General features: G+C 38.7%; 3 non-coding genes across 3 annotated transcripts; 1 reads left to right on the top strand and 2 right to left on the bottom strand.

Moving 5' to 3' along the window:
- Nucleotides 1-49,602: 49,602 nt before the first annotated feature.
- LOC130952437 (small nucleolar RNA R71) lies at nt 49,603-49,710 on the top strand. The gene has a single exon (XR_009074618.1). It is a non-coding gene; the product is annotated as a small nucleolar RNA R71 (small nucleolar RNA).
- Nucleotides 49,711-56,558: 6,848 nt separating this feature from the next.
- Nucleotides 56,559-56,662, bottom strand: LOC130952496 (small nucleolar RNA R71). Its single transcript, XR_009074676.1, has one exon. It is a non-coding gene; the product is annotated as a small nucleolar RNA R71 (small nucleolar RNA).
- Nucleotides 56,663-64,469: 7,807 nt separating this feature from the next.
- On the bottom strand, nt 64,470-64,573 carry LOC130952495 (small nucleolar RNA R71). The gene has a single exon (XR_009074675.1). It is a non-coding gene; the product is annotated as a small nucleolar RNA R71 (small nucleolar RNA).
- Nucleotides 64,574-72,089: the final 7,516 nt, after the last annotated feature.

The raw sequence follows: 72,089 nt of genomic DNA, 5'->3' as shown, positions 1-72,089 counted from the left end.
TTTTTCAGCCTCTGAATCAAATTTTTGCTCAGGTCCCTCAATTTCAGCCAGAAAATACCTAAAATCATAGAAAAATACACAAACTCATAGTAAAGTCCAGAAATGTGATTTTTGCATAAAAACTAATAATTATATACTAAAAACTAACTAAATCATACTAAAAACTACCTAAAATCAATAACAAAAAGCGTATAAATTATCCGCTCATCAATGATGAGTGTGGCAGAAATCATTGAACTCAATAGCTTTCTCAAGACTAATAACTATGAAAGCAACAGCCTGCAAAATAAATATATACAAATACTAATATATCAAAATAAACTAGATAGAGATGCATTGATGATGGGAAATTCAAACAACAAACTTCAAATTAAATAAGGGAGAAACCAGAATCAGTATCTGTGTTTACCTGGCAGCTAAGATCTCTGAGTCCTAATATACGATCATCATTAGTGACAACAACTTGAATTCTCTTCTCTGGCTAGTTTTTTAGTTCTTCGAGGATCTGGCCTCTATAGAGTCTCAAACACTTAGTATCTCTTCTTATCCTTATTTCTTTCTTTTTTTTTCATCTCAAAGGCTAAATGATGAAAATAGAATAATAAATAAAAATAAAAAAGCATACTTCACTTTTAATCTAAGGTATAGACCCTACAGTCAACGAAAAATGCTTCCATATTTATGGTAGGCTTTTCCAACAGTTGGAGTGTAAACAACAGGAAGCAGTTCCTCCATGTTATCAATCAAAAGCTTATAAAACAACTGGTGCACGGAATTTAACTTAGCACAACTGAACCAGCAAGTGCACTGGGTCGTCCAAGTAATACCTGAGGTGAGTCAGGGTCGATCCCTAAGGATTGTCGGCTTGGATCAAACAGTGGTTATCTTGTAAATCTTAGTCAGGCGGATAGAAAAGTTGTTTAGTTGTTTAAGGGCATAAAAGTAAAATAAAATAAAAATAACGTTACTCAGTGGTTGTGAATTCAACGATAAGAAGATGGTTAGGGCTCCAGAGATGCTTTATTCTTCTGGATCAATCTTTTCTTGTTGTCTACTCCAACCATGAATGATTTCTTCTATAGTAGGCTGTATGTGATCAATGCTGATTGAGAGGCCGCCAATCTTCCTCTAGGCTAAACACCAGGTTTAGTGCATATCCAGTCTAAATGAGGGTGAAGCTCATGCAGTTCATCCCCTCGGTGATCCTACTCAAAATGCCACAGACAAGGTCGAATCTTCCAAATTAGAGAATGATGCGTCTTGATTCTAGCCTTTACCACAAAGCCCCTAATCTCCCCATACCTCGGCTAAACTGATGTCTCGAGAAGTCCCCAATGAAGTCATGGATTAGCCGTCAAAGAGATGCATAATCAAACTAGTGGTTCATTGATATCCGATAAAAAATGCTCGCTGAACCCATGTAGAATAGAGATAACTTTTGACGGTTCAACTCATTCATAAGGTTGAAGAATGAAGATACATCTTATGAGATGATCAAACACGAATTGAAATAGAACAGTAGTACTTTTATTAATCCATAAAACTCAGCACAGCTCCTAACCTTAACCTAGGAGGTTTAGTGGCTCATACTATACATAGAACAATGTAAAAGCCTGTAAATTGGTGGAAGAAGATCCTAAACAAGGGTATCTTTTGCTATATATACTAACCTAATGACTAAAGATTACAGAAATATGATAAACTAGTCTATTAGTGCAAAAATCCACTTCTGAGGCCCACTTGGTGAGTGTTTAGGTTGAGCAAAAGAGAAACCACGTGCTAGAACTCCCTAGGGGCGTTGAACGCTGGCTAGGGCCCCCTATTTGGGCGTTGGACGCTGGTCACCTCCTTGTGGGAATTGGACACAGAAATTGGGTTTGTGGCTGGCGTTGAACACCAGTTTTGGGCCTTCAATTTTGAAGTAAAGTATGGACTATTATATATTTCTGGAAAACCTTAGATGTTAGCTTTCCATAGTCATTGAGAGCGTGCCATTTAGACTTGTGTAGTTCCAGAAAAGCTCCTTTAAGTGCACAGAGGTCAGATCTTGATAGCATCTGTAGTGCTTTCTCTGCCCTTGAATCAGACTTTTGCTCCAGCTCCTCAATTTCAGCCAGAAAATACCTAAAATTGCATAAAAACACACAAACTCAAAGTAGAATCTAAAAATACAAATTTTGTACTAAAACCTATGAAAACTTGATAAAAATTAAATAAAACATCACAAAAACTAAATGAAAATGATGTCAAAAAGCTTATAAAATATTCGCTCATCACAACACCAAACTTAAACTGTTGCTTGTCCCGAAGCAGCCAAAAACAAAATAGGATAAAAATAAGAGTAAGATACAATAAATCTCAGAGTCTTCAATGAAGTTCATTTTCAATTAGGTGAGCGGGAATAAGTAGCTTTTTGCTTCTGAATAGTTTTGGCATCTCACTATCCATTGAAGCTCAGAAGTGTGGGCATCTTTAGGAACTTAGAGTCCAGATGATATTATTGACTCTCCTAGTTTAGTTCTTTTTTATTCTTGAACACAACTTTTAGAGTCTTGGCCATGGCCTTAAGTACTTTGTTTTTCAGTATTACCACTGGATACATAAATGCCACAGACACTTATCTGGGTGAACCCTTTTCGGGTTGTGATTTAGCTTTGCTAGAGGTGTCCAGAGTTCTTAAGTACACTCTTTTTGCTTTGGATCATGACTTTAACTGCTCAATTTCAAGCTTTTTCACTTGACACCTTCACACCACAAGCATATAATTAGGGACACTGTTCCTTTGGAGTGCTTAGGCCAAGATTTTGTTTCTTTTAGGCCCTCCTAACCATTACTGCTCAAAGCCTTGGATCCTTTTACCCTTGCCTTTTGGTTTAAAGAGTTATTGGCTTTTTGTTCTTGTCTTTTGGTTTAAAGAGCTTATTGGCTTTTTCTGCAATTTATTTTTTTGCATAAATATTTTTTTCTTTTATTGCTTTTTGCTGCTTTTTCTTGCTTCAGGAATCAATTTCTTTTGATTTTTCAGATTACGAATAATACTTTCCTTTTTATCATTCTTTCAAGAGCCAACATTCTTAATTCCAATTTCAAATATGCACTGAGCAATGCCACCACATCAAGATAATTGGACTATTCTCAAGATAAAACTCAAGAATTCATGCATCTCTAATTCTTCTAAAAAAATCACTATTTTATTCAAGTTTGATGATGATAAGAGGAATATTTTATAACTAATTGACGGGAATAAAAACGAAATTATGATTAATGCTTATGCTACTCTTTAAATTAAAAGATAGAAAAATAAAATAGAAACTTAAACACTACTAGTGATCATGTAAACCTAAATATGAGAAACAGAAATTAGAATAACAGAAATAGGGGAGGTGGAACTCAACCACCTTAATCATGGAGCCGCTGGGCCCTTCAGAGGAGAGTTTCTGGCACTTCAATGCTTCTAATTCCCGCCTCTACTTCTCTTGATCCTTGACCAGTTTGCAAATCATGCTAGTCTAATCTTTCTGCTCCTCTCTTAGTTGATCCAAGGTGGTTTGCAGTTGAATCACAGATGCTTTCCAACTGAGTCCAATATTCAATTAGAGGGATCTCTTGTGGAGGCTCAGATGCCTTCCTTTTGGGATGATCCTCTGGTACCCTGGCACTTTCCATCACCTGTTTGGTGATTAGGCTTTCCACTGGGATAAATGTATCTATGTGAATTAGGACTTTAGCCTCTTGACATAGGCGAAAGATAAGGTTTGGATAGGCTATCTTGGCTTGAGTGGACATCCTGTTTGCAAACTTGTACATCTCATAGGGAATTATTTGGTGAACTTCTACCTCATTTCTCATAATGATGTAGTGAATCATCACAACTCTTGCTACAGTAACTTCAGAGTGGTTACTAGTGGGAAGTATAGAACGCCCAATAAAGTCTAGCCATCCTCTAGAAATTGGCTTAAGGTCCATTCTTTTCAGCTAGTTTGGCTTGCCTTTAGCATCCTCAATCCATTGAGTTCCAGGTAGACATATGTCTTCTAGGAGCTGATATAGTTTTGGATTGGCTATCACCCTTCTATTGAAGGATTCAGGGTCATCCCTTTGTAGGGGTAATTTAAAGATCTCTCTTACCCTGTCAAGATGAAAATAGATGATCTTCCCTTTGACCATAGTGCGAAAAGTATGGAATGCTTGTCCATCTTTTTTTTGCTTATCTGTTATTGAAAGAACTGAAGATTGATGGTTTAGAGGTTATAGTAAACTCTCGTTGTAAGTATAGTTACTAAACCAAGCAATCAACCTTTCTCACAAACGTTTTGGTTGTCACAAGTAACAAACCCCTAAATAAATTGATAACCGAAGTATTCAAACCTCGGGTCGTCTTCTCAAGGAATTGCAGGGAGGTATGTTCTTATTATTGGTTATGAGTTTTATAAATTGGGGGTTTTGGAATTTGGGTAATGGGCACAGATATAAAGGAAAATAAATTAATAATTATAAAATCTCTTAGCAAGGTATGATAAATTGGAAGTCCTATCCCAGCTATCCTTATCAATTGTGATGAGAATTGAATTTTTCTCCCACTATGTTAACCTCTAACTATGAAGGTAAGTTAAGTGGATGAATTAATTCGAATCCTCAAATTCCAGTCTTTCCTTGGGAAAAGTTAGAATTATTGGATCTCGAATTAATCCTTGAAGAATTCTAATTTTCAGTCAACACCTCGAGTTTGATAACGCAAGCGTCACTAATTATTTAACCCAAGCCAAAAGGGAAAATTCTAAATTAAATTAAAAGCATTCATGTAAATAAAGTAATCATAAGTGTGACATATATCAAATTACGTCTAAACATAAATTCAAGTCATAACATGGAAAGGTTCATAAGCCAATTGGGCAACATAATTCAAATACAAATAAAAGTATTAGAGTAAATAAAAGTAGAAAATAAATATTGAAGGAACATAGAACCTGGAATGAAGATGAATTAAACTAAACTAATAGAAATCCTAAAATCCTAAATCCTAAGAGAGAGGAGAGAACCTCTCTCTCTAGAACCAACATCTAAATCCTAAGAATTGTGGATTATGAGAGCCTAATTCTGAATGGATGCATTCTCCCACTTTATAACCTCTAATCTGTGTTCTCCGGGCCAAAACTGGGTCAGAAACAGCCCAGAAGTCGCTGATTGTGCAATCTGATTCGTACAGGTCACGGCAAAGTGACGCGGAGGCGTCGTCCACGCGTCCGCGCGGATTGAAGTTCGCAGATGCGACGCGTCCGCGTGGAGCGCGAGTTCGCGTCGCCTATCTGTACGGCCACTATGACAAATTATATATCAAAATCAAAGCCCCGGACGTTAGCTTTCCAACGCAAGTGGCACCGCATCATTTAGACCTATTTGGCTCAGGTTATGATCGTTTTAGTGCGAGAGGGTCAGGCTGACAGCATTGTAGTTCCTTCAACTTCTTGTATTCCTTCCACTTTTGCATGCTTCCATTCCATCCTCTAAGCCATTCCTGCCCTGTAATTCCTGAAATCACTTAACACACATATCAAGGCATCTAATGGTAATAAGAGAGGATTAAATAAAAGGAAATAAAAGCCAAAGAAGCATGTTTTCAATCATAGCACAAAATCGGGATGGAGAATGTAAAACCATGCAAATCATATGAATAAGTGGGCAAAGGCTTGATAAAAATCACTCAATTGAGCACAAGATAAACCATAAAATAGTGGTTTATCAACCTCCCCACACTTAAACATTAGCATGTCCTCATGCTAAGCTCAAGAGAAGCTATAAAAAAGTGAAGAGGAATGATAGAGACTATGCAATGCAACCTCTCTATGTGAATGCAACTACATGCAAAATGTTTCTACTTACTTGGTTAAAAGTAAATAAGTTCTCCAAGACAAACATGAATCAAATTCCACTAATTCAAATTACACAATAAAAGACAAGTAAACTTGTAAGAAGATAGCTCATGAAAGCAGGGAACATAGAATCAAGCATTGAACCCTCACTGGTAGTGTATATCACTCTAATCTCTCAAGTGTCTAGGGTCAATCACTCTACTCTTCCCTAGTCATGCTTTCTAAACTTTGTTTTTCATCTAACCAATCAACAAATATTTAATGTATACATACAAACATCATGAGGTCTTTTCAGGGTTGTAATGGGGTTGAGGTAAATGTAAGGATGTACATATAAGGCTAAGTGAGCTAACAGAGTGAATCCTTGATTAGTCTAAGTTCTCACCTAACATATACATACTTTTGTAATTTTCTAAAATTTAAAATTCTTTACCTAACTATCCAAATTTTTCCCACTTTTGTATTACATGCTCATGTATCAAACTTATTTTTGAATTTTGTCCCATGTGCATTGCTTTATTTTGCATTTGGGAAATTCTTTTGTATCCCCTTTATTTAAATACTGATTTTTTTATAAGCACATGGTAATTTAATTACATTGATTTCACATGAGCACGCTTCCCAAAAATTTTTTATTTTGAAATATCTTTATTCTTTTCAACTTTCTACCTTGTTTCTATCATCCATGTTCCCATAAAGTTTTCCCACACTTAAACAATTACACAATTTCTATCTTAAGCTAACCAAGGATTCAACTTGGAATTTTTTTTATTTTGTTTTTCTGCTTAAGGCTAGTAATGTGGTTATAGAACAAGATGGGATTAAAAAGCTCAAGATGGCTGACAAGGGTGACATAAAAGGGTAGGCTTTATTTGGGATAAGTGAGTTAATAATCAAATATGGCCTCAATCATATGCAAGCATGTAAATATACTAAACAATGGACATCTAGATTGGAACAAAATAAAGATTACACTCATAGAGAAGAAAACACACAAGAATAAAAATTTATGGTTAAATAATGTAACCATGTAAATAAGCTCAAAATCTCACAGGTTATGTGTTCTTTGGCTCAAAAACCATGTTCCAAATACAATTTCAAACAAATTTAACAAAAAATTTTCAATTTAAATTAGTGAAATACTATAAAAATTTCTCGGAAAAGAAAATATTACTTCAACCAAGTAGTAACTAAATGCATAAAATCAAACAAACATTCAAATGCAACAATTATCAAATTAACATTGGTGTTGAGTGATGAGCGGATAATTTGTATACTTTTTGGCATTATTTTTAGTATGTTTTTGTTATGATTTAGTTAGTTTTTATTATATTTTTATTAGTTTTTAATTAAATTTCACTTTTCTGGACTTTACTATGAGTTTGTGTATTTTTCTGTGATTTCAGGTATTTTCTGGCTGAAATTGAGGGACCTGAGCAAAAATCTGATCCAGAGACTCAAAAGGACTGCAGATGCTGTTGGATTCTGACCTCCCTGCACTCGAAGTGGATTTTCTGGAGCTACAGAAGCCCAATTGGCGCGCTCTCAACGGCGTTGGAAAGTAGACATCCTGGGCTTTCCAGCAATATATAATAGTCCATACTTTGCCCAAGATTTGATGGCCCAAACTGGCGTTCAAAGTCACCTCAAGAAATTCCAGCGTTAAACGCCGGAACTGGCACCTAATTGGGAGTTAAACGCCCAAACTGGCACTAAAGCTGGCGTTTAACTCCAAGGAGAGTCTCTACACGAAAAAGCTTCATTGCTCAGCCCAAGCACACACCAAGTGGGCCCGGAAGTGGATTTTTATGTCATTTACTCATCTATGTACTAGTTTTCTATAAGTAGGACTTTTAGAGAGACTTTTGGGTAGCTATCTTTGTTTTATGCTATCTTAGACCTTTGGGAGGCTGGCCATTCGGCCATGCCTAGACCTTGTTCTTATGTATTTTCAACGGTGGAGTTTCTACACACCATAGATTAAGGTGTGGAGCTCTGCTGTACCTCGAGTATTAATGCAATTACTATTGTTCTTCCATTCAATTCCGCTTGTTCTTTATCCAAGATATCACTTGTTCTTCAACATGATGAAGGTGATGATTGACGCCCATCACCATTCTCACTCATGAACAAGGTGACTGACAACCATTCTTGTTCTACAAGCATCTGAGGCTTAGTGAATATCTCTTGGATTCCTGATTGCACGATGCATGGTTGATCGCCTGACAACCGAGTGCTCGCCTGACAAACGAGCCAACCATTCCGTGAGATCAGAGTCTTCGTGGTATAGGCAAGAACTGATGGCAGCATTCAAGAGAATCCGGAAGGTCTAACCTTGTCTGTGGTATTCTGAGTAGGATTCAATGATTGAATGACTGTGACGTGCTTCAAACTCCTAGCAGGCTAGGGCGTTAGTGACAGACGCAAAAGTATCAATGGATATTATTCCGGCCTGACCGAGAACCGACAGCTGAATTCCGCTATGCCGTGACAGGACATATGCAATCGCTTTCACTGAGAGGATGGGAGGTAGCTGCTGACAACAGTGAAACCCTACACAAGCTTGCCATGGAAAGGAGTAAGAAGGATTGGATGAAGGCAGTAGGAAAGCAGAGAGACGGAAGGGAAGGCATCTTCATACACTTGTCTGAAGCTCTTACACCAATGATATGCATAAGTATCTCTATCTTTATCTTTATATTATTTTCGTTCATCATCATATACATTTGAGTTTGCCTGACTAAGATTTACAAGATGACCATAGCTTGCTTCAATGCTAACAATCTCCGTGGGATCGACCCTTACTCACGTAAGGTATTACTTGGACGACCCAGTGCACTTGCTGGTTAGTTGTGCGAAGTTGTGTAATGCCATGGTATTGAGCTACCACGTTTTTGGAGCCATTACCGGGGATTATGAGAGTTGTGAAAAGTATTGTTCACAATTTCGCGCACCAAGTTTTTGGCGCCGTTGCCGGGGATTGTTCAAGTTTTGAGCAAGCTTTTGGTAACAATGCCTGGGATTGTTCTAGTTTGGACAACTGATGGTTCATCTTGTTGCTTAGATTAGGTATTTATTTTTTTCGAAATTCTTGAAGATGAATTCTAGAGTTTCATGATGATTTGTTGAAATCTGGCTGGCTGAGAAGCCATGTCTAATCTGATTGGACCGAGGTTTCAACTTATCACCACAAGAGCTTGTTGATTTTCATCAATTTTGCTTTTGGAGCAGTGATCCGCTAAGGCTTGGCTGACCTTTGGTCATGTCTAGTGTTTTGGACCGAAGCTTTCTTTGAAAGCTTGGCTGGCTGTGAAGCCATGTCTAATTCCTGGACCGGAGTCTTAGACTAGCATTGCACTGATTCCTGGAATTCTCATTAAGAATTTTGATACCTTCTTCCACTTAATTTTCGAAAAAAAAAAAAACAAAAAAATTACAAAATCATAAAAACCAAAAAAATTATTTGCTGTTTCTTGCTTGAGTCTAGAGTCTCATCTTAAGTTTGGTGTCAAATGCATGTTTTTGTTACATTTTTCGAATCCATGCATATATTTCTTTGTTTTGATCTTTGAATTCTTTTGGCTTGAGTATTTATGTGTCTCATATAGTGTTAGTAGTACACAAACTGCTAAGTTTGGTGTCTTGCATGCATTGTTATTTGATTCTTGTTGCATTTTGATTACTAAAAAAATCCAAAAATATTTTTAATTTGTGTCTTTTCAAGTCAATAATACAAAGAATTGAAGATTCAGAACATACTGCAGAGGAATTATACAGAAAAAGCTGAGCATTCAAAAATGCCCAGTGAAGAAGGCAGACTGGCGTTTAAACGCCAGCCAGGGTACCTGGTTGGGCGTTTAACGCCCAAAAAGGTAGCATTTTGGGCGTTAAACGCCAGAATGTATACCATTCTGGGCGTTTAACGCCAGGATGGTGCTAGGGGGAAGATTTTGTTTTCAAATCAATTTTTTTTCAAGTTTTTCAAAATCAAATCTTTTTCAAATCATATCTTTTCAATCAAATGTTTTCAAAATTAATTTCTTTCCTTTTTCAAAGATACTCACTAACAATTAATGATTTGATTGAACATTTTTTGCCTTTTCTGTTGAGGAAGGTTTTATGTTTGAATCATATCTTTTCTTGTTAGGCAAGTCATTAACTTTCAAAATCAAATCTTTTTAAAATGTTTTTCAAATCATATCTTTTTTTTTAAATTGTTTTCAAATCATATCTTCTCAATCACATTTTTCTAAAACCAATCATATCTTCTTAACCACATCTTTTTCAAAATAGTTTTCAATCAAATTTTTTTTTTATTTCTAATTTAAAAATCTTTTTCAAAAATCACTTGATTTCTTTTCCACTTTTATTTTCGAAAATCAATTAATGTTTTTCAAAAATGTTTTCAAAATATTTTAATTAATTTTCGAAAAATTACTTCCCTCCTTCTCACATCCTTCTATTTATGGAGTACCAATCCTTCTAAATGCACAATTCGAAGCTTATCTAATTAAAGTTCGAATTCTTCTTCTCCTTCTTCTTACTATTTCTCTTTTCCTCTGACACTTCAAGGAATCTCTATACTGTGACATAGAGGATTCCACATTTTCTTTTTCTCTCCTCTTTCATATGAGCAGGAGCAGAGACAAAGGCATTCTTGTTGAAGCTGATCCTGAACCTGAAAGGACCTTGAAGAGAAAGCTAAGAGAAGCTAAAGCACAACTCTCTTTAGAGGACCTGACCGAATTCTTCAAGGAAGAAGAACACATGGCAGCCGAAAACAACAACAATGCCAACAATGCAAGGAAGGTGCTGGGTGACTTCACTGCACCTACTCCTGATTTTTATGGGAGAAGCATCTCTATCCCTGCCATTGGAGCAAACAACTTTGAGCTTAAGCCTCAATTAGTTTCTCTAATGCAACAGAATTGCAAGTTCCATGGACTTCCAATGGAAGATCCTCATCAGTTCTTAGCTGAATTCTTGCAAATCTGTGACACAGTCAAGACTAATGGGGTTAACCCTGAGGTCTACAGACTGATGCTATTCCCTTTTGCTGTAAGAGACAGAGCTAGAATATGGTTGGATTCTCAACCTAAAGAAAGCCTGGACTCTTGGGAGAAGCTAGTCAATGCCTTCTTGGCAAAGTTCTTTCCACCACAAAGATGGAGTAAGCTTAAAGTGGAAGTCCAAACCTTCAGACAGAAGGATGGAGAATCCCTCTATGAAGCTTGGGAAAGATACAAACAATTAATCAGAAGATGTCCCTCAGACATGCTTTCTGAATGGAGCATCATAGGTATTTTCTATGATGGTCTCTCTGAACTATCCAAGATGTCTTTGGATAGCTCTGCTGGAGGATCTCTTCATCTGAAGAAGACGCCTGCAGAAGCTCAAGAATTGATTGAAATGGTTGCAAATAACCAATTCATGTACACTTCTGAAAGGAATCCTGTGAACAATGGGACTAGTCAGAAGAAAGGAGTTCTTGAGATTGACACTCTGAATGCCATATTGGCTCAGAACAAGATATTGACTCAACAAGTCAATTTGATTTCTCAAAGTCTGTCTGGAATGCAAAATGCACCAAACAGTACTAAGGATGCTTCATCTGAGGAAGAAGCTTATGATCCTGAGAACCCTTCCATGGAAGAGGTGAATTACCTAGGAGAATCCTATGGAAACACCTATAATTCTTCATGGAGAAATCACCCAAATCTCTCATGGAAGAATCAAGAGAGACCTCAACAAGGTTTTAATAACAATAATGGTGGAAGAAACAGGTTTAGCAATAGCAAGCCTTTTTCATCATCTTCTCAGCAATAGACAGAGAGTTCTAAGCAGAATACTTCTGACTTAGCAACAACGGTCTCTGATCTAATAAAGACCACTCAAAGTTTCATGAATGAAACAATCTCCTCCATCAGAAATTTGGAAGGACAAGTGGGTCAGCTGAGCAAGAAAGTTACTAAACTCCCTCCTAGTACTCTCCCAAGTAATACAGAAGAAAATTCAAAAGGAGAGTGCAAAGCCATAACCATGGCCGAATGTGGAGAGGAAAGAGAGGAGGAGGACGCCACTGAGAAAGACCTCAGTGGGCGTGTACCAATCTCCTCTGAGTTCCAATGGGAATCTGAGGCTCAAAATGAGACCATAGAGATTCCATTGGACTTACTTCTGCCATTCATGAGCTCTGATGAGTATTCTTCCTCTGAAGAGGATGAGTATGTCACTGAAGAGCAAGTTGCTAAATACCTTGGAGCAATCATGAAGCTAAATGACAAGTTATTTGGAAATGAGACTTGGGAGGATGAACCTCCCTTGCTCACCAAAGAACTGGATGACTTGTCTAGGCAGAAACTGCCTCAAAAGAGGCAAGATCCTGGGAAGTTTTCTATACCTTGTACCATAGGCACCATGACCTTCAAGAAGGCCTTGTGTGACTTAGGGTCAAGTGTAAACCTCATGCCCCTCTCTGTAATGAAGAAATTAGGGATCTTTGAGGTGCAAGCTGCAAGAATCTCATTAGAGATGGCAGACAATTCAAGAAAACAAGCTCATGGACTTGTAGAGAATGTTTTGGTGAAGATTGAAGACCATTACATCCCTACTGATTTCATAGTCCTAGAGACTGGGAAGTGCATGGATGAATCCATCATCCTTGGCAGACCCTTCCTAGCCACAGCAAAGGCTGTGATTGATGTTGATAGAGGAGAGTTGATCATTCAAGTGAATGAAGAATCCTTGGTGTTTAAGGCCCAAGGACATCCCTCTATCATCATGGAGAGGAAGCATGAAGAGCTTCTCTCAAAACAGAGCCAAGCAGAGCCCCCACAGTCAAACTCTAAGTTTGGTGTTGGGAGGCCACAACCAAACTCTAAGTTTGGTGTTGAACCCCCACATTCAAACACTAAGTTTGGTGTTGGGAGGTTCCAACCCGGTTCTGAGCATTTCTGAGGCTCCATGAGAGTCCTCTGTCAAGCTAATGACATTAAAGAAGCGCTTGTTGGGAGGCAACCCAATGTTTTATAGTTAACTATTTTCTTTTGTTATTTTATCTTTTTTGTAGGTTGATGATCATAAGAAGTCACAAAAACAATGAAAAAAGCAAAAACAGAATGAAAAATAGGAAGAAAAACAGCACACCCTGGAGGAGAAGAAGCTGGCGTTCAAACGCCAGTAATGCTAGCTGTTGGGCGTTTAACGCCCAGTCTGGCACCATTCTGGGCGTTTAACGCCAGAAAGGGGCACCAGACTGGCGTTAAACGCCAGTAAGGGGCAACAACCTGGCGTTAAACGCCAGGAATGGGCACCAGCCCGGCGTTTAACGCCAGAAATAGCTCAAAACGTGATTTTGAGCAACATTTGGTGCAGGGATGACTTTTCCTTGACACCACAGGATCTGTGGACCCCACAGGACCCCACCATCACTCTCTCTCTTCTTCCCCCATTCACCAATCACCTCAATACCTCTTCCCCAAAAATCCTTCACCTATCAAATCCCATCTTTCTCTTCACCACTCACATCCATCCTTCATAAATCCCCACCAACCTCACCCTTCAAATTCAAACCACTTTCCCTCCCAAACCCACCCATCATGGCCGAACCATTACCCCCCCTCTCTCCTATATATACCCTTCTTCAACCCTTCATTTTCACACAACCTAAACACCCCTTCTTTCCCTTCTTGGCCGACACACCACCTTCCCCCTCTTCCTCATTTCTTCTTCTTCTACTCTCTTCTTTCTTCTTTTGCTCGAGGACGAGCAAACATTTTAAGTTTGGTGTGGTAAAAGCGTTGCTTTTTCGTTTTTCCATAACCGTTTATGGCATCCAAGGCCGGAGAAACCTCTAGAAAGAGGAAAGGGAAGGCAAAGGCTTCCACCTCCGAGTCATGGGAGATGGATAGATTCCTCTCAAGGGTGCATCAAGTCCACTTCTATGAAGTTGTGGCCTTGAAGAAGGTGATCCCCGAAGTCCCCTTTTCACTCAAAAAGGGTGAATATCCGGAGATCCGCCATGAGATCCGAAGAAGAGGTTGGGAAGTACTTACCAACCCCATTTAACAAGTCGGAATCTTGATGGTTCAAGAGTTCTATGCCAATGCATGGATCACCAAGAACCATGACCAAAGTGTGAACCCGAATCCAAAGAATTATCTCACTATGGTTCGGGGGAAATACTTGGATTTTAGTCCGGAGAGTGTGAGGGTGGCGTTCAACTTGCCTATGATGCAAGGAGATGAGCATCCTTACACTAGAAGGGTCGACTTTGATCAAAGGTTGGACCAAGTCCTCACAACCATATGTGAAGAGGGCGCACGATGGAAGCAAGATTCAAGAGGCAAGCCGGTTCAATTAAGAAGGCATGACCTCAAGCCCGTGGCTAGAGGATGGTTAGAGTTCATACAACGCTCAATCATTCCCACTAGCAACCGGTCCGAAGTTACCATAGACCGGGCCATCATGATCCATAGCATCATGATTGGAGAAGAAATAGAAGTTCATGAGGTTATAGCCCAAGAACTCTACAAGGTGGCGGACAAGACCTCCACTTTGGCAAGGTTAGCCTTTCCTCATCTCATCTGTCACCTCTGTTATTCAGTTGGAGTTGACATAGAGGGAGATACCCCCATTGATGAGGACAAGCCCATCACCAAGAAAAAGATGGAGTACACAAGAGACCCCTCTCACCAAGAGATCCCTGAGATTCCTCAAGGGATGCACTTTCCTCCACAAAACTATTGGGAGCAACTAAACACCTCCCTAGGAGAATTGAGTTCCAACATGGGACAACTAAGGGTGGAGCATCAAGAACACTCCATTCTCCTCCATGAAATTAGAGAAGACCAAAGAATCATGAGGGAGGAGCAACAAAGACAAGGAAGAGACATTGAGGAGCTCAAGCACTCCATAGGATCTTCAAGAGCAAGAAAGAGCCGCCATCACTAAGGTGGACCCGTTCCTTGATTTCCTTGTTCTTTATTCTTTTGTTTTTCGATTTTTATGCTTTATGTTATCCATGTTTGTGTCTTGTGATCATTAGTGTCTTAGTGTCTATGCCTTAAAGTTATGAATGTCCTATGAATCCATCACCTTTCTTGAATAAAAATTGTTCTTAATTGAAAAGGAGAAGAATTGCATGAATTCTGAATTTTATAATAGTTTAATTATTTTGATGTGGTGGCAACCCTTTTGTTCTCTGAATGTATGCTTGAACAGTGCATATGTCTTTTGAACTTGTGGTTCATGAATGTTGGCTCTTGAAAGAATGATGAAAAAGGAGACATGTTACTGAGGATCTGAAAAATCATTAAAAATGATTCTTGAAGCAAGAAAAAGCAGTGAATACAAAAAAAAAAAAGAGAAAAAGCAAACGAAAAAAAAAATCGGAAAAAAAAAGAAAGAAAAAGAAAGAAATAAAGTTGTGATCCAAGGCAATAAGAGTGTGCTTAAGAACCCTGGACACCTCTAATTGGGGACTTTAGCAAAGCTGAGTCACAATCTGAAAAGGTTCACCCAATTATGTGTCTGTGGCATGTATGTATCCGGTGGTAATACTGGAAGACAGAGTGCTTTGGGCCACAGCCAAGACTCAATAAATAGCTATGTTCAAGAATCATCATACTTTACTAGGAGAATCATTAACACTATCTGGATTCTAAGTTCCTAAGGAAGCCAATCATTCTGAATTACAAGGGATAGAGTGAGATGCCAAAACTATTCAGAAGCAAAAAGATAAAAGCCCCGCTCATCTAATTAATACTGATCTTCATAGATGTTTTTGGAGTTCATTGCATATTCTCTTCTTTTTATCTTATTTGATCTTCAGTTGCTTGGGGACAAGCAACAATTTAAGTTTGGTGTTGTGATGAGCGGATAATTTGTATACTTTTTGGCATTGTTTTTAGTATGTTTTTGTTATGATTTAGTTAGTTTTTATTATATTTTTATTAGTTTTTAATTAAATTTCACTTTTCTGGACTTTACTATGAGTTTGTGTGTTTTTCTGTGATTTCAGGTATTTTCTGGCTGAAATTGAGGGACCTGAGCAAAAATCTGATCCAGAGACTCAAAAGGACTGCAGATGCTGTTGGATTCTGACCTCCCTGCACTCGAAGTGGATTTTCTAGAGCTACAGAAGCCCAATTGGCGCGCTCTCAACGGCGTTGGAAAGTAGACATCCTGGGCTTTCCAGCAATATATAATAGTCCATACGTTGCCCAAGATCTGATGGCCCAAACCGGCGTTCAAAGTCACCTCAAGAAATTCCAGCGTTAAACGCCGGAACTGGCACCTAATTGGGAGTTAAACGCCCAAACTGGCACTAAAGCTGGCGTTTAACTCCAAGGAGAGTCTCTACACGAAAAAGCTTCATTGCTCAGCCCAAGCACACACCAAGTGGGCCCGGAAGTGGATTTTTATGTCATTTACTCATCTATGTACTAGTTTTCTATAAGTAGGACTTTTAGAGAGACTTTTGGGTAGCTATCTTTGTTTTATGCTATCTTAGACCTTTGGGAGGCTGGCCATTCGGCCATGCCTAGACCTTGTTCTTATGTATTTTCAACGGTGGAGTTTCTACACACCATAGATTAAGGTGTGGAGCTCTGCTGTACCTCGAGTATTAATGCAATTACTATTGTTCTTCCATTCAATTCCGCTTGTTCTTTATCCAAGATATCACTTGTTCTTCAACATGATGAAGGTGATGATTGACGCCCATCACCATTCTCACTCATGAACAAGGTGACTGACAACCATTCTTGTTCTACAAGCATCTGAGGCTTAGTGAATATCTCTTGGATTCCTGATTGCACGATGCATGGTTGATCGCCTGACAACCGAGTGCTCGCCTGACAAACGAGCCAACCATTCCGTGAGATCAGAGTCTTCGTGGTATAGGCAAGAACTGATGGCAGCATTCAAGAGAATCCGGAAGGTCTAACCTTGTCTGTGGTATTCTGAGTAGGATTCAATGATTGAATGACTGTGACGTGCTTCAAACTCCTAGCAGGCTAGGGCGTTAGTGACAGACGCAAAAGTATCAATGGATATTATTCCGGCCTGACCGAGAACCGACAGCTGAATTCCGCTATGCCGTGACAGGACATATGCAATCGCTTTCACTGAGAGGATGGGAGGTAGCTGCTGACAACAGTGAAACCCTACACAAGCTTTCCATGGAAAGGAGTAAGAAGGATTGGATGAAGGCAGTAGGAAAGCAGAGAGACGGAAGGGAAGGCATCTTCATACACTTGTCTGAAGCTCTTACACCAATGATATGCATAAGTATCTCTATCTTTATCTTTATATTATTTTCGTTCATCATCATATACATTTGAGTTTGCCTGACTAAGATTTACAAGATGACCATAGCTTGCTTCAATGCTAACAATCTCCGTGGGATCGACCCTTACTCACGTAAGGTATTACTTGGACGACCCAGTGCACTTGCTGGTTAGTTGTGCGAAGTTGTGTAATGCCATGGTATTGAGCTACCACGTTTTTGGAGCCATTACCGGGGATTATGAGAGTTGTGAAAAGTATTGTTCACAATTTCGCGCACCATTGAGAAGGGACTAACTAACCCGCGGAGATCGGTATCGACCTCCCCACACGTAAAGATTGCACCATCCTCAGTGCATGCTAAGATGTGCAAGTGGACGGGTTGTGGTTCCTCAGCTAGTGCTCTTTTGTTCCTTTCCTTGCTAGTGGTATGGGAGTAGCTTTCTCTTTACCTTTCTTGGTGGCCATCCTGAAAGGAAACGAGGAAGACATTAGCAGTCAAGGGTTATAGCAAGGAAAAGAATAGGAAAGGTGGTAATCAATGCACAGGTATGGATAACGATGTGAACACATGGTCATGACTACATGTGGCAAATCAACAATGGAAATATAGCAAGTGCATGTGAGGAAAATTGAATGCAAGGTGTTTATTGGCATACCGACAAAGGGCATGAGTAGCATAGGTCAAGCATTCAATGTCCAAATTAGATTACCAAGTCTCTCAAATTAATAATATGTTTGTAAAAACAATTATATTTTAAATAATAAAATAGAGAAGGGGTTATGTGAAAAGCAGGCATTTAGAGTAGTAGATTTAAAAGAAATCTAAAAATAGTGCAAAATGCCATATGGGCGTTTTCACAAACACAAAGCATGTATATTAAATAAGGTATGAAAAATATTAATTAGAACATGCAAGCAACCCTATAAAAATAATATATAATTGTCAAATAATTTCTCAACAATCCACAAAATAAATATCAACACCAAAAAAATATGCATGAATGCAATGAATGAAAGTATGCAGATAAAGTAAGTAAAATAGAATGAAGGAAAAGAAGGATGAGAAATTAAAGAGATAAAGTAAGAAAGAAAAAAGAAAGAAGGAAAGATAGAAGAAAAATTAGGATTTGGGAAGGAAAAAGATAAGATATTTTTGGCAGAGTTGGATGAGCTGTGCAGTGCGAGCGACGCGGTCGCGTGGGGTACGCATTCGCGCGAGCAGCGCTTAAATGATTCGACGCAGTCGCGTCGGTCACACGGACGCGTGACATGATCCGTGCGAGTGGCGCGAGGGAAGCCTCGCGCTCGCACAACTCTCTGTTCCAAACTCATTTTGCCAAAAATCTGGGTGACGCGGTCGCGTGGTTGACACGATCGCATGAAAGGCCATTTTTGAAAATCGACGCGAACGCATGGATCACGCGTTCGCGTGGGAGGGCTTGTGCTTCTAGCACGAGTCTATCCCAGCTCCATCATAAGTCTCTGCCATGCACCCCTTTACGTCGATTTCACAGGGCACGCGTTCGCGTAGGTGACGCGGACGCGTGGGAGGCTTATTTTCCATATGACGCGGACGCGTCAATGACGCGACCGAGTGGGTCAAATTGTGCCAAAGGCGCGCCTCTGGCCACGCTCTCGCGTGACTCTCTGTTTAAATTATTTTCTTCCCAACGCACTTGTGACGCGGACGCGTCAGCGACGCTTACGCGTCGCGTGCGTGCTATTTTTTTTATGCAGTATGCAGAATGCAAAATGCAATGAATGTCATGCAAAAATTGCAGGTTCAATAAAAATTCAAAAACAAACTAAAATTAAAACTAAAAAGAAAACGATCATACCATGGTGGGTTGTCTCCCACCCAGCACTTTTAGTTAAAGTCCTTAAGTTGGACATTTGGCGAGCTCCTTGTCATGGTGGCTTGTGCTTGAACTCATCCTGAAATCTCCACCAGTGCTTGGAGTGCCAGCATCCTCCGGGGTCCCAAACAAGGCACATAAAACCTTTGAGCAGTTTCAAACAGGTTTTTAGGGTCCCGGGGTGTTGAATGTCAGAACAGACTCTAGGATCCCAAACTTTTCTTCTACACCCGTGTTTGTCTTGATCTACATTTTTCCAGCCGGGTGGTGAGTAGTCTGAATTCTCACTGCAGTGACCAAACAGCTTCCGAGATCCTTTCAATTGAGCTTGACACCAATCCTTGCACCTTAAATTAAAGTGCGAAGCCTCATTGAGTCTTGCATACCAGCGTTGAGTGCGAGTCATTTCTCCTTTGCTCTTAAAACCACAAAGAGCTCTAAGCTGGCCATCTGTCTCAAGTAAACCATATTCAAGTGGAAAAGTAAAGATAAGAGCTAAGGATTTTACCCACTTGAAGTCTGTGTTGGGTGGTAATGGCCTTGGGATAGGTGTTTCTAGTGGCTCTACAAGCTCTACTCCCTTGTGGTCTTCAGTGAATTCCTCCACCTCTTTGCAAATTTCTTTAACTTCACCCATGTCTTGATCAAATTCATTGATATCTTCCTCATCACTTGAGTCATAAATAGGAGGTTGAGAGAAATTGACCTCAGCATCATCTTCATATTCACTTGGGGAAGATTCTTCTGTCTCGAAGAATTCACTTGCGGATGCAAGTTCATTACTAAGAAGACTTGACTTGTGATCATCATCATCAAGGAAACATGTGTCTTAGGTAATTCCGTCCAGTTCTTCATAAGATATCTGCATTGGAGGCTGCGCAACATCCTCTTGAGCATCAATTGTAACATCCTTGACGGAATTCTCCACAAATCTGGATTCAGGTGGCAGTTTGGCATCTCCTAAATCTTCAACCAACTCTTCTTCTTCTACCATGACAGCTTCCTCTATTTGTTCCAGTACGAAGTTATGCTCTATGCTGTCCACTGGAGTTTCTAGTGGCTTCTTCACACTACGTTCTTCATTGGATTCTCCACATGAAGCCATGGGAGTCTGTTGAGTTCCTGAACGTCTAGAAGATAATTGATTTATTGCTTGCTCCAGTTGATGAAGGGTTGCATTAAATTGTTTTACTGATTCTTCGAGGCGAACCTGTGATTCTGGGCTTGATGGATATGGACATGGTGTATAGGGGAGTGATGGTTCTTGGGGGTAATTGGATTTGCGTTGGGGTGGATAAGGATCATGTGGTAGTGAATGGTGAAAAGAAGCTTGTGAGTGTGGTGGTTCGAAGTTATGTCGAGAGGATGGTCTCTGAGCACAGGGTGGGGCTTGTTGGTAGCTACAAGGTAGTCCACCGAATCTTACAGTTGGGTATGCATTGTAGAATGGTCTTTGTCCATGATATCTAGGATGATGTTATTGCCTAAAGGGTTGATCGGATCCTTGTGGCTCCATCCATCTTTGATTGCTTAGACCTTGATGCATAGTCCTGTTATAGCTTCCATTCCTTGCAACAAAATTAGAACCAAACTCAAAGCGAGAGGGGTGAGAATTCATAATAGATATCAGAAATAAGAGGGAAGAGAGAAAACAAATAAACAAGTAAAAGAAAAATATTATTTTTTATTTTATTTTATTTTTTTTTGAAAAATATTTACAATAACCAATAATAAGGCACACGTTTGCAATTCCCCGGCAACGGTGTCATTTTGAAAGAACTGAAGATTAATGGTTTAGAAGTTATAGTAAACTCTCGTTGTAAGTATAGTTACTAAACCAAGCAATCAACCTTTCTCACAAACGTTTTGGTTGTCACAAGTAACAAACCCCTAAATAAATTGATAACCGAAGTATTCAAATCTCGGGTCGTCTTCTCAAGGAATTGCAGGGAGGTATGTTCTTATTATTGGTTATGAGTTTTATAAATTGGGGGTTTTGGAATTTGGGCAATGGGCACAGATATAAAGGAAAATAAATTAATAATTATAAAATCTCTTGGCAAGGTATGATAAATTGGAAGTTCTATCCCAGTTATCCTTGTCAATTGTGATGAGAATTGAATTTTTCTCCCACTATGTTAACCTCTAACTATGAAGGTAAGTTAAGTGGATGAATTAATTCGAATCCTCAAATTCCAGTCTTTCCTTGGGAAAAGTTAGAATTATTAGATCTCGAATTAATCCTTGAAGAATTCTAATTTTCAGTTAACACCTCGAGTTTGATATCTCAAGCGTCACCAATTATTTAACCCAAGCCAAAAGGGAAAATTTTAAATTAAATTAAAAGAATTCATGTAAATAAAACAATCATAAGTCTGACACATATCAAATTACGTCTAAACATAAATTCAAGTTATAACATGGAAAGGTTCATAAGCCAATTGGGTAACATAATTCAAATACAAATAAAAGTATTAGAGTAAATAAAAGTAGAAAATAAATATTGAAGGAACATAGAACCTGAAATGAAGATGAATTGAACTAAACTAATAGAAATCCTAAAATCCTAAATCCTAAGAGAGAGGAGAGAACCTCTCTCTCTAGAACCTACATCTAAATCCCAAGAATTGTGGATTATGAGAGCCTAATTCTGAATGGATGCATTCTCCCACTTTATAGCCTCTAATCTGTGTTCTACGGGCCAAAAACTGGGTCAGAAACAGCCCAGAAATCGCTGATTGTGCAATCTGGTCCATACAGGTCGCGGCAAAGTGAGGCGGAGGCGTCGTCCACGCGTCCGCGCGGATTGAGGTTCGCAGATGCGACGCATCCGCGTGGAGCGCGCGTTCGCATCTCCTATCTGTGCGGCCACTATGGCGAATTATATATCAAATCGAAGTCCCGGACGTTAGCTTTCCAACGCAAGTGGAACCGCATCATTTGGACCTTTGTAGCTCAGGTTATGATCGTTTTAGTGCGAGAGGGTCAGGCTGACAGCTTTGCAGTTCCTTCAACTTCTTGTATTCCTTCCACTTTTGCATGCTTTCTTTCCATCCTCTAAGCCATTCCTGCCCTGTAATTCCTGAAATCACTTAACACACATATCAAGGCATCTAATGGTAATAAGAGAGGATTAAATAAAAGAAAAAAAAGCCAAAGAAGCATGTTTTCAATTATAGCACAAAATCGGGAAGGAGAATGTAAAACCATGCAAATCATATGAATAAGTGAGCAAAGGCTTGATAAAAACCACTCAATTGAGCATAAGATAAACCATAAAATAGTGGTTTATCAGTCATCCACAGATTTGCATAAAATTCATGGCTCATGTTTGCTCCAACATTGATCTCAGGATTGGCTAGAATCACCCAGTCTCTCTTTCGAATTTGCTCTTGAATCTCCGGGTATTCCTCTTCTCCTAATTCGAATCTTGCCTCTGGGATTACTTGCCTCTTACTCATTATTTTGTAACAATGTTCTTCATGTTGCTTGGTGTAGAATGTGACATGTTTGAAAACAGCTATTGGGCCGTCTTCTTTCTTGTTTCTTGAAGTGAGCTTTCCACTTTATGGAGCCATGGGATTCGAATGGAGTGAGAAAGCAAGGCTCCTTCCACACCAAACTTAAAAGGTTTGCTCGTCCTCGAGCAAAAGGAAGAAAGAAAGATGATGAAAGTGAAGGAGAGGGGAAGAGTTATTCGAATGGAAGAGTTGGTTAATGAGGGAGTGGGCAACATGGATATATAGAGGGAGAGAATGGAGGGTTTCGAATTTAATTAAATAAAAGATAAGGAAGATATGATTCATATTTTGGTAAAAGAGAGAAAAAGATAAATTTTTTAAAATAAAAAAGATATGAAAAAGATAAAAAGATAGGATAGAATATATGAAAAAGATTTTAAAGATTTGAAAAATAAGTTGCAAAGAATATGAAATTTGAAAAAGATTTGAGAAAGAATTGAAAAAGATTAGAAAAGATTATTTTAAAATTTGAAAAGATATGTAAAGAAATTGAATTTGAAAGATAATGATTGAAAAAGATTTGAATTGAAAGTCATGGAATTTCAAAATCAAAATTTAAAATGATAAGTTGAATGAAAAAAAGGAGATAAGATTTTTGAAAGGTTACCTTCCTTGTCCTCTTTCTGGCATTAAACGCCTAGAATGGCTTGATTCTGGCATTTAACGCTGGCTGTTCCTCCTTTCTGGGTGTTGAACGCCAAGCTAGTGTCCCCTGGTTGGCATTCAACGCCAGACATGCTTTCCTTCTTGGGTATTTCAACGCCCAGTCCAGGCTCCCTGGCTGGCGTTCAACGCCAGGTTTGCTTCCTCTAGTGGGCATTGACCGCCCAGTCCAGGTTCCCTGGCTGGCATTCAACGCCAGGTTGCTACCCCTTTATGGGCATTAAATGCCCATTCTTCACCCCTTTATGGGCGTTAAATGCCCATTCTTCACCCCTTTCAACGCCAGAAAGGTGCTTCCTCCAGGGTGTTCTACTTCCTGTTCCACATCATTCTGTCTTTGTTTAAACATTATTCATGATCACTAACATCTAAAATTAAATTAATAAAAACTAATTATGAAAAGGAACTAACTCAAAAATGGGTATAATCAGAGAAAAAGAAAATAATATGCTATTGATCATTGGGTTGCCTCCCAACAAGCGCTTATTTAATGTCTTTAGTTGGACTCCACTGTACTTAGCTTAGTAGCAATCTTGAGCCTCTTAGCTCAACATCTCCTTCAAGGTAATGCTTGACTCTCTGTCTATTGACAGTGAACTTGTTGTCTAGGTCTTTACCTTGAAGTTCTATGTACCCATAGGGTGATACACTAGTAACCACATAGGGTCCCTTCCAATGGGATTTGAGTTTTCCTTGAAATAATCTGAGTCTTCAGTTGAACAGCAGAACCTTTTGGCCTAGTTCAAAGACTCTGGAACTGTCATGCCACCTTTTTGCTTTTTCTTTATAGATATTTGCATTTTCAAATGCAGCTAAGCGGAGTTCATCCAACTCATTCAGTTGGAGTAGCCATTTTTCTCCTACTGCTTTAGCAACAAAGTTGAGGAATTTGGTTGCCCAATAGGCCTTGTGTTCCAGTTCTACTGGCAAATGACAGGATTTTACATACACCAATTGATATGGAGATGTTCCTATAAGGGTCTTGAAGGCTGTTCTATATGCCTATAGAGCATCATCAAGCTTTCTAGCCCAATCCTTTCTAGAGGCGCTTACTATCCTCTCCAGGATTTGTTTTAGTTCTCTATTTGAGACTTCAGCCTGCCCATTTATCTGAGGATGGTATGGTGTTGCCACTTTATAGTGAACTCCGTAATGGCTCTGTTGCAGAAATGAGTACCTCCATCGCTAATCAATGTCCTAGGGACACCAAACTTGCTGAAGATGTTCTTTTGGAGGAATTTCATTACTAATCTAGTGTCATTAGTGGGTGATGCTATTTCTTCAACCCATTTAGACACATAATCTACTGCTACCAGGATGTAGATGTTTAAATGTGATGGTGGGAAGGGTCCCATGAAGTCTATACACCATACATCAAACAACTAAATCTCTAGGATTCCTTGTTGAGGCATGTCATGACCATGAGGGAGATTGCTAGCCCTTTGGCAACTATCACAATTATGGACAAACTCTCTAGAGTCCTTAAAGAGTGTGGGCCAGTAGAAGCAACTTTGGACAACCTTTATGGCTGTTCGCTCACCTCCAAAGTGTCCTCCATAGTCGGAGCCACGGTAGTGCCATAGAATTTTGTGTGCTTCTTCTTCAGACACACAGTGTCGGATGATCCCATCCGAGCATCTCTTAAAGAGATATGGTTCATCCCACAAGTAGTACTTTACATCATGCATGAGTTTTCGAGCTTGTTGCTGATGGTGTTTTTGTGGAAAAATGAATTTCCAACACACAAATCCAACCGGCAAGTATACCGGGTCGCATCAAGTAGTAATAACTCACTTAGAGTGAGGTCGATCCCACATGGATTGATGGATCAAGCAACTTTAGTGGGTGATTAGTTTAGTCAAGCTAATATTGAAGGGATATTGGATGAAATATAGCCAACAGAATTGTAAATGACAGGAAATTTAAAGTTGCAGAAAGTAAAATTGCAAGTAACTTAAATAACAAGAAAGTAAAATAACTAAAACTTAAATTGCAAGAAATGTAAATTGCATGAAAAGTAAAGGGGGTTGGGTGCTGGAAATTAAATGAAAGCAGTAAAGCAAAGCGTAGAACAATTGCAGGGAGATTAACTTGCAGGAAAGTAATTTGGGATCATGAACAGAAATGTAAAATAAAGAACAAATGCAGAAGAATTAAATTGCTTGAAAGTAAATTGAAAGCCAATGGAACAGTAAAAACAGAAGAGCAGCCAAGAACTCAACTCAATTGCAAAATAAAATTGAAGATCTCAAGGAATTAAAGAGACTAGAAAACAAGTCTAGATCTCACTCCCTTCCTTTATCCAACAGCAAATAGATTGAAGAAGAAAGAAAAATGGAAGCAGCAAAGAGAGCCTTGATTCAAATCACAATTCCTTGAATTATGCAGCAAAATAAAAACAGAGAGATCTCAGATAGAAATTGAAATAGAATTTCTCCAATCTCAATCCAAGATTTAGAACAGGAAGGAAAACTAAGAGAGAGATCTCAAATCCTAATGCTCCCTAGTGGAGCTAGCCTTTTTCTAATGGAGCTCTCTCTTTACAAAGAAGGAAATGATGCCTTATATAGGCTTTACAAAATAAAATGAAATTGAAATGAAAAACAAATTAAATGAAAGTCCTAATTCTAGCTTGTTCTTATGCCTTTGAGTGATGATGTGGGCTTAGCTTGCTTTGGATTTGAGGAGAAATGGGTTTGCATGGCCTTCATTCAATTTGGAGAGGAATTGAATTTAAATGAGATTTTGGTTGAATTTTGGCCCATGATGCTCCCAGGAGGCTGCTCTGCTCTTGTGGAGGGCAGAGCAGGGAAGCTTTGTGTGGGCACCCTTGCGTGCTCCAAGTCTTCTTGGTCCGTGTTATGTTGCGTGACATGCTTCCCTGGGCCGTGCCAATTTTGTGTGCCATGCACCAATAAATGCTACTCTGCCCTTCACAAGGGCAGGGCAGCGCAAGCTTTCCTTGTTCTTGGGTGAGGTCCCAAGTTCGAAACTTGTTGTAAGCATTTGGGGAGCAATTTTCCTTGATTTTCCATGAAGAGAGCACGACATTGCCCTGCTCTCCAAGAGGGCAGAGCAGAAAAATGAGCGTTACTTTGCTTTGGAGTGAGGCTCCAGCTTCGAACCTTGGTGGAAGCACTTTGGTTTATTTTCGCTTATTTTTTGCCCTTAAAGATGCCTTTCACTCATGCCTCAATTGTACGCCAAATATGTATTGCTATATATCGTTGGAAAGCTCTGAATGTCAGCTTTCCAACGCAACTGGAAGCACATCAATCGGACATTTGTAGCTCAAGTTATAGCCCTTTGAAGGAGGCATGGTCATGCTGTGAGCGCCCAGATTTTACCTTAGCGAAAATTCTTGCTTCCAACCTCACTTTGCATCACGATACTGCTCTGCCCTTGGCAAGAGCAGGGTAGTGTGTGCTGATTGCCTATTCTCCTTTAATTTGATCATGGGCCACGCTTTTAAAAGCGTGGCCTAAGGCTCCAAAGTGTGCTCCAACTTCAAAATGTGTCCCAAAGCTCTTTTTTTCTCCTTTTTTTGTGCTTCTTTGCTTCTTTTTCTTCCTATTTCCTACAAGATTTATAAAATTAAAAGATCAAGGAAATATACCAATTAAGTATAAAAGAATTCAATATTTAAGCACAATTTATCAATTTCTTGTATGAAAAAGCATAGAAAAATAGGTATATGATGACTTGTCATCACAACACCAAACTTAAACCTTGCTTGTCCCCAAGCAAGAAAAGAATCTTGCAATAGAAATTGACAATCCAAGGTAAGAAGAATAGCAACTCAATGTTCATGGTAAGCTAGTTTTCTATGCATGCTTCAATCACAAAAGAAATGTAAATGATTGATGCTTCTATCTAGCTCAATTTATGAAATCTTTTTCTTATAATTCTTCCTTGAAACAAGCTTTTGATTGATTTTTTTTTTTAGCTTCTCTTTTTGGGTGCTTTGCCCCATGAGTTGATAACAAAGCTACGACTTCTAAATGCTTTGTTTTCAAGTATTACCACTTGATACATAAGCACCACAAGCATTTAATTAGAGGACTTCATTAAGCTCATTTTTCTTTTCTTTTCTTGACTCTCTAATCATAGATGCTCAGAGCCTTGAGCTTTGAGGGAGTGCTTTTGCACTTGAGCCTAGCCTTGACTTCTAAGTGTTTTGTTTTCAAGCATTTGGCTTGATACATAAACACCACAAGCACTTAACAAATAAATTGCCATTGGTACTCAGAGCCTTCAGCTTTCTCATTCTTTCCCTTTTTCTTTTCTTGCTTTAATTGTATTTGCTTCTTCAAGGTTTTCATGATTTCAAAAGATTTCACAAAATGTACTAGATGAAAAACTTCAATTAAATAAAATCCAATGCAATTGAGCAACAATCAATCATACTAGCTTTCCAATACTTGTATGCACATGCAAAATTCTTCTTTAATTCCTTGTTTGTTTATGATCATGATGCTTTACTGCTTTTGAACTCACAAAACTCAAGTTAGTAGTCATAATGGTACAGCACCATGTTGTAAATCAAATTTCAAGCTATGCTTTATTCATACACACATGTAAACAGAAAAGATGAAGACAATCATGCAATTTATGTGCTGGAAACAAATGAGAAGAAAAGGAACTCTACAACCTTGTAGTTCATCTTCATTATTGTTGTCCTTTTTCCTCTATTCTTCTTCTTTCCCTTGCCAAACTCAGAATGCTTGCTCATCCTCAAGCAACCATTAGAACAATGGCTATGGGGCTAAGATGGATCATGAATGTCTTACACAATGAAAAGTTAGTAGTACATGTGTTCTACGCAAGCAAAATTAAAGATAATAATCAAGGCACAAGAGACAGAGACATTGTGATTGCAAACTTAAGAAGGTGAGCATAATACATTGCATAAAAGATAAGTGGCACACCAAACTTAGTGTGACACTTTCACTTGGAATCAATGCAAGTATCCAGTAAAGATTTGAAGCAAATTGTGTTGCATAGCAACACCAAACTTAGAATGCAATCCTATGTCCACTTATTTGAATTAAAACCAAGCAAATGAAACTGTTATTTATTAAGTACAATCACCAAGCTAAGAATCTGTCATTAATAAAGCTCTCTTGGTAATGTATTAACAAACACAGTAAATAAGCAAACTAAAATGAAAGCATTAAAAACAAAGAATTAACTAAAGTAAACAGAATAACAAAATATCAAACCAAAAGAAAATTAACACTGCAAAGACATTATGGTTATGCAGACAAGTGGTGTTGCTGAATGATTTGCATAGAAAAATAGGTGGCACACTAAACTTAGAATCTTGATGTGTCACTTTCATTTTTTTGATTTGATGCAATCATCCAAAAAGATTGAAAATAATGTGTTGCATGGCAACACCAAACTTAGAATGTAACCATATGCCAGTTTATTGAATTTAAACAAAGCAAAGAAAGAAAACAAAGCAGAGAAGAAAAATTATACCTACGGTTGGGTTACCTCCCAACAAGTGCTCTTTTAGTGTCATTAGCTTGACATGTTGTTCTTCACTTTCTTCCTCTTCTTCCAGTTTGTTATGAGGAATGACCTCAAAGGAGGGAAAGATTCAGCTAGTGTCCCTTGTCTTGGCCTTTCCTCAGCAAGCTTCCTTTTGCAAATGGCTTGATTGATCTTGCTTGCTGGATTAGGGACAGAATTGGTGTTCGTGCTAGTTGCCTTCACTTTTTTAGATTCAAGACTTGGTTGTTGTGTGATTATTGGAGTGATTTCTTCATTAAGAGCCTCTTGCATTGGTGGTTCCATGAGCTTTTCCTCTTTGCACTTCTCCACTTCAATTGAATGTGACTTTTCTGGAATGACTTCCTCACTTTCTTGCTCCTCTACTCCTTTCTTTGCACTCAACATTTGACTTAATAGTTCTTTTATGGAGGAGGTTTGTTGTTCTTCCCAAGATTTCTTCATCTCCTCTTCATATTTTTCGATCACAGATTCAAGGGAAGTTTGTGAGGGTTGTGAATGTTCATGTTCCTTTGTCACCTCAAGTAGCGTTTGTGAATGTAAAATCCTTGGCTCATGTCCCTCATCCTTCATTGCAATTTCACTTGACACAGGGACCTTTTGTTTTTGTTTTTCCACTTCCTCTCTCACAAATTGATTTTTACTGTTTGATGGTTCTAAGTGTTTCCTTATGTTCTCCAAGTGCTCATTTGTCCTCTGACGGAGGATTTCTTTCCTTTTTCAGGCTTGTTCTTGTCTTTCAAAAAATCTTCTGGACTTTTGAAGGATATCCTCTGAATCACAATTTGAAGAATTATTGAACTCATCACAGTATGGATTACTAAGATTTCTTTGATTTTGACTTTCCCAGCCACAATATGAGTAGTTGTTAGACTCATCAAAATCTGGATCATATTGTGTCTCGGGAAGGTGTCCCATTTTAACTGATTGTTCACATTCTTCTTGATATGTCCAGACACCATGAGGATAATGATATAAGTCATTATGTGGTTCTGGACAGTATCTCATGTGCTCAGCTTGATCAATTTGTGACTCTGGAGCAAGTCTCCATTGATTGAAGTGCTCAGAATTTGTATCTTCTTGGTGATATTCCCAACCATCATTAGAATAATGACTTGAATCATATTGTGATGGTGGGCAATATCCCATGAAGTTTGTTTGATTAAAAGATGAGGTGAACTCCATTTGAATTTTGTAGAACACAATACTAATGAAAATTGAAATTACTCATATCAGATATGAGTTTTGCTTAGTGAGGCAAAAACACAAACACCTTGGTTTCAACTTTAAAACAGAGAACAAAAAAAAAGAAAATGCTTGATCTAGACTTCTCACCCACTTAATCATTGTTGATCTAATCAATCCCCGGCAACGGCGCCAAAAACTTGATGGTGTTTTTGTGGAAAAATGAATTTCCAACACACAAATCCAACCGGCAAGTATACCGGGTCGCATCAAGTAGTAATAACTCACTTAGAGTGAGGTCGATCCCACAGGGATTGATGGATCAAGCAACTTTAGTGGGTGATTAGTTTAGTCAAGCTAACATTGAAGGGATATTGGATGAAATGTAGCCAACAGAATTGTAAATTACAGGAAATTTAAAGTTGCAGAAAGTAAAATTGCAAGTAACTTAAATAACAAGAAAGTAAAATAACTAAAACTTAAATTGCAAGAAATGTAAATTGCATGAAAAGTAAAGGGGGTTGGGTGCTGGAAATTAAATGAAAGTAGTAAAGCAAAGCGTAGAACAATTGCAGGGAGATTAACTTGCAGGAAAGTAATTTGGGATCATGAACAGAAATGTAAAATAAAGAACAAATGCAGAAGAATTAAATTGCTTGAAAGTAAATTGAAAGCCAATGGAACAGTAAAAACAGAAGAGCAGCCAAGAACTCAACTCAATTGCAAAATAAAATTGAAGATCACAAGGAATTAAAGAGACTAGAAAACAAGTCTAGATCTCACTCCCTTCCTTGATCCAACAGCAAATAGATTGAAGAAGAAAGAAAAATGGAAGCAGCAAAGAGAGCCTTGATTCAAATCACAATTCCTTGAATTATGCAGCAAAATAAAAACAGAGAGATCTCAGATAGAAATTGAAACAGAATTTCTCCAATCTCAATCCAAGATTTAGAACAGGAAGGAAAACTAAGAGAGAGATCTCAAATCCTAATGCTCCCTAGTGGAGCTAGCCTTTTTCTAATGGAGCCCTCTCTTTACAAAGATGGAAATGATGCCTTATATAGGCTTTACAAAATAAAATGAAATTGAAATGAAAAATAAATTAAATGAAAATCCTAATTCTAGCTTGTTCTTGTGCCTTTGAGTAATGATGTGGGCTTAGCTTGCTTTGGATTTGAGGAGAAATGGGTTTGCATGGCCTTGATTCAATTTGGAGAGGAATTGAATTTAAATGAGATTTTGGTTGAATTTTGGCTCATGATGCTCCCAGGAGGCTGCTCTGCTCTTGTGGAGGGCAGAGCAGGGAAGCTTTGTGTGGGCACCCTTGCGCGCTCCAAGTCTTCTTGGTCCGTGTTATGTTGCGTGACATGCTTCCCTGGGCCGTGCCAATTTTGTGTGCCATGCACCAATAAATGCTGCTCTGCCCTTCACAAGGGCAGGGCAGCGCAAGCTTTCCTTGTTCTTGGGTGAGGTCCCAAGTTCGAAACTTGTTGTAAGCATTTGGGGAGCAATTTTCCTTGATTTTCCATGAAGAGAGCACGACATTGCCCTGCTCTCCAAGAGGGCAGAGCAGAAAAATGAGCGCTACTTTGCTTTGGAGTGAGGCTCCAGCTTCAAATCTTGGTGGAAGCACTTTGGTTTATTTTCGCTTATTTTTGGCCCTTAAAGATGCCTTTCACTCATGCCTCAATTATATGCCAAATATGTATTGGTATATATCGTTGGAAAGCTCTGAATGTCAGCTTTCCAACGCAACTGGAAGCACATCAATCGGAGATTTGTAGCTCAAGTTATAGCCCTTTGAAGGAGGCATGGTCATGCTGTGAGCGCCCAGATTTTACCTTAGCAAAAATTCTTGCTTCCAACCTCACTTTCCATCACGATACTGCTCTGCCCTTGGCAAGAGCAGGGCAGTGTGTGCTGATTGCCTATTCTCCTTTAATTTGGTCATGGGCCACGCTTTTAAAAGCGTGGGCTAAGGCTCCAAAGTGTGCTCCAACTTCAAAGTGTGTCCCAAAGCTCTTTTTTTCTCCTTTTTTTGTGCTTCTTTGCTTCTTTTTCTTCTTATTTCCTACAAGATTTATAAAATTAAAAGATCAAGGAAATATACCAATTAAGTATAAAAGCATTCAATATTTAAGCACAATTTATCAATTTCTTGTATGAAAAAGCATAGAAAAATAGGTATATGATGACTTGTCATCAGTTGCCTATTGTACTCTTTAGGAATGAATTTTATAGCTTTATAATTTGCAATGTTTGCAAACCATGGTGCTGTCTGGATTGCAAAGAATTGCTCATCTAGAAAGGTTTCGGATATGTTAGTGGGGGAGGGGGGAACAGAATCCCCTGCTACTGGTTTAATCCGAGATAAGTGGTCAGCCACTTGATTTTCTGTCCCCTTTCTGTCTCTAATTTCTATATCAAACTCTTGTTGGAGTAACACCCATCTTATAAGCATGGGCTTAGAATCCTTCTTGGTGAAAAGATATTTTATAACAGCATAGTCAGTATAGATGATTACTTTACATCCTACTAAATAGGATCTGAACTTGTCAATGGCATAAATTGCTGCAAGTAATTCCTTCTCTATGGTGGTATAGTTCTTCTGTGCATCATTTAGAACACGACTGGCATAATAAATGACATGCAGAAGCTTGTCATGTCTCTGCCCCAGAACTGTACCAATGGCATGGTCACTGGCGTCACACACCAGCTCGAATGGCAAGTCCCAATTGGGTGCAGAGATTATAGGCGCAGTGATAAGTTTAGCTTTTAGAGTCTCAAAGGCCTGCTGACACTCTTGGTCAAAGACAAATGGAGTGTCAATTGTGAATAAGTTGCATAGGGGTTTTGAGATTTTAGAAACATCTTTTATAAACCTCCTGTAGAATATTACATTTCCTAGGAAACATCGGATTCCTTTGACATTAGTGGGTGGTGGTAATCGCTTAATTACCTCCACTTTAGCTTGATTCACTTCTATCCCCTTATTCAAAATCTGATGTCCAAGAACAATTCATTCAATCACCATGAAGTGATGTTTTCCCAGTTTAAAACCAGATTTGTCTCTTGCCATCGTTTGAAAACTAAGGCTAGATGATCAAGGCAGGATTCAAATGAATCTCCAAAGACAGAGAAGTCATCCATGAATACTTCAAGGAATTCCTCCATAATATCAGAAAATATGGATAGCATACACCTCTGAAAGGTGGCAGGTGCATTGCACAGGCCAAATGGCATTCGCCTATAGGCAAAGACGCCATATAGGCATGTAAATGATGTTTTTTCTTGATCTAGTGGATCTACTGTGATTTGATTGTAACCGGAATAGCCATACAGGAAACAATAAAATGCGTGCTCTGCTAGTCTCTCTAGCATTTGATCTATGAAAGGTAAAGGAAAATGATCCTTTTTGGTGGCATTATTGAGCCTTCTATAGTCAATGCACATATGCCACCCTGTAACTGTCCTTGTAGGAATCAGTTCATTCTTTTCATTATGAACCACTGTCATACCTCCCTTTTTGGGAATAGCTTGAACAGGGCTCACCCAAGAGCTATGAGAGATGGGATAAATAATCCTAGCCTCCTACAATTTAGTGACTTCCTTTTGCACCACTTCCTTTATGGCTGGATTCAGTCGCCTTTGTGGTTGTACCACTGGTTTGGCGTCATCTTCCAGCAGGATTTTGTGCATGCAACGGTTTAGGCTAATGCCTTTAAACTCACTTATAGTTCACCCAAGAGCTGTCTTGTGTGTTCTTAACACTTGAACTAGTGCTTTCTCTTCATGTGGCTCTAAGGTAGAGCTTATAATCATAGGATAGGTGTCCTCATCCCCCTAAAAATGCATATTTTAGAGATGATGGTAATGGTTTAAGCTCGAGTTTAGGAGGCTTCTCCTCTTCCTCAGGAGCAGTCAAAGTTTACTGTATTTCATTTGCTACCTCCAACCTGAACTGGGCATCATAAAAGATGTCATCCAGCTCTTCTTCGATCCTCTCAACCATGTTCACTTCTTCTACCAAGGAGTCAATGATATCAATACTCAAACACTCCTCTGGGATGTCTGGATGCTGCTTGGCTTTGACAGCATTCAGCACAAACTCTTCCTTGTTGACTCTCAAGGTTACTTTCCCTTTTTGAATGTCAATGAGAGTCCGTTCTGTTGCTAGAAAAGGTCTTCCTAGAATGAGGGCTATACTCTTGTGCTCTTCCATTTCCAACAGCACAAAGTCTGTGGGAAAAGAAAAGGGTCAAACCCTAACAATCATGTCTTCAATCACGCCTGATGGAAGTTTAATAGATCCATCAGCGAGTTGGACACATATGAAAATTGGTTTAACTTCGTGAGTTAAACAGAGCTTCTTTATGAGTGATGCAGGTATGAGGTTAATGCTTGCCGCATGATCACACAAGGCTCTCTTTCTGCATTCATCTCCCAAGGTGCATGGTATCATAAAGCTGTCAGGATCTTTAAGTTTCTCTAATATGCTCTTTTGAATGACTGCATTGTGTTCTTCAGTGAGGAGGACAATTTCTGCCTCTCTCCAATCCTTCTCATGACTTAGGATGTCCTTCATGAACTTAGCATAAGAAGGTATCTGTTCAAGAGACTTTGCAAAAGGGATCTTGATCTCTAATATTCTGAGATAATCCGAAAAGTGGGTAAAATGTTTATCTCTCTGCTTGACAGAGTTTTTTGAGGAAATGTCATCTTGGCCTTGTACTCATCAATCTTAATTGATGTAGGCTGAGTGCCTGATGTACTGGAAGGGGGTTACTAACTTGCTTATGAGGGATCTTATCAACACTTATGTGTATCTGATTATCCTTATTTGGGCGTTCAATGCCCTTGATGCTGCCCCTTTCCTGGCATTCAACGCCAGGAGCACTGTCCCCTTTTGGACGTTCTACGCCAAGAATGGGTAAGAGAAGAGAGATTTTTGAAAATTAGAAGAGAAAGAAATTAGTTAGTAAGTTTTGAAAAAGAAGAAAGAGAAATCAAATAACTAATTAAGAAAGATTTGAAAACAAAATAAGACAGAAGATTAGAAAAGATTTGAATTTAAAATTTAAAATTAGAAAAGATAAGATAGAAATTGAAAAGATTTGAAAAAGATTTGATTTTAAAAATTGAAATCAGAAAAGATAAGATAAGAATTTGAAAATTAGACTTTAAATTTTAAATGTTAAATTGGAAACAAGATAAGATAAAGAAGTTAAGAAAGATAAGTTTTGAATTAAAAAAAAGATATTTGAAGTTTAAATTTTAAAAGAAGGTTAAGAACCAAGTTAAAAGAAAAGATTTGAAAAGATTTTTTTTCAAAAAGATATGATTTTAAAATTTAAATCTTGACTTGACTAACAAGAAAACACCTAATTTAAAATTTTTGAAATAAAAAATGCAAGATTTTCGAAAATTAAAGAATGATAAGAAATGATATTTAAAGTTTTGATTTTTGACTTTAATGAAGAAAGAGAAAAACAACAAAAAGACAGTCAACTTAAAATTTTTTAGATCAAAGACACTTGGAACTCGAAAATTTTAAAGAAAAACACCAAAAGACACCATACTAAAAATTTTTAAAATCAAAACAAGAAGAAAAACAAGAACAACTTGAAGACCAAGAAGAACACAAAGAACAAATTTTTGAAAATTTAAAGAAAGAAAGAACACACACAAGACACCAAACTTAAGATTTGACACAAGACTCAAACAAAAGATAGAGTTTCATAAAGAAAGGAAAAGATTTTTGAAAAATTTTTTATTTTTTTTTTTTGAAAAAAGAAAATAAAAGACTCAAACAAAATTAAAGACAATACCTAATCTAAGCAACAAAATAATCCGTTAGTTTGTTCAAACTCGAACAATCCTCGGCAACGGCGCCAAAAACTTGGTGCACGAAATTTAACTTCGCACAACTGAACCAGCAAGTGCACTGGGTCTTCCAAGTAAAACCTGAGGTGAGTCAGGGTCGATCCTACGAGGATTGTCGGCTTAGATCAAACAGTGGTTATCTTGTAAATCTTAGTCAGGTGGATAGAAAAGTTGTTTAGTTGTTTAAGCGCATAAAAGTAAAATAAAATAAAAATAATGTTACTCAGTGGTTGTGAATTCAATGATAAGAAGATGGTTAAGGCTTCAGAGATGCTTTATTCTTCTGGATCAATCCTTTCTTACTATCTACTCCAACTATGAATGATTTCTTCTATAGCAGGCTGTATGTGATCAACGCCGGTTGAGAGGCCACCAATCTTTCTCTAGGCTAAACACCAGGTTTAGTGCGCATCCAGTCTGAATGAGGGTGAACCTCCTGCAGTTCATCCCCTTGGTGATCATACTCAAAATGCCACAGACAAGGTCGAATCTTCCGAATCAGAGAATATTGTGCCTGGATTCTAGCCTTTTCCACAAAGACCCTAATCTCCCCATACCTCAGCTGAACTGATGTCTCGAGAAGTGATGTTCGATTTCTTGTACGGTTTAGAATTTCCTCAATTGAATAAAATCTCGTTGCAAGTATAGTTCTAAACCAACAAAGAATCCTCACATGCAAAAATATTGGTTGTCGCAAGTACAAACCCCAATGAAAATTAACCGAAGTATTTAAACTCCGGGTCATCCCACAAGGAATTGCAATGAAATGCTCAATTATTGGCTATGAAGATGCAAGGTGATTTGATTTGGAAATTGACAAGAAAATATAAATGACAAAAAAAGTAAATGAACAATTAACTGATAAAAGAAAAGAAAAATACTCTTGGCTAGATATAGGTAATTGGGATCACCATCCTTGTCTACAAATCATATATTGATAATTATGAGAGGCCAACCTATTAAGTCTACTTCCAAAAGCCTTAAGTACGTAATATCTACTCCTAGGCTTGAAGTACGTCAAATAGGCTTGATCACATCAATCCATAAGTCCCAACCTATCTACTAATTAGATTAGTAGTGGGTTGGTGTCAATGAGTATCAAATTGATCACCAAGGGTTTTCAAATCACCAATTTATTGAGACCTAATGACTCAAGGTCACTTAATTCCCTTAGCCTAGGCCAAGAGTAAAGAAAACTACTCAAAAACTAAAGGAAACATTTCATCAAACACCTAGAGTGTAATAAAAGTAAACATCACAAAATGCAAGAATTAACAAAACCCACAACTAACATCAACAAGAAATCAACAATAACAATGGAGATAACATAAAACAGACTTGGAAACATAAGATTGTATTCAAAGAAATCAAGATTCAACAATGGTTCATCAACATAAAAGAGAGCAAAATGAGAAATTAACAAGAAATTAAAAGTGAGGACTAAATCAAAACAAGAATTGAAAATTGGATTTAAGAACATTAAACCTAAACTACCCTAAATTCTAGAGAGAAGAGAAAGCTTCTCCCTCTAGAATTCTAACTTAAAACATGATAAAAACTAAACTATGACTACTTAGTTCATTCCCCCTTCAATTCTTGGGTTCAATAGCATCAGAAATGAGTTGGATTGGGCCCAAAATGCTTCAGAAATAGCCCCCAACGAGTTGCTGAAATGGTCCCACGCTGATCCTGCAATGCGTGTGTGTGCATGGTGCGTACGTGTCTTTATACATCAAGAAACTATGACAAATTTTATATCATTTTGAAGTCCTAGATGTTATCTTTCCAACACAACTGGAACTGCCTCATTTGGATCTCTGTAGCTCAAGTTATGATCGATTGAGTGTGAAGAGGTCAGGATTGACAACTTTGCGGTTCCTTCATTTCTTCATGAGTTCTCCCACCTTGCATGCTTTTTCCTTCATTCCTTCAATCCAATCTTTGCCTCCTAAACCTGAAATCACTTAACAAACATATCAAGGAATCAAATGGAATTAAAGTGAATTAAATTTATCTATTTTAAGGCCTTAAAAGCATGTTTTCACACTTAAGCATAAATTTAGGGAGAATTACAAAACCATGCTATTTCATTGAATAAATGTAAGAAAAGTTGATAAAATCCCCCAAATTAAGCACAAGATAAATCACAAAATTGGAGTTTATCAAAACTTCCCACACTTAAACCAAGCATGTCCTCATGATAAGAATAAAGAAGGACAAGAAAAGGGGTATGAACATTTATTCAATACAAATAAACTATATGCACCTATCTATATGAATACAACTAAATGCAAAATGATTCTACCTACTTGGTTAAAAGTAAATCAATCTCCAAGAATACATATGCACATGCAGGGCTAAGTAGTATGATGATTCATGAATCCTACCAATTTGAATATCAAAATAAAGTACAAATAGACTTGTAAGAAGAAAAGCTCATGAAAGCCGGGAGCAAGGAATTGAGCATCGAACCCTCACTGGATGTGTATCCGCTCTAATCGCTCAAGTGTATAGGGTCAATCACTCAATTCTCTTCTACTCATGCTTTCTAAAATTTGTCTTTCATCTAACAATCAATAATTATTCAATGCATGCATACATTCATCATGAGGACTTATTCATAGGTTGTAATGGGGCTAGGGTAAAGGTAAGGATGCATATGGTCAAGTGAGCTCGAAATTTGGATCTTTGATCAACTTAAACTTCCCGCCTAACCTGTGATACCTATACAATTTGAGTACTAACCTAACTACCCATTCTTCACTTTTTCACATATTCATGCATTCCCTTTAATTCACATTCCATATGCATTGATTTTTATTGTACTTTACTTTGGGGCATTTTGTCCCCTTTTTATTTCTTTTTCTCTTTTTCTTTTCTTTTTTATATATATATATTTTTCTTTTTCTTTATCATTTTTTCTAAGGTATATACAAACGTATCAATGCATATGGTTTTACATATTTAATATATGAGTATGTACTCAATTCCCAAAATTTTAATGAAAATATAAAAACACTCTTTTATCCTAACCCAATGTTCCCAACTCTCCCAAACTTGAATGATAAGCACTCTCACTAGCCTAAGCTAATCAAAGATCCAAACAAGGGACATTTATTGTTTTTCACTTAAGGCTTGTAATGTGCCCTTTGTTTCCTTTGTCTTGGGATCCTTCTTGATTTCTCGAATCCCCATTTCCTTTGCGCTTCCCGATCAGCTTTTTCCATAAACTAGCATCTTCCATCTTCTTCTTCAATGCTTCCTTCTGTTGTTTCACCTTCGCCTCCTGTTGTTCTATTAGGTCTTTGTGAACTGTATCATACCTTGGGATGGCAGAGTGCAGATTATGCATATTCCCAGCCACATATGTTAACTTGGCCTGAGTGTTTATGTTAAATTCTTTTCTGTGTAGTTGCCGTCCTTCATTAAGCACATTGAACTCGTTGAATGCTTTCATCTGAGCCAACTGACGTTGGTTGAGTTCTTGAAGGCGTTTGTCTTGACGCTCTTGCCTTTCAGTTATTTGATTGATGGCTTGGGTGAGCTGGGAGTAATGCTCCTGTTGCTGCTCCATTTATTATTTCTGCCACTCCCCTTGTTGATTCATCCAATTAGAGAGTAGTTCTTCTTGATGATCCATCCTTTGGGATTGAACGTGTAGTTGTTGTTCTTGTCCCTCCATATATCTCCTTGCTAGATCCTCAATGGCTCCTTGAATGTGATTCAGGTTTATGTTAGATGGATTATAGTACTCTTCTTGCTGGTATTCTTCTTGATGAGGTTCTTCTTGGTGAGGTTCTTCTTGTGATGTTCTTTTCCTTATCTGAGACCTTCTTTGTTATTGAGCGGGTGCCACATAAGTTATACGCTGGAGCGTAACTAACCTCCCAGGGTTTACCCATTTTGGATTGTTATCTTCGAAGACTACCTTGGCTTTCATACATAGTCTAAGGATGGTATTGGGATACCAAAATCGAGCACTCGGATCATTCTTCTCAACTGCATCTTGGATTTCCTCAGCTATAATTTCATGCACATTGATGTCTCCACCCTTCATTAAGTAATGTACCATAGTAGCTCGAGCAATGTTGACCTCAAAATTGTTTCAGGCTGGAAGGATAGATCTCCTCACGAGCTCAAATCATCCCTTGGCTTCCGGGATGAGGTCTTCTCTCCTAATAAACTGCAGCCTCTTATCCGAATACTTTTCCCAATCAGATTCTATAATACACATGACGTTCATAATTTCTTCAAGTTCATCATTGTCGGGGCCATTACTTATTCTTACTTGATAACTAGGCTCATCAAAATGTTGTGATCTCAGATGAAGAGTCCTTATTATAGCATTAGGACTGAAGTCCACCTCTGCCCCTCTCATGTAGTTTTTGAAGGTAGGAGCCCTGGCAGTGTTTTTTCTGGCTACATTGGCATAGAACTCCTTGATGAGATTTGCATTTATCTTTGTTTCTGGGTTCATGAGCTCTTGCCAACCCCTCTGTTCAATCTTTTCTCTAATCTGTGGGCACTCATCATCGTTGAACTGGAATGTCAACTTTGGCAATATTTTCTTGTGTTTTATCCGTTCAAATTGGAGCTCATGGAAGGCGGTCTCGAATCTTCCTTCATCAAAAGGAGTGCTCTCCGCTGGTTCCATTCCCTTTTGCCTCTTGGAGCTTGATGATGCCATGAGTAGTAATTGGTATGTGAAGGTGTTGAGAAGTATGAATTGATGATGTAAATTGGCCGGGTTAAGATAGGGTGTAGCTTAGAAGATTGTGTTGACGTGTTGAGGGCAGAAGTGTTGGGTGTGTGCTTCGAAAGAACGATGAAAGATGAAATGGAAGGATATTTGAATATGGAAAGGTATAGAGTGGGGGTCATTTATATAGGATGATAATGGGAGTGAAGGGTGTGGATTGATGGCAAAAACCAAAGGTGGACGGTTGGGGTTTGGTACAAGATAAGCATGAGGATCACCACTTTTATGAATTGATTGGTTCGGTCTCCAAGGCTATCCTTCTCTCAATGTTGCATAGCAACACTTCCCAAGGTATTCCCCTTGAAGACATGTGTGTAGTTCGATAGGCAAAATTGTGACTCATACTTTTCACAACTCGAACAATTCCTAGCACTAGCTCCAAAAACTTGGTGCACAATACTATGGTTCACACACATTCTTCACAACTTCTCACAACTAACTAGCAAGTGCACTGGGTCGTCCAAGTAATAAACCTTACGTGAGTAAGGGTCGATCCCACAGAGATTGTTGGTATGAAGCAAGCTATGGTCATCTTGTAAATCTCAGTCAAGCAGATTCTAATGGTTATAATGGTTTTCGAATATAAAGATAAATAAAGCATAAAATAGAGATAGAGATACTTATACCACGAATGCTGCCAATGGATTCTAGCTTATACCATGAAAATTCTGATTAAAGAATCCAAGAGATATTCATTCAAGCTTATTTGCATGTAGAACGAAAGTGGTTGTTAGGCACACGTTCATAAGTGAGAATGGTGATGAGCGTCACATAATCATCACATTCATCAGGTTCATGAGTGCGAATGGATGTCTTAGAATAAGAATAAGCATGAATTGAATAGAAGAACAATAGTACTTTGCATTAATACTCGAGGTACAGCAAAGCTCCACACCTTAAGCTATAGTGTGTAGAAACTCCACCGTTGAAAATACATAAGTAATAATGGTTCAGGCATGGCCAAATGGCCAGCCTCCACAAAAGTCTAAGATAGCATAAAACTGATCAAAGATATAAACACAATAGTAAAAAGTTCTATTTATACTAAACTAGTTACTAGGGTTTATAGAAATAAGTTTAAGTGCAGAAATCCACTTCCGGGGCCTACTTTGGTGTCTACTTGGGCTGACCATTGAGCTTTCACGGGTAGAGACTTCTTTAAGAGTTAAACATCAAGTTGTAACGTGTTTTTGGCGTTTAACTCTGGTCTGTGACGTGTTTCTGGTGTTTTACTCCAGAATACAGCATGGAACTGGTGTTGAACGCCAGTTTACATCGTCTAAACTCAAATAAAGTATGGATTATTATATGTTTCTGGAAAGCCCTGGATGTCTACTTTCCAACGCAATTGAGAGCGCACCATTTTGGTTCCTGTAGCTCTAGAAAATTCATTTCGAGTGCAAGGAGGTCAGAATCCAATAGCATCTGTAGTCCTTTTTCAGCCTCCTATCAGATTTTTGCTCAGGTCCCTCAATTTCAGCCAGAAAATACCTAAAAACCACAGAAAAACACACAAACTCATTGTAAAGTCTAGAAATGTGAATTTTGCATAAAAACTAATAAAAACATCGCTAAAAGTAGTTTGATCCTACTAAAAACTACCTAAAAATAATGCCAAAAAGCATATAAATTATCTGCTCATCTCAACACCAAATTTAAATTGTTGCTTGTCCCCAAGAAACTGAAAATCAAATAGGATAAAAAGAAGAGAATATACTATAAATCCAAAAATATCAATGAATATTAGTTCTAATTAGATGAGCGGGACTCGTAGCTTTTTGCTTCTGAACAGTTTTGGCATCTCACTTTATCCTTAGAAGTTTAGAATGATTGGCATCTGATGAACGGATAATTTATACTCTTTTTGGCATTGTTTTTAGGTAGTTTTTAGTAAGTTCAAGCTACTTTTAGGGATGTTTTCATTAGTTTTTATGTTAAATTCACATTTCTGGACTTTACTATGAGTTTGTGTGTTTTTCTGTGATTTCAGGTAATTTCTGGCTGAAATTGAGGGACTTGAGCAAAACTCTGAAAGAAGGCTGACAAAAGGACTGCTAATGCTGTTGGAATCTGACCTCCCTGCACTCAAAATAGATTTTTTGGAGCTACAAAACTCCAAATGGCGCGCTCTCAACGGCGTTGGAAATTAGACATCCAGAGCTTTCCAGCAATATATAATAGTCCATACTTTATTCTGGAATTGATGACGTAAATTGGCCTTGAACGCCAAGTACATGCTGCTGTCTGGAGTTAAACGCCAGAAACACGTCATGATCCGGAGTTGAACGCCCAAAACATGTTATAACTTGGCGTTCAACTCCAAGAGAAGCCTCAGCTCGTGGATAGATCAAGCTCAGCCCAAACATACACCAAGTGGGCCCCGAAAGTGGATTTATGCATCAATTACTTACTCATGTAAACCCTAGTAGCTAGTTTAGTATAAATAAGACTTTTTACTAGTGTATTAGTCATCTTTTGACCATTCGGTCTTTTGACCACGTTTCATCTTTGGTCTCAGTTTTGTTTTATTCTTTATCTTAAGAGGCTATTGATCACATTTTAGGGGGCTGGCCATTCGGCCATGCCTGAACCTTTCACTTATGTATTTTCAACGGTGGAGTTTCTGCACACCATAGATTAAGGGTGTGGAGCTCTGTTGCACCTCAAGTTTCAATACAATTACTATTACTTTCTATTCAATTCTCTTTTATTCTTATTCCAAGATATACGTTGCACAATGGTGCGCGAAATTGTGAACAATACTTTTCACAACTCTCATAATCCCTGGTCATGAACTCCAAAAACTTGGTGGTTCAATTCCATGGCATTACACAACTTCGCACAACTAACCAGCAAGTGCACTGGGTCGTCCAAGTAATACCTTACGTGAGTAAGGGTCGATCCCACGGAGATTGTTAGCATTGAAGCAAGCTATGGTCATCTTGTAAATCTTAGTCAGGCAAACTCAATTGTATATGATGATGAACGAAAATAATATAAAGATAAAGATAGTGATACTTATGTATATCATTGGTGTAAGAGCTTCAGACAAGCGTATGAAGATGCCTTCCCTTCCGTCTCTCTGCTTTCCTACTGCCTTCATCCAATCCTTCTTACTCCTTTCCATGGCAAGCTCGTGTAGGGTTTCACTGTTGTCAGCAGCTACCTCCCATCCTCTCAGTGAAAGCGATTGCATATGCTCCGTCACAGCATAGCGGAATTCATCTGTCGGTTCTCAATCAGACCGGAATAGAATCCATTGATTCTTTTGGCGTCTGTCACTAACGCCCCGCCCTCAGGAGTTTGAAGCACGTCGCAGTCATTCAGTCATTGAATCCTACTCAGAATACCACAGACAAGGTTTAGACCTTCCGGATTCTCTTGAATGCCGCCATCAGGTCCTGCCTATACCACGAAGACTCTGACCTCACAGAATGGTTGGCTCGTTTGTCAGGCGAGCACTCGGTTGTCAGGCGATCAACCATGCATCGTGCAATCAGGAATCCAAGAGATATTCACTAAGCCTCAGATGCTTGTAGAACAAGAATGGTTGTCAGTCACCTTGTTCATGGGTGAGAATGGTGATGGGCGTCAATCATCACCTTCATCATGTTGAAGAACAAGTGATATCTTGGACAAAGAACAAGCGGAATTGAATGGAAGAACAATAGTAATTGCATTAATACTCGAGGTACAGCAGAGCTCCACACCTTAATCTATGGTGTGTAGAAACTCCACCGTTGAAAATACATAAGAACAAGGTCCAGGCATGGCCGAATGGCCAGCCTCCCAATGGTCTAAGATAGCATAAAACAAAGATAGCTACCCCCAAAAGTCTCTAATACAATAGTAAAAGGTCCTACTTATAGAAAACTAGTACATAGATGAGTAAATGACATAAAAATCCACTTCCGGGCCCACTTGGTGTGTGCTTGGGCTGAGCAATGAAGCTTTTTCGTGTAGAGACTCTCCTTGGAGTTAAACGCCAGCTTTAGTGCCAGTTTGGGCGTTTAACTCCCAATTAGGTGCCAGTTCCGGCGTTTAACGCTGGAATTTCTTGAGGTGACTTTGAACGCCGGTTTGGGCCATCAAATCTTGGGCAAAGTATGGACTATTATATATTTCTGGAAAGCCCAGGATGTCTACTTTCCAACGCCGTTGAGAGCGCTCCAATTGGGCTTCTGTAGCTCCAGAAAATCCACTTCGAGTGCAGGGAGGTCAGAATCCAACAGCATCTGCAGTCCTTTTGAGTCTCTGGATCAGATTTTTGCTCAGGTCCCTCAATTTCAGCCAGAAAATACCTGAAATCACAGAAAACACACAAACTCATAGTAAAGTCCAGAAAAGTGAATTTTAACTAAAAATAATAAAATATACTAAAAACTAACTAGATCATACTAAAAATATACTAAAAACAATGCCAAAAAGCATACAAATTATCCGCTCATCACAACACCAAACTTAAATTGTTGCTTGTCCCCAAGCAACTGAAAATCAAATAAGATAAAAAGAAGAGAATATGCAATGAACTCCAAAAACATCTATGAAGATCAGTATTAATTAGATGAGCGGGGCTTTTAACTTTTTGTCTCTGAATAGTTTTGGCATCTCACTCTATCCCTTGTAATTCAGAATGATTGGCTTCTTTAGGAACTTAGAATCCAGATAGTGTTAATGATTCTCTTAGTAAAGTATGATGATTCTTGAACATAGCTATTTACTGAGTCTTGGCTGTGGCCCAAAGCACTCTGTCTTCCAGTATTACCACCGGATACATACATGCCACAGACACATAATTGGGTGAACCTTTTCAGATTGTGACTCAGCTTTGCTAAAGTCCCCAATTAGAGGTGTCCAGGGTTCTTAAGCACACTCTTATTTGCCTTGGATCACAACTTTATTTCTTTCTTTTTCTTTCTTTTTTTTTTCCTATATTTTTTTTTTTCGTTTGCTTTTTCTCTTTTTTTTTTTTTGTATTCACTGCTTTTTCTTGCTTCAAGAATCATTTTTAATGATTTTTCAGATCCTCAGTAACATGTTTCCTTTTTCATCATTCTTTCAAGAGCCAACATTCATGAACCACAAGTTCAAAAGACATATGCACTGTTCAAGCATACATTCAGAGAACAAAAGGGTTGCCACCACATCAAAATAATTAAACTATTATAAAATTCAGAATTCATGCAATTCTTTCCTTTTCAATTAAGCACGTTTTTATTCAAGAAAGGTGATGGATTCATAGGACATTCATAACTTTAAGGCATAGACACTAAGACACTAATGATCACAAGACACAAACATGGACAAACATAAAGCATAAAAATCGAAAAACAGAAGAATAAAGAACAAGGAAATCAAGGAACGGGTCCACCTTAGTGATGGCGGCTCTTTCTTGCTCTTGAAGATCCTATGGAGTGCTTGAGTTCCTCAATGTCTCTTCCTTGTCTTTGTTGCTCCTCCCTCATGATTCTTTGGTCTTCTCTAATTTCATGGAGGAGAATGGAGTGTTCTTGATGCTCCACCCTTAGTTGTCCCATGTTGGAACTCAATTCTCCTAGGGAGGTGTTTAATTGCTCCCAATAGTTTTGTGGAGGAAAGTGCATCCCTTGAGGTATCTCAGGGATTTCTTGATGAGAGGGGTCTCTTGTGTATTCCATCTTTTTCTTGGTGATGGGCTTGTCCTCATCAATGGGGGTATCTCCTTCTATGTCAACTCCAACTGAATAACAGAGGTGACAGATGAGATGAGGAAAGGCTAACCTTGCCAAAGTGGAGGTCTTGTCCGCCACCTTGTAGAGTTCTTGGGTTATAACCTCATGAACTTCTATTTCTTCTCCAATCATGATGCTATGGATCATGATGGCCCGGTCTATGGTAACTTCGGACCGGTTGCTAGTGGGAATGATTGAGCGTTGTATGAACTCTAACCATCCTCTAGCCACGGGCCTGAGGTCATGCCTTCTCAATTGAACCGGCTTTCCTCTTGAATCTTGCTTCCATTGTGCGCCCTCTTCACATATGATTGTGAGGACTTGGTCCAACCTTTGATCAAAGTTGACCCTTCTAGTGTAAGGATGCTCATCTCCTTGCATCATAGGCAAGTTGAACGCCACCCTCACACTCTCCGGACTAAAATCCAAGTATTTCCCCCGAACCATAGTGAGATAATTATTTGGATTCGGGTTCACACTTTGGTCATGGTTCTTGGTGATCCATGCATTGGCATAGAACTCTTGAACCATCAAGATTCCGACTTGTTGAATGGGGTTGGTAAGTACTTCCCAACCTCTTCTTCGGATCTCATGGCGGATCTCCGGATATTCACCCTTTTTGAGTGAAAAGGGGACTTCGGGGATCACCTTCTTCAAGGCCACAACTTTATAGAAGTGGACTTGATGCACCCTTGAGAGGAATCTATCCATCTCCCATGACTCGGAGGTGGAAGCTTTTGCCTTCCCTTTCCTCTTTCTAGAGGTTTCTCCGGCCTTGGATGCCATAAATGGTTATGGAAAAACGAAAAAGCAACGCTTTTACCACACCAAACTTAAAATGTTTGCTCGTCCTCGAGCAAAAGAAGAAAGAAGAGAGTAGAAGAAGAAGAAATGAGGAAGAGGGGGAAGGTGGTGTGTTCGGCCAAGAAGGGAAAGAAGGGGTGTTTAGGTTGTGTGAAAATGAAGGGTTGAAGAAGGGTATATATAGGAGAGAGGGGGGTAATGGTTCGGCCATGATGGGTGGGTTTGGGAGGGAAAGTGGTTTGAATTTGAAGGGTGAGGTTGGTGGGGATTTATGAAGGATGGATGTGAGTGGTGAAGATAAAGATGGGATTTGATAGGTGAAGGGTTTTTGGGGAAGAGGTATTGAGGTGATTGGTGAATGGGGGAAGAAGAGAGAGAGTGATGGTGGGGTCCTGTGGGGTCCACAGATCCTGTGGTGTCAAGGAAAAGTCATCCCTGCACCAAATGTTGCTCAAAATCACGTTTTGAGCTATTTCTGGCGTTAAACGCCGGGCTGGTGCCCATTCCTGGTGTTTAACGCCAGGTTGTTGCCCTTTACTGGCGTTTAACGCCAGTCTGGTGCCCCTTTCTGGCGCTAAACGCCCAGAATGGTGCCAGACTGGGCGTTAAACGCCCAACAGCTAGTATTACTGGCGTTTGAACGCCAGCTTCTTCTCCTCCAGGGTGTGCTGTTTTTCTTCCTGTTTTTTCATTCTGTTTTTGCTTTTTTCATTGTTTTGTGACTTCTTATGATCATCAACCTACAAAAAAGATAAAATAACAAAAGAAAATAGTTAACTATAAAACATTGGGTTGCCTCCCAACAAGCGCTTCTTTAATGTCATTAGCTTGACAGAGGACTCTCATGGAGCCTCAGAAATGCTCAGAACCGTGTTGGAACCTCCCAACACCAAACTTAGAGTTTGAATGTGGGGGTTCAACACCAAACTTAGAGTTTGGTTGTGGCCTCCCAACACCAAACTTAGAGTTTGACTGTCGGGGCTCTGCTTGGCTCTGTTTTGAGAGGAGCTCTTCATGCTTCCTCTCCATGATGATAGAGGGATGTCCTTGGGCCTTAAACACCAAGGATTCTCCATTCACTTGAATGATCAACTCTCCTCTATCAACATCAATCACAGCCTTTGCTGTGGCTAGGAAGGGTCTGCCAAGGATGATGGATTCATCCATGCACTTCCCAGTCTCTAGGACTATGAAATCAGTAGAGATGTAATGGTCTTCAATCTTCACCAAAACATTCTCTACAAGTCCATGAGCTTGTTTTCTTGAATTGTCTGCCATCTCTAATGAGATTCTTGCAGCTTGCACCTCAAAGATCCCTAATTTCTCCATTACAGAGAGGGGCATGAGGTTTACACTTGACCCTAAGTCACACAAGGCCTTCTTGAAGGTCATGGTGCCTATGGTACAAGGTATAGAAAACTTCCCAGGATCCTGCCTCTTTTGAGGCAGTTTCTGCCTAGACAAGTCATCCAGTTCTTTGGTGAGCAAAGGTGGTTCATCCTCCCAAGTCTCATTTCCAAATAACTTGTCATTTAGCTTCATGATTGCTCCAAGGTATTTAGCAACTTGCTCTTCAGTGACATACTCATCCTCTTCAGAGGAAGAATACTCATCAGAGCTCATGAATGGCAGAAGTAAGTCCAATGGAATCTCTATGGTCTCATTTTGAGCCTCAGATTCCCATTGTTCCTCATTGAGGAACTCAGAGGAGATTGGTACACGCCCACTGAGGTCTTCCTCAGTGGCGTCCTCCTCCTCTCTTTCCTCTCCATATTCGGCCATGTCTATGGCTTTGCACTCCCCTTTTGGATTTTCTTCTGTATTACTTGGGAGAGTGCTAGGAGGGAGTTCAGTAACTTTCTTGCTCAGCTGACCCACTTGTCCTTCCAAATTTCTGATGGAGGACTTTGTTTCATTCATGAAACTTTGAGTGGTCTTTATTAGATCAGAGACCATTGTTGCTAAGTCAGAAGTACTCTGCTTAAAACTCTCTGTCTGTTGCTGAGAAGATGATGGAAAAGGCTTGCTATTGCTAAACCTGTTTCTTCCACCATTATTGTTATTGAAACCTTGTTGAGGTCTCTCTTGATTCTTCCATGAGAGATTTGGGTGATTTCTCCATGAAGAATTATAGGTGTTTCCATAGGGTTCTCCTAGGTAATTCACCTCTTCCATGGAAGGGTTCTCAGGATCATAAGCTTCTTCCTCAGATGAAGCATCCTTAGTACTGTTTGGTGCATTTTGCATTCCAGACAGACTCTGAGAAATCAAATTGACTTGTTGAGTCAATATCTTGTTCTGAGCCAATATGGCATTCAGAGTGTCAATCTCAAGAACTCCTTTCTTCTGACTAGTCCCATTGTTCACAGGATTCCTTTCAGAAGTGTACATGAATTGGTTATTTGCAACCATTTCAATCAATTCTTGAGCTTCTGCAGGCGTCTTCTTCAGATGAAGAGATCCTCCAGCAGAGCTATCCAAGGACATCTTAGATAGTTCAGAGAGACCATCATAGAAAATACTTATGATGCTCCATTCAGAAAGCATGTCTGAGGGACATTTTCTGATTAATTGTTTGTATCTTTCCCAAGCTTCATAGAGGGATTCTCCATCCTTCTGTCTGAAGGTTTGGACTTCCACTCTAAGCTTACTCCATCTTTGTGGTGGAAAGAACTTTGCCAAGAAGGCATTGACTAGCTTTCCCAAGAGTCCAGGCTTTCTTTAGGTTGAGAATCCAACCATATTCTAGCTCTGTCTCTTACAGCAAAAGGGAATAGCATCAGTCTGTAGACCTCAGGGTTAACCCCATTAGTCTTGACTGTGTCACAGATTTGCAAGAATTCAGCTAAGAACTGATGAGGATCTTCCATTGGAAGTCCATGGAACTTGCAATTCTGTTGCATTAGAGAAACTAATTGAGGCTTAAGCTCAAAGTTGTTTGCTCCAATGGCAGGGATAGAGATGCTTCTCCCATAAAAATCAGGAGTAGGTGCAGTGAAGTCACCCAGCACCTTCCTTGCATTGTTGGCATTGTTGTTGTTTTCGGCTGCCATGTGTTCTTCTTCCTTGAAGAATTCGGTCAGGTCCTCTAAAGAGAGTTGTGCCTTGGCTTCTCTTAGCTTTCTCTTCAAGGTTCTCTCGGGTTCAGGGTCAGCTTCAACAAGAATGCCTTTGTCTCTGCTCCTGCTCATATGAAAGAGAAGAGAACAAGAGAAATGTGGAATCCTCTATGTCACAGTACAGAGATTCCTTGAAGTGTCAGAGGAAAAGAAAAATAGAAGAAAAGAAGTAGAAGAATTCGAACTTGATTAGTTAGAGTTCGAATTGTGCATTAAGAAGGAGTAGTACTCCATAAATAGAAGGATGTGAGAAGGAGGGAAGAGGATTTTCGAAAATTAATTAGAAAGATGTCAAAAACATTTTAAAAATTGATTGATAATTTTCGAAAATTGAAAGTGGGGAAGAATTAAAGTGATTTTTGAAAAAGATTTTGAAATTAGAAGTTAAAAAGATTTGGTTGAAAACTATTTTGAAAAAGATGAGGTTAAAAAGATTTGATTGAAAAGTTATGGTTTTAAAAGGATGTGATTGAGGAGATATGATTTGAAAACAATTTTAAAAGATATGATTTGAAAACAATTTGAAAAGATATGATTTTTAAAAAAAATATTAATGACTTGCCTAACAAGAAAAGATATGATTCAAACATAAAACCTTTCTTAATAGAAAAGGCAAAAAATGTTCAATCAAATCATTAATTGATAGTAAGTATCTTTGAAAAAGGAAAGAAATTGATTTTGAAAACATTTGATTGAAAAGATATGATTTGAAAAAGATTTGGTTTTGAAAAACTTTGAAAACTTGAAAAAAAATTGATTTTGAAAACAAAATCTTCCTCCTAGCACCATCCTGGCGTTAAACGCCCAGAATGGTATACATTCTGGCGTTTAACGCCCAAAATGCTACCTCTTTGGGCGTTAAACGCCCAACCAGGTACCCTGGCTGGCGTTTAAATGCCAGTCTGCCTTCTTCACTGGGCATTTTTGAATGCTCAGCTTTTTTTGTATAATTCCTCTGCAGTATGTTCTGAATCTTCAATTCTTTGTATCATTGACTTGAAAAGACAAAAATAAAAAATATTTTTGGATTTTTAATAATCAAAATGCAACAGGAATCAATTAACAATGCATGCAAGACACCAAACTTAGCAGTTTGTGTGCTACTGACACTATATGAGACACATGAACACTCAAGTCAATAGAATTTAAAGATCAAAACAAAGAAGTACATGCATGGATTCGAAAAATATAACAAAAACATGCATTTGACACCAAACTTAAGATGAGACACTAGACTAAAGCAAGAAACATCAAATATTTTTGGTTTTTATGATTTTGTAATTTTTTTGTGTTTTTTTTTTCGAAAATTAAGTGGGAAAAGGTATCAAAATTCTTAATGAGAATTCCAGGAATCAGTGCAATGCTAGTCTAAGACTCCGGTCCAGGCATTAGACATGGCTTCACAGCCAGCCAAGCTTTCAAGGAAAGCTTCGGTCCAAAACACTAGACATGACCAAAGGTCAGCCAAGCCTTAGCAGATCACTGCTCCAAAAGCAAAATTGATGAAAATCAACAAGCTCTTGTGGTGATAAGTTGAAACCTCGGTCCAATCAGATTAGACATGGCTTCTCAGCCAGCCAGATTTCAACAAATCATCATGAAACTCTAGAATTCATCTTCAAGAATTTCGAAAAAAATAAATACCTAATCTAAGCAACAAGATGAACCGTCAGTGTCCAAACTAGAACAATCCCAGGCATTGTTACCAAAAGCTTGCTCAAAACTTGAACAATCCCCGGCAACGGCGCCAAAAACTTGGTGCGCGAAATTGTGAACAATACTTTTCACAACTCTCATAATCCCTGGTCATGAACTCCAAAAACTTGGTGGTTCAATTCCATGGCATTACACAACTTCGCACAACTAACCAGCAAGTGCACTGGGTCGTCCAAGTAATACCTTACGTGAGTAAGGGTCGATCCCACGGAGATTGTTAGCATTGAAGCAAGCTATGGTCATCTTGTAAATCTTAGTCAGGCAAACTCAATTGTATATGATGATGAACGAAAATAATATAAAGATAAAGATAGTGATACTTATGTATATCATTGGTGTAAGAGCTTCAGACAAGCGTATGAAGATGCCTTCCCTTCCGTCTCTCTGCTTTCCTACTGCCTTCATCCAATCCTTCTTACTCCTTTCCATGGCAAGCTCGTGTAGGGTTTCACTGTTGTCAGCAGCTACCTCCCATCCTCTCAGTGAAAGCGATTGCATATGCTCCGTCACAGCATAGCGGAATTCATCTGTCGGTTCTCAATCAGACCGAAATAGAATCCATTGATTCTTTTGGCGTCTGTCACTAATGCCCCGCCCTCAGGAGTTTGAAGCACGTCGCAGTCATTCAGTCATTGAATCCTACTCAGAATACCACAGACAAGGTTTAGACCTTCCGGATTCTCTTGAATGCCGCCATCAGGTCCTGCCTATACCACGAAGACTCTGACCTCACGGAATGGTTGGCTCGTTTGTCAGGCGAGCACTCGGTTGTCAGGCGATCAACCATGCATCGTGCAATCAGGAATCCAAGAGATATTCACTAAGCCTCAGATGCTTGTAGAACAAGAATGGTTGTCAGTCACCTTGTTCATGGGTGAGAATGGTGATGGGCGTCAATCATCACCTTCATCATGTTGAAGAACAAGTGATATCTTGGACAAAGAACAAGCGGAATTGAATGGAAGAACAATAGTAATTGCATTAATACTCGAGGTACAGCAGAGCTCCACACCTTAATCTATGGTGTGTAGAAACTCCACCGTTGAAAATACATAAGAACAAGGTCCAGGCATGGCCGAATGGCCAGCCTCCCAATGGTCTAAGATAGCATAAAACAAAGATAGCTACCCCCAAAAGTCTCTAATACAATAGTAAAGGTCCTACTTATAGAAAACTAGTACATAGATGAGTAAATGACATAAAAATCCACTTCCGGGCCCACTTGGTGTGTGCTTGGGCTGAGCAATGAAGCTTTTCGTGTAGAGACTCTCCTTGGAGTTAAACGCCAGCTTTAGTGCCAGTTTGGGCGTTTAACTCCCAATTAGGTGCCAGTTCCGGCGTTACGCTGGAATTTCTTGAGGTGACTTTGAACGCCGGTTTGGGCCATCAAATCTTGGGCAAAGTATGGACTATTATATATTTCTGGAAAGCCCAGGATGTCTACTTTCCAACGCCGTTGAGAGCGCTCCAATTGGGCTTCTGTAGCTCCAGAAAATCCACTTCGAGTGCAGGGAGGTCAGAATCCAACAGCATCTGCAGTCCTTTTGAGTCTCTGGATCAGATTTTTGCTCAGGTCCCTCAATTTCAGCCAGAAAATACCTGAAATCACAGAAAAACACACAAACTCATAGTAAAGTCCAGAAAAGTGAATTTTAACTAAAAACTAATAAAATATACTAAAAACTAACTAGATCATACTAAAAATATACTAAAAACAATGCCAAAAAGCATACAAATTATCCGCTCATCACACAACACTTTGATGAATGTGATGATCCGTGACACTCATCATCATTCTCACCTATGAACGTGCGTGACTGACAACCACTTCCGTTCTACCTTAGGCCGGGCGCATATCTCTTAGATTCCCCAACAGAATCTTCGTGGTATAAGCTAGATAGATGGCGGCATTCATGGAGATCCGGAAAGTCTAACCTTGTCTGTGGTATTCCGAGTAGGATCCCGGGATTGAATGACTGTGACGAGATTCAAACTCTCGATTGCTGGGCGTGATAACAAACGCAAAAGGATCAATGGATCCTATTCCAACATGATCGAGAACCAACAGCTGATTAGCCGTGCTGTGACAGAGCATTTGGACCATTTTCACTGAGAGGATGGGATGTAGCCATCAACAAGGGTGATGCCTCCAGACGATTAGTCGTGCAGTGACAGCGCATACGACCATTTTTCCGAGAGGATTAAAAGTAGCCATTGATGCTGGTGATGCCCTACATACAGCTTGCCATGGAAAGGAGTAAGAAGGATTGGATGAAAGCAATAAGAAAGTAGAGATTCGAAAGGATTCTAGCATCTCCACACGCCTATCTGAAATTCCCACTATTGATTTACATAAGTATTTCTATCCCTTTTTATTTTCTATTTATTATTAATTATTTGAAGATCCATAAACCAATTTAATCTGCCTAACTGAGATTTACAAGGTGACCATAGCTTGCTTCATACCAACAATCTCTGTGGGATCGACCCTTACTCACGTAAGGTATTACTTGGATGACCCAGTACACTTGCTGGTTAAGTTGAACGGAGTTATGATCACACCAGGGATTATTAAGATCCCAATTCATCACACCATGATCTCTTTGGGGTATTTTTGATTTCATACAAATACAAAGAGACCAACTTTGAGGATCACAATTTCGTCCACCAAGTTTTTGGCGCTGTTGCCGGGGATTGTTCGAGTATGGACAACTAACGGTTCATCTTGTTGCTCAGATTAGGTAATTTTCTTTTCAAAAACTTTTTCAAAATTTTTCTTTTCTTTTTCGTTTTTCCAAAAATATCTTCGAAAAAAAAATTATTAAAATCATAAAAACCAAAAATATTTTGTGTTTCTTGTTTGAGTCTTGTATCATGTTTTAAGTTTGGTGTCAATTGCATGCTTTAAATTTTTTTTTTTGCATTTTTCGAAAATTCCATGCATTCATAGTGTTCTTCATGATCTTCAAGTTGTTCTTGATAAGTCCTCTTGTTTGATCTTGATGTTTTCTTGTTTTGTGTTGTTTGTTGTTTTTTCATATGCATTTTTCGTTTGTTAGAGTCCATGCATTAAAGATTTCTAAGTTTGGTGTCTTGCATGTTTTCTTTGCATCAAAAAGTTTTCAAAAAATATGTTCTTGATGTTCATCATAATCTTCAAAGTGTTCTTGGTGTTCATCTTAACATTCATAGTGTTCTTGCATGCATTATGTGTTTGATCCAAAATTTTTATGTTTTGGGTCATATTTGTGTTTTTCTCTCTCATAATTGAAAAATTCAAAAATAAAAAATATATCTTTTCCTTATTTCTCTCCAAATTTTCGAAATTTTGGGTTGACTTAGTCAAAAATTTTCAAAATTAGTTGTTTCTTACAAGTCAAGTCAAAATTTCAATTTTAAAAATCTTATCTTTTCAAAATCTTTTTCAAAAATCATATCTTTTCCATTTTTTTCTTATTTTCAAAAATTTTAAAAATTATTTTTCAAAATCTTTTTCTTATCTTTTATATCATATTTTCGAAAATGTGCTAACAATTAATGTAATTGATTCAAAAATTTGAAGTTTGTTACTTTCTTGTTAAGAAAGGTTCAATCTTTAAATTCTAGAATCTTATCTTGTAGTTTCTTGTTAGTTAAGTCATTTTAAAAAAAAAATTAAATCTTTTTCAAAATATCTTTTTCTTAAAATTTTTATCTTATCTTTTATATCTTATCTAACTTCTTATCTTCTTATCTTTTTAAAATTAATTTTAAAATCTTTTTCAACTAACTAATTAACTTTTGTTTTTTCTTATCTTTTTCAAACCACCTACTACTTTCCTCTCTAATTTTCGAAAATATCTCAACCATTTTTCAAAATCCTTTTTAATTAACTAATTGTTTCATGTTTAATTTTAATTACATTTTATCTCTAATTTTCGAAATACTAATCCCTTTTTTCAAAATTATTTTCGAAATTTCCCTCTCTTTTTATTCTATTTAATTATTTAATTACTAACACTTTTCTTCACCTCTCCATCTAAATATCTGAACCCACTCTTCTGCATTCTTCTCCCCTTTCTTTTTCTACTAACATAAAGGAAACTCTATACTGTGACATAGAGGATTCCTCTTCTTTCTTGTTTCTTCTCTTTCATATGAGCAGGAACAGGGAAAAAGGCACTTTTGTTGAAATTGATCCTGAACCTGAAAGGACTCTGAAAAGGAAACTAAGAGAAACTAAATTACAACAATCCAGAAACAACCTTTCAGAAATTTTCGAACAAGAGAAGGAGATGGCAGCCGAAATAATAATAATGCAAGGAGAATGCTTGGTGACTTCACAAAGCCAACGTCCAAGTTTGATGGAAGAAGCATCTCCATTCCTGCCATTGGAGCCAATAATTTTGAGCTTAAGCCTCAACTAGTTGCTTTAATGCAACAAAACTACAAGTTTATGGACTCCATCTGAAGATCCTTACCAGTTTTTAACTGTTCTTGCAGATCTGTGAGACTGTAAAGACGAATGGAGTTGATCCTGAAGTCTACAGACTCATGCTTTTCCCTTTTGCTATAAGAGACAGAGCTAGAATATGGTGGATTCACACCCAAGGATAGCCTGGACTCCTGGGATAAGCTGGTCTCTGCCTTCCTGGATAATTCTTTCCTCCTCAAAAGCTGAGCAAGCTGAGAGTGGATGTTCAAACCTTCAAACAAAAAGATGGTGAATCCCTCTATGAAGCTTGGGAAAGATACAAGCAGTTGACCAAAAGATGTCCATCTGACATGTTTTCAGAATGGACCATATTAGATATATTCTATTATGGTCTATCTGAATTTTCGAAAATGTCATTGGACCATTCTGCAGGTGGATCTATTCACCTAAAGAAAACGCCTGAAGAGGCTCAAGAACTCATTGACATGGTTACAAATAACCAGTTCATGTACACTTCTGAGAGGAACTCCGTGAATAATGGGATACCTCAGAAGAAAGGAGTTCTTGAAATTGATGCTCTGAATGCCATATTGGCTCAGAACAAAGTGTTGACTCAACAGGTCAACATGATCTCTCAAAATCTGAATGGATGGCAACATACATCCAACAGTACTAGAGAGGCAGCTTCTGAAGAAGCTTATGATCCTGAGAACCCTGCCATGGCAGAGGTTAATTACATGGGTGAACCTTATAGAAACACCTATAACTCATCATGGAGAAATCATCCAAATTTCTCATGGAAGGATCAACAAAAGCCTCAACAAGGCTTTAGCAATGATGGACGCAACAGGCTGAACAATAGCAAGCCATATCCATCATCTTCTCAGCAACAGACAGAGAATTTTGAACAAAACACCTCTAATTTAGCCAATGTAGTCTCTGATCTGTCAAAGGCCACTTTCAGTTTCATGAGTGAAACAAGATCCTCCATTAGAAATCTGGAGGCACAAGTGGGCCAGCTGAGTAAGAAAGTCATTGAAACTCCTCCCAGTATTCTCCCAAGCAATACAGAAGAGAATCCAAAAGGAGAGTGCAAGGCCATTGATGTGATCAATGTGGCCGAATGCATAAAGGAGGAGGAGGACGAAAATCCTAGTGAGGAAGACCTCCTGGGACGTCCCTCAAGCAAGAAGGAGTTTCCTATTAAGGATCCAAAGGAATCTGAGGCTCATATAGAGACCATAGAGATTCCATTAAATCTCCTTCTGCCATTCATGAGCTCTGAAGACTATTCATCCTCTGAAGAGGATGAAGATGTGACTGGAGAGCAAGTTGCTCAATATTTAGGAGCTATCATGAAGCTGAATGCCAAGCTATTTGGTAATGAGACTTGGGAAAGTGAACCTCCCTTGCTTATCAATGAACTGGATACTTGGATTCAGAAAATTCTACCTCAAAAGAAACAAGATCCTGGCAAGTTCTTAATACCATGTACCATAGGCACCATGATCTTTGAAAAAGCTCTGTATGATCTGGGGTCAGGGATAAATCTTATGCCACTCTCTGTAATGGAGAAGCTGGGGGATCATTGAGGTACAACCTGCCTTGTTCTCATTACAACTGGCAGACAAGTCACTGAGACAAGCTTATGGAATAGTAGAGGACGTGTTGGTAAAGGTTGAAGGCCTTTACATCCCTGCTGATTTCATAATCTTAGACACTAGGAAGGAAGAGGATGATTGCATCATCCTTGGAAGACCTTTCCTAGCCACAGCAGGAGCTGTGATAGATGTCAACAGAGGTGAATTAGTCCTTCAATTGAATGGAGACTACCTTGTGTTTAAGGCACATGGCCATCCCTCTGTGACAAAAGAGAGGAAGCATGAAGAGCTTCTCTCAGTTCAGAGTCAAGAAGAGCCCCCACAGTCAAACTCTAAGTTTGGTGTTGGAAGGCCACAACCAAACTCTAAGTTTGGTGTTAAGACCCCATATGCAAACTCTAAGTTTGGTGTTGGCAACTATACAACATTGACCTGATCACCTTGTGGCTCCATGAGAGCCACTGTCAAGCTATTGACATTAAAGAAGCGCTTGTTGGGAGGCAACCCAATTTTATTTATCTATTTTTATTTTATTGTTATTTTTGTGTTTTATTAGGTACATGATCATGACGAGTCACGAAAAAATCATAAAAATTAAAAACAGAATCAAAAACAGCGGAAGAAAAAAATTTTCACCCTGGAGGACGCACAGGCTGGCGTTCAAACGCCAGTAAGATGCATCTGGCCGGCGTTCAACGCCAGACACAGCATCATTCTGGCGCTGAACGCCAGAAACAAGCAACATCCTGGCGCTGAACGCCAGGAATGTGCCCAGAGAGGAAAAGCTAGCGCTGAACGCCAGTAACAAGCATGAAACTGGCATTCAACGCCAGAAACATGCTTTACATGGGCGTTGAACGCTCAGAATGTGCACCACACGGTGTTTAAACGCCAGAATGGTGTGCAAAGTCATTTTACATGCCTATTTGGTGCAGGGATGGAATTCCTTGACACCTCAGGATCTGTGAACCTCACAGGATCCCTACCTACCTCGCTCTCTCTCTCTCCATTCATGGTCATCCCTTCTGTTTTTCATTCACCACCTACATCTATTCACTCTTCCCCATACACCACCTACCTTTAAAATTCAAATTCTCTTTCCCACCCAAACCCACCCATATAGCCGAATACACGCATCCCTCCATCTCTTCTTCTTCTTCTTCTTCATCTTTTCTTTCTTCTCTTGCTCGAGGGCGAGCAATTTTCTAAGTTTGGTGTGGTAAAAGCATAGCTTTTTGCTTTTTCATTACCATTAATGGCACCTAAGGCTAGAGAAACCTCAAAGGGAAGACAAAAGCTTCCACCTCTGAGTCTTGGGAGATGGAAAGACTCATATAAAGCCGTCATAGCTCAGTGGTAGAACATGTGGCTGCAAATCAAGAAATCCCTGAGATGCCTCAAGGGATGCACTTTCCTCCAAACAACTATTGGGAACAACTCAACACTTCCTTAGAAGATTTGAGCCACAATGTTGAACAATTAAGGGTGGAACATCATGAGCACTCCATCATTCTTCAAGAAATAAGAGAAGATCAAAGAGCAATGAGGGAGGAGCAACAAAGGCAAGGAAGGGACATAGAAGAGCTTAAGGATATTGTTGGACCTTCAAGAAGAAGACGCCACTAAAGGTGGATTCATTCCTTGTTCTTTATTTCTTTCTGTTTTTCGGTTTTTAATGTTGTGTTTATCTATGTTTTGTGTCTTTATTTCATGATCATTAGTATGTAACCATGCCTTAAAGCTATGAATAAAATCCATAAATCCTTCACCTCTCTTAAATGAAAAATGTTTTAATTCAAAAGAACAAGAAGTACATGAATTTCGAATTTATCCTTGAATTTAATTTAATTATATTGATGTGGTGACAATACTTTCTGTTTTCTGAATGAATGCTTGAACAGTGCATAAATTTTGATCTTGTTGTTTATGAGTGTTAAAATTGTTGGTTCTTGAAAGAATGATGAACAAAGAGAAATGTTATTGAGAATCAGAAAAATCATGAAATTGATTCTTGAAGCAAGAAAAAGCAGTGAACAAGAAAAAGCTTGCGAAAGAAAAAAAAAGGCAAAAAAAATAGAAAGAAAAAGAAAAAGCAAGCAGAAAAAGCCAATAGCCCTTAAAACCAAAAGGCAAGGGTAAAAAGGATCCAAGGCTTTGAGCATCAATGGATAGAAGGGCCCAAGGAAATAAAATCCAGGCCTAAGCGGCTCAACCAAGCTGTCCCTAACCATGTGCTTGTGTCATGAAGGTCCAAGTGAAAAGCTTGAGACTGAGTGGTTAAAGTCGTGATCCAAAGCAAAAAGAGTGTGCTTAAGAGCTCTGGACACCTCTAATTGGGGACTCTAGCAAAGCTGAGTCACAATCTGAAAAGGTTCACCCAGTCATGTGTCTGTGGCATTTATGTATCCGGTGGTAATACTGGAAAACAAAGTGCTTAGGACCACGGCCAAGACTCATAAGTAGCTGTGTTCAAGAATCAACATGCTTAACTAGGAAAGTCAATAACACTATCCAAAATTCTAAGTTCCTAGAGAAGCCAATCATTCAGAAACTTCAAAGGAAAAAGTGAGATGCCAAAACTGTTCAGAAGCAAAAAGCTACAAGTCCCGCTCATCTGATTATAATAAATATTCATTGATATTTTGGAATTTATAGTATATTCTCTTCTTTTTATACTATTTGATTTTCAGTTGCTTGGGGACAAGCAATAGTTTAAGTTTGGTGTTGTGATGAGCGGATAATTTATACGCTTTTTGGCATTGTTTTTAGGTAGTTTTTAGTAAGTTCAAGCTACTTTTAGGGATGTTTTCATTAGTTTTTATGTTAAATTCATATTTCTGGACTTTACTATGAGTTTGTGTGTTTTTCTGTGATTTCAGGTAATTTCTGGCTGAAATTGAGGGACTTGAGCAAAACTCTGAAAAAGGTTGACAAAAGGACTGCTGATGCTATTGGAATCTGACCTCCCTGCACTAAAAATGGATTTTCTGGAGCTACAGAACTCCAAATGGTGCACTCTCAACGGCGTTGGAAAGTAGACGTCCAGAGCTTTCCAGCAATATATAATAGTCCATACTTTATTCGGAAATTGACGACGTAACTTGGCGTTGAACGCCAAGTACATGCTGCTGTCTGGAGTTAAACGCCAGAAAAACGTCATGATCCGGAGTTGAACGCCCAAAACACGTCATAACTCGAAGTTCAACTCCAAGAGAAGCCTCAGCTCGTGGATTGATCAAGCTCAGCCCAAACATACACCAAGTGGACCCCGGAAGTGGATTTATGCATCAATTACTTACTCATGTAAACCCTAGGAGCTAGCTTATTATAAATAGAACTTTTTACTATCATAATCTCATCCTGGATTGTATTTTGAATCCTGTGATCACGTTTTGGGGGCTGGCCATTCGGCCATTCCTGAACCTTTCACTTATGTATTTTCAACGGTGGAGTTTCTGCACACCATAGATTAAGGGTGTGGAGCTCTGCTGTACCTCAAGTTTCAATACAATTACTATTACTTTTCACTCAATTCTCTCTTATTCTTATTCCAAGATATACGTTGCACAACACTTTGATGAATGTGGTGATCCGTGACACTCATCATCATTCTCACATATGAACACGCGTGATTGACAACCACTTCCGTTCTACCTTAGGCCGGGCGCATATCTCTTAGATTCCCCAACAGAATCTTCGTGGTATAAGCTAGATAGATGGCGGAATTCATGAGGATCCGGAAAGTCTAACCTTGTCTGTGGTATTCCGAGTAGGATCCTAGGAATCCGGAAAGTCTAACCTTGTCTGTGGTATTCCGAGTAGGATTCCGGTATTGAATGACTGTGACGAGCTTCAAACTCCTGAAGGCTGGGCGTTAGTGACAAACGCAAAAGAATCAATGGATTCTATTCCAACCTGATTGAGAACCGACAGATGATTAGCCGTGCTGTGACAGAGCATTTGGACCATTTTCACTGAGAGGATGGGATGTAGCTATCAACCAAGGGTGATGCCTCCAGACGATTAGCCGTGCAGTGATAGCGCATAGGACCATTTTCCCGAAAGGATTGAAAGTAGCCATTGATGATAGTGATGCCCTACATACAGCTTGCCATGGAAAGGAGTAAGAAGAATTGAAGGAAGAGCGAGTAGTGAAGTAGAGTTTCAAGAGGAACACAGCATCTCCATACACCTATCTGAAATTTCCACTATTGATTTACATAAGTATTTCTATCCCTTTTTATTTTCTATTTTATTATTATTTTTCGAAACCATAAACCAATTTAATCTGCCTAACTGAGATTTACAAGGTGACCATAGCTTGCTTCATACCAACAATCTCTGTGGGATCGACCCTTACTCACGTAAGGTTTATTACTTGGACGACCCAGTACACTTGCTGGTTAGTTGAACGGAGTTGTGAATTCAAATAGAGACAATTATTAAATTTCATACAAGTACAAAGACAATAGATCACAATTTCGTCCACCAAGTTTTTGGCGCCGTTGCCGGGGATTGTTCGAGTATGGACAACTGACGGTTCATCTTGTTGCTCAGATTAGGTAATTTTCTTTTCAAAAATCTTTATCAAAATTTTTCTTTTCTTTTTCGTTTTTCCTAACATTATTTTCGAAAAAAAAATTAATAAAAATCCAAAAAAATTAGAAAATCATAAAAACCAAAAATATTTTGTGTTTCTTGTTTGAGTCTTGAGTTAATTTTAAAGTTTGGTGTCAATTGCATGCTTTAAAAATTTTCCTTGCATTTTTTCGAAAATTCCATGCATTCATAGTGTTTTTCATGATCTTCAAGTTGTTCTTGATAAGTCTTCTTGTTTGATCTTGATGTTTTCTTGTTTTGTGTCTTTTCTTGTTTTTCATGTGCATCTTTGCATTCATATTTTCCAAGCATTAAAAAATTTCTAAGTTTGGTGTCTTGCATGTTTTCTTTGCATCAAAAATTTTTCAAAAATATGTTCTTGATGTTCATCATGATCTTCAAAGTGTTCTTGGTGTTCATCTTGACATTCATAGCATTCTTGCATACATTCATTGTTTTGATCTAAAAATTTCATGCATTGAGTATTTTTGTTGTTTTTCTCTCTCATAATTAAAAAAATTCAAAAATAAAAAAATATCTTTTTCTTATTTCCCTCCAAATTTTTGAAATTTTGGGTTGACTTGGTCAAAAATTTTTAAAATTAGTTGTTTCTAACAAGTCAAGTCAAAATTTCAATTTTAAAAATCTTATCTTTTCAAAATCTTTTTCAAAAATCATATCTTTTCCATTTTTTTTCTATTTTTTGAAAAATTCAAAAATCTTTTTCAAAATATTTTCAAAATCTTTTTCTTATCTTTATATCATATTTTCAAAAATTAGCTAACAATTAATGTGATTGGTTCAAAAATTTGAAGTTTGTTACTTTCTTGTTAAGAAAGGTTCAATCTTTAAGTTCTAGAATCTTATCTTGTAGTTTCTTGTTAGCCAAGTCATTTTAAAAATTAGACCTTTTTATCTTTTATCTTATCTTTTTCAAAAATATTATCTTTTTCAAAATTTGATTTCAAAATATCTCATCTAACTTCTTATCTTCTTATCTTTTTCAAATTTGATCTCAAATCTTTTTCAATCAACTAACTAACTTTTTGTTTGTCTCTTATCTTTTTCAAAACCACCTAACTACTTTTTCCTCTTCAATTTTCAAAAATATCTCTCTTTTTCAAAAATTCTTTTTAATTAACTAAATGTTTCATATTTTAATTTTAATTACATTTTATCTCTAAATTTCGAAAATTACTAACCCCTTTTTCAAAATTATTTTCGAAATATCCCTTCTCTCTTCTTCTTCTATTTAATTATTTAATTAATAACACTTCTCTTCACCTCCCCTATCCTTACTCTTTATACAGACTATTCATTTTTTTTCTTCATTCTTCTCCCCTCTCTTTTTCTACTGACATAAAGGAATCTCTATACTGTGACATAGAGGATTCCTCTTTCTTTTCTTCTTTTCTTCTCTTTCATATGAGCAGGAACAGGGAAAAAGGCACTCTTGTTGAAATTGATCCAGAACCTGAAAGGACTCTGAAGAGGAAATTAAGAGAAGCTAAATTAAATTATTCTAAAGGTAACCTTTCAGAAATTTTCGAACAAGAGAAGGAGATGGCAGCCGAAAATAATAATAATGCAAGGAGAATGCTTGGTGACTTCACAAAGCCAACGTCCAAGTTTGATGGAAGAAGCATCTCCATTCTTGCCATTGGAGCCAACAACTTTGAGCTGAAACCTCAGCTAGTTGCTTTAATGCAACAAAACTGCAAGTTTTATGGACTTCCATCTGAAGATCCTTACCAGTTTTTAACTGAGTTCTTGCAGATCTGTGAGACTGTAAAGATGAATGGAGTTGATCCTGAAGTCTACAGACTCATGCTTTTCCCTTTTGCTGTAAGAGACAGAGCTAGAATATGGTTGGATTCACAACCCAATGATAGCCTGGACTCCTGGGATAAGCTGGTCTCTACCTTCCTGGATAAATTCTTTCCTCCTCAAAAGCTGAGCAAGCTGAGAGTGGATGTTCAAACCTTCAAACAAAAAGATGGTGAATCCCTCTATGAAGCTTGGGAAAGATACAAGCAGTTGACCAAAAGATGTCCATCTGACATGTTTTCAGAATGGACCATATTAGATATATTCTATTATGGTCTATTTGAATTTTCGAAAATGTCATTAGACCATTCTGCAGGTGGATCTATTCACCTAAAGAAAACGCCTGAAGAGGCTCAAGAACTCATTGACATGGTTGCAAATAACCAGTTCATGTACACTTCTGAGAGGAACTCCGTGAATAATGGGATACCTCAGAAGAAAGGAGTTCTTGAAATTGATGCTCTGAATGCCATATTGGCTCAGAACAAAGTGTTGACTCAACAAGTCAACATGATCTCTCAAAATCTGAATGGATGGCAACATACATCCAACAGTACTAGAGAGGCAGCTTCTGAAGAAGCTTATGATCCTGAGAACCTTGCCATGGCAGAGGTTAATTACATGGGTGAACCTTATAGAAACACCTATAACTCATCATGGATAAATCATCCAAATTTCTCATGGAAGGATCAACAAAAGCCTCAACAAGGCTTTAGCAATGGTGGACGCAACAGGCTGAACAATAGCAAGCCATATCCATCATCTTCTCAGCAACAGACAGAGAATTTTGAACAAAACACCTCTAATTTAGCCAATGTAGTCTCTGATCTGTCAAAGGCCACTTTCAGTTTCATGAGTGAAACAAGATCCTCCATTAGAAATCTGGAGGCACAAGTGGGCCAGCTGAGTAAGAAAGTCATTGAAACTCCTCCCAGTATTCTCCCAAGCAATACAGAAGAGAATCCAAAAGGAGAGTGCAAGGCCATTGATGTGATCAATGTGGCCGAATGCATAAAGGAGGAGGAGGACGAAAATCCTAGTGAGGAAGACCTCCTGGGACGTCCCTCAAGCAAGAAGGAGTTTCCTATTAAGGATCCAAAGGAATCTGAGGCTCATATAGAGACCATAGAGATTCCATTAAATCTCCTTCTGCCATTCATGAGCTCTGAAGACTATTCATCCTCTGAAGAGGATGAAGATGTGACTGGAGAGCAAGTTGCTCAATATTTAGGAGCTATCATGAAGCTGAATGCCAAGCTATTTGGTAATGAGACTTGGGAAAGTGAACCTCCCTTGCTTATCAATGAACTGGATACTTGGATTCAGAAAATTCTACCTCAAAAGAAACAAGATCCTGGCAAGTTCTTAATACCCTGTACCATAGGCACCATGATCTTTGAAAAAGCTCTGTGTGATCTGGGGTCAGGGATAAATCTTATGCCACTCTCTGTAATGGAGAAGCTGGGGGATCATTGAGGTACAACCTGCCTTGTTCTCATTACAACTGGCAGACAAGTCACTGAGACAAGCTTATGGAATAGTAGAGGACGTGTTGGTAAAGGTTGAAGGCCTTTACATCCCTGCTGATTTCATAATCTTAGACACTAGGAAGGAAGAGGATGATTGCATCATCCTTGGAAGACCTTTCCTAGCCACAGCAGGAGCTGTGATAGATGTCAACAGAGGTGAATTAGTCCTTCAATTGAATGGGGACTACCTTGTGTTTAAGGCACATGGCCATCCCTCTGTGACAAAAGAGAGGAAGCATGAAGAGCTTCTCTCAGTTCAGAGTCAAGAAGAGCCCCCACAGTCAAACTCTAAGTTTGGTGTTGGAAGGCCACAACCAAACTCTAAGTTTGGTGTTAAGACCCCATATCCAAACTCTAAGTTTGGTGTTGGCAACTATACAACATTGACCTGATCACCTTGTGGCTCCATGAGAGCCACTGTCAAGCTATTGACATTAAAGAAGCGCTTGTTGGGAGGCAACCCAATTTTATTTATCTAATTTTTATTTTATTGTTATTTTTGTATTTTATTAGGTACATGATCATGAGGAGTCACGAAAAAATCATAAAAATTAAAAACAGAATCAAAAACAGCGGAAGAAAAAAATTTTCACCCTGGAGGACGCACAGGCTGGCGTTCAACGCCAGTAAGATGCATCTGGCCGGCGTTCAACGCCAGAACAGAGCATCATTCTGGCGCTGAACGCCAGAAACAAGCAACATCCTGGCGCTGAACGCCAGGAATGTGCCCAGAGAGGAAAAGCTGGCGCTGAACGCCAGTAACAAGCATGAAACTGGCGTTCAACGCCAGAAACATGCTTTACATGGGCGTTGAACGCCCAGAATGTGCACCACACGGTGTTTAAACGCCAGAATGGTGTGCAAAGTCATTTTACATGCCTATTTGGTGCAGGGATGGAATTCCTTGACACCTCAGGATCTGTGAACCTCACAGGATCCCTACCTACCTCGCCCTCTCTCTCTCCATTCATGGTCATCCCTTCTGTTTTTCATTCACCACCTACATCTATCCACTCTTCCCCATACACCACCTACCTTTAAAATTCAAATTCTCTTTCCCACCCAAACCCACCCATATAGCCGAATACACACATCCCTCCATCTCTTCTTCTTCTTCTTCATCTTTTCTTTCTTCTCTTGCTCGAGGGCGAGCAATTTTCTAATTTTGGTGTGGTAAAAGCATAGCTTTTTGCTTTTTCATTACCATTAATGGCACCTAAGGCTAGAGAAACCTCAAAGGGAAGACAAAAGCTTCCACCTCTGAGTCTTGGGAGATGGAAAGACTCATATAAAGCCGTCATAGCTCAGTGGTAGAACATGTGGCTGCAAATCAAGAAATCCCTGAGATGCCTCATGGGATGCACTTTCCTCCAAACAACTATTGGGAACAACTCAACACTTCCTTAGAAGATTTGAGCCACAATGTTGAACAATTAAGGGTGGAACATCATGAGCACTCCATCATTCTTCAAGAAATAAGAGAAGATCAAAGAGCAATGAGGGAGGAGCAACAAAGGCAAGGAAGGGATATAGAAGAGCTTAAGGATATTGTTGGACCTTCAAGAAGAAGACGCCACCAAAGGTGGATTCTGATACGTAAAAATTTAATTTCACGTAATTTCCGGCAAGTATACCGGATCGTATCAAGTAGTAAAACTCACTTAGAGTGAGGTCGATCCCACAAGGATTGGTAGATTGAGCAACTTTAGTTAAATGGTAAATTTAGTCAAGCAAATAGGATTTTGATTTTATGAGTATTGTGACTTTTGAATATAATTGCAAGAATTTAAATGGCAATGAATTTAAGAACAAGAATATAGAAATAAAATGAAAGTAAATAACTGAAACTTAAATTGCAAGAAACTTAAATGACATCAAAGATAAATGGCAAGGAATTAAAGGGTGCAGAAAATTAAAGAACATAAGAGTAAATAGCAAGAATTAAAGGAACAAAATGTAGATGACAAGAATAATAAATTGACAGAATGTAAAAGGGAATTGGGTTAAGGGTAATCAACCAACTAGAAGCAAAAGAAATAAGAAGTAATGATAGAGAGAATCATTAGGGATCAGAGATGCTAGTTTTCATGAATTGATGTTAGTCAAATCCTTCTCAATCATGGGTATAGATCCATGGCAAATGGGTAATTGAATCCCAATCTCTTGGTGATTCAATTTCTCTCAACATAACCAATTGCCACTCTCGTGATCTAATTGTTCATGAGAAGAGATGAAGCTCAAATCTAATCCAGCCACACAACTCCCATAATCTCAACCAAGGAGAGTTACATCTCACATACTAACCAAGGTGTATTGATTAAAGGAATCATGAAAGGATGAACTCTAAACTGAACTATGTGACTCATTCCTCAAATTCACCACATAATTCATATAGATTAACCCCTCTCTCGATGGTGGTTGAATCTTTGAAGAACAAGAGTTCCCTCTTTAGATCAACCACTAGAATTGAGGAGGAAAAGATGAGTTCACCAATACATTCCAACAAGCAGAGCTCTTCCCCCTAATGAAAGTGGGGTTTAGTGAGTCATAGCTCCAATTTCAACAACAATTGCCATAAACCAAAATTAAACTCAGTGTAAAGAGAAGAAGAAGAAGAGTAAGGAAATGCTTAAAGCTTAAGAAAATGAAGAAGAGAAGTTCCAAGAAGAACCAAAAATGCTGTCCGGGTATCCTCCCGGAAGTACCAAAAGAGTTCTCAAAATAAAAGTGCTAAGAGTCTGAAATTCTAAGTGTCAAAAAAGTCCCCCCAAAGTACAAACTCAATCTCTATTTATACTAGTCCTAAAACTCTTTCAAAGATCTTGAATTGGGTTAGCAATATGGGCTTCCTCTTTGTTGAATTCTTGGCTCAATTGGAAGAAGTGTTGCTAGCCTTGGGAAGGAAGAGTTCATTCATCATGCTTCTGGCCCATTGGCTTGGCGTTTTTGTCAATAACGCTGGCCTTAATGCACGTTGGCAACGTGCATCATAATTTCCTGGAAGTGAAGTTTGAGACTTGGGCGTTGCTAGCCCAAGTTGTTGCTAACAACTTGCTTTTCCTCTTCTTGGCTCTACTTTCATGCTAAATGTAGCCCAGAATTTGAGTGTCAACCTTCTGCTTCAATATGGACTATTATACATCATTGGAAAGCTCTTGATGTCTTCTTTCTATTGCCACTAGAATCACCTCATTTGGACTTTCCTACCTCAAGTTATGCTTCCTCAAAGAAGGTAAGGTCAAGCTGCCAAGTTGTTGCCAAAAACGCACCTTCACTCCCAAGTTGGCAACGTGCCCGTGCCTAGCCTCCCAAGGCAGGGACTTGGGACTGGCGTTGTTGCAAAACACGCCTTCTTGCTAGCACGTTGGCAACGTGCTCGTGCCCCCCTCCAGGGCTCATCTCTAGCCTTCTTGAATTTCAACTTCATGACCTTGTTTTTAGGGCCTAAAGATGACTCTGGTTTGGCTTCAATTTTGGACTCCACCATAGACTATTATATATGGTTGGAAAGCTCTGAATGTTAGCTTTCCAACGCAACTGGAAGCATTCAATTTGGATCTCTGTAGCTCAGGATATCTTCCATTGAAGGAGGTAAGGTCAGGCTGTCTTGTTGGAGTTGTTGTGGATAACGCCCCTATATTCCAAGTTGGCAACGTGCTCTTCACCATCCAAAGCTTCCTGGCGTTGTTACCAAACACGCCAATGCTTTCTTGGCGTTGGCAACGCCCTCGATGCTCTTTCCTAGCTCCAAATATTGCTTCCCACGTTGCCATTGAACACGCCTATAGAAGCTGGCGTTGGCAACGTGGTTGGCACTATCCCCTGGCGTTGGCAACATGAATGGCGCTCCTCCCTGGCGTTGGCAACGTGAATGGTGCCTCTCCCTGGCGTTAGCAACGTGAATGGTGCCTCTCCCTGGCGTTAGCAACGTGCATGGTAGCATATTCTGGCGTTGGCAACTTGGCTGGCAGCACATTCTGGCGTTGGCAACTTGGCTGGCAGCACATTCTGGCGTTGTTGATGAATACTCCTTCTCTTCAGCACGTTGGCAACGTGCTCGAGCCTTCCTCAAGGCTCCATATTTGCTTCCTGGCGTTGCCTTGAAACACGCCAATGATAGTGGCGTTGGCAACGTGGTTGAGCTCCAAAACTTGGTGCCAAAGTTGCTTGGCGTTGCCTTGAATAACGCCTATGGTTCTTGGCGTTGGCAACGCCCTCGAACTCCTCTTCAAGGCTTCATTCTTGTTGCTCGTGTGCGTTGTCCATAATAACTCACTCCTTTCTCCAAGTTGGCAACGCCAACTTCTCTTCCAAGGCTGCCTGGCGTTGCCTTCAACAACGCAGCCTATTCCTCAAGTTGGCAACACCAACTTTGCTTCTCCAGGGCTGCCAAGCTTGCTTCACAAATTGGCGTTGGCAACGCCCAAATTTGCTTCTCCAGGGTTGCCTGGCGTTGTCCTCAATAACGCACCCTATTCCCATGTTGGCAACGCCAACTTTTGTTCTTCAAGGTTGCCTGGCGTTGTCCTCAATAACGCCCACTATTTCCAAGTTGGCAACGCCAACTTTTGTTCTTCAAGGTTGCCTGGCGTTGTCCTCAATAACGCCCACTATCTCCAAGTTGGCAACGCCAACTTCATCTTGCCCAGCTTGCATCATTCTTGCTTCCATGCTTTCTTGTTTCATCACCTATCATCAACAAGGGAAATAGCTTCAAAGTCTTACCAATTCATGCAATAATTTCATGAGATTCATTCATACTCATTCATATATACATTCCTTAAATCAATTGCATGAATTTGGCTAGAATCAACATGTTCCTTGGTATTCTCATGCATGAAGATAAAACTCATAAAAGGACTTATTTATTTAGAGAAAATGAGTGAAATTAAGCTAAAACCAACTAAACTAACTAGCTAATATAGTAAATATGCACTTGCATCACAACACCAAACTTAAAGTGTTGCTTGTCCTCAAGCAAAATATAAAGGGCTTTGTCACAAGAATCTAAGATGTAAGACTTGAATGTTTTACCAGAGAAGAATTTTTTTCATTGAACATGTCATCCTCATTTGTGTGGTCCTTGATTTATTGTAAATGAACATGGCTATTCAAATTTTTTTTTTTCAATTAAAATGCTTGCTTCAATACTAAATTGGTTAACTTCACTAGACTTCCTTTTTCTATACCGTAGCACCTGATCCTTGAACCATTTTTCTTTTGCTTCTCTTCTTTTTTTTTTTTTTCTTTCCCCTTTTTTTTTCAATTAAGCTCGAAATCTTGTCTTAAGGCGGCTCTTTAGCATAAGCTTTCAATCAACAATCCCAAACCAGTTGGTTCAAGTTGTTAAGTGTTGAGACACTCTTAAAGATTTACTAACTCAAGCCTCTCTCCTTAACACATTCAATCACAGGCATATAACATTGAAATTTTTGTTTGGATAGTGGTGTCCAGCACCTCTTTGGGTTGCTAAATGTTCTGTTATAGAGCTACTCTTGATTGTGAGTTTTCAATCGATAATCCCGAGTTAGTTAACTCAAGTTATCGGGTGATGAAGCACCCCTCGGATTTACTAGCCCAAGTATGTCTCTTAACATCAATCACCACAGACACATATCCAAATTTTGTCATTGATGCCTAGCCTTTCATTCTTTGTCTTCTATTTTCCTTATTGTCAAGGTTATTTGTGCTTTTACTTATGAAGTCTTTGTGATCCTCAACCAAACTAGTCTTGTATAAACAAGCATTCTTTTGAATTCATTGAGCCTTGATTCTTTCACAATAAATGCATGTATACTAGCACTTTTCTCATGGGACAACATGATTCTTTTTAAAATAGAATTCTCTCTGTTCTTGCTCAAACTACATCTTTTATTCCATTGACAAGTAAAAGTACTAAAGACAAGCAACCATTCCAAATCTGTGAGTGGTGATGCATGGAATGAGCAACATAAAAGACAATGCTTCAAAAAGAAAATGCATCCTAGAAGGTATACCATATTTCAAACATACATCTTCTTTATTTAATAACACATAAAAAAAAACAAAGGAACTTCACCACCTTTAGTCTTCATGTCCCTTTTCCTTTGCTTGATTCTCCTTGCTTTCCTCTGCCCTTTGGATCTTCTTTCTTTTTCTTCCTCAACTCTCCTTGTTGTTTTGTTGTTGAATCCCCCTTTGGATCTTCTTTCTTTTTACTTCTTAACTCTCCTTGTTGTTTTGT

The sequence above is a fragment of the Arachis stenosperma genome, chromosome 9 (genome assembly GCF_014773155.1).
Source record: "Arachis stenosperma cultivar V10309 chromosome 9, arast.V10309.gnm1.PFL2, whole genome shotgun sequence".
NCBI lineage: Eukaryota > Viridiplantae > Streptophyta > Magnoliopsida > Fabales > Fabaceae > Arachis > Arachis stenosperma.
Note: the sequence above shows the minus strand (reverse complement) of the source record. Positions and strands in the feature narration are given on the sequence as shown.